The 72,089-nt window shown below is 43.2% G+C and overlaps 1 protein-coding gene across 1 annotated transcript; it reads left to right on the forward strand.

Moving 5' to 3' along the window:
- The first annotated feature begins 26,023 nt into the window (after positions 1-26,023).
- Positions 26,024-46,795, forward strand: LOC129132422 (creatine kinase S-type, mitochondrial). The gene is made up of 9 exons (XM_054651493.1): positions 26,024-26,175; positions 29,609-29,807; positions 31,195-31,290; positions 33,173-33,394; positions 35,369-35,454; positions 39,669-39,792; positions 43,302-43,436; positions 43,774-43,899; positions 46,676-46,795. The coding sequence occupies exons 1-9, from the start codon at positions 26,024-26,026 to the stop codon at positions 46,793-46,795; spliced, it is 1,260 nt and encodes a 419-aa protein (XP_054507468.1).
- The last annotated feature ends 25,294 nt before the right edge of the window (positions 46,796-72,089 follow it).

Here is a 72,089-nt window from a genome sequence, read left to right on the forward strand (position 1 = left end):
CAGCCCATGAAGGCCCATCCTTCTTGTTTTTCTCTCTTCAGTCCACCATTGTTTGCACTTTTGGGCCTGGGATTTAGATCAGTTGTCCTTGGTCCCCAGCTAGAGAAGGAATTGTTTTGTCTACCTACTCTGTGAAGAGAGCTTACCATCCCCCAGTATGAAGCCCAGAAGTACACACTAAAGCAGTACAGAATCTAAAAAAATATAAAAGGCTAAAACCTGAGGCATCAGTTCCTGGAGCACCTCCCCCCCCTCCTTCTCCACTGACCTTGGTGTCTGCAGAGTTGTTTGATAAATGATACTCACTTTCAAAAATTTAAAAGGTTTATTAAAACCTTAACAAAAATACAACAGAAGACTGAATAGAGAAAATATTACAGCGCCGGTAGCAAAGGATTTTTTCCCACCATGTGCTCATCCACAAAATGGAGGTTTTGCCTTTTAACCCTTTAGCCCCTCCCAAAATTCTGTCCATTGACTCCTTCTTCACTGTCCAGTGGTGGAGTTTACTTCCTTAAATCTTGATTGGAGGTCAGATGTTGCCATAGTAACAAGCTGACCCTCCCAAATGTCCTGAACCCAAGCAACCCCCTTATAACAATGCAAGAGGGGGTAAAACATAAGTCTATAAAACTTCTCTTAACATATGTACATAATATTTGCCTTTTAATTGTGAGAGTCAACCATCACATTACTCATCTATCACAGTTGTTCCTCACATATTCTCACTCTGCTCTTCTGTGGCTGCTGTTACAACTGCACAATAACTTTTTTTCTTTTTCTTCTTAAATATGTTATCACAGAGGTGTTACCACCATTTCTAATTGGCTCAGCCTTGGCCAGCAGCACATCAGTCTTTGGAGCCATCTCTGCTGGACATGGAAGAGGCTTCCAGTAGCTTCTCACAGAAGTCACCCCTATAGCTGCTGCCCCTGCCTCCCCCCAAAACTTGTCCATGCAAACCCAATACATTAACTCACAGGTTTTCTCACTTGTACTCTTTCAGTTCTCTCCCCTATCCCACCCTGGGGGAAGTGAGTGAGCAGCTGTGTGCTGTTTAGTTGCCAGCTGAAGTTGATCCACAACACTCCCTCATTAATCTGAAGTCATAAACACTTTAGGGGAGAGATACATATATTTTATTAAGTTTCGCAAAGCTGAGATTTGGGTTAGGAAATTGCCAAATATAATTCAAGAAGTATTAAATGCAAAAAGGAAAAAAGTGTTTTAAAGTCTTGGATTTTTTAGAAAGCTGTTCACCATTGGCCTCTGTTTCTCTGTCAACCTTCATAAATGTTCAGCTTCAGTGGGAGCAGCGTTTTATGAATGAAAAGGCTTTTTTTTTCTTTGCGCTTCCACCCATCATGTATTATTACTTCTAGTACACTACCACTGCGCAGCTACAGTAATTCTAAGTTGAAGGCTTCATATATCCTTAACAGTTGTTTTCTGTCATCACATTTTAGATTTCATGTTTCTGGACTTCTCTGCCAGAAATCTGTCAAATTTACAGTGAAATAAAAAGTAGTAAAAAGCCATATAGGCCCACTGTGATTTCATCTCATTCTCCTGACAACTGAAGTCCAGTTTCCTGCTCTGACCAGCTTCCATTTGGGGTGTTACAGGTAGATTTCTCCTGCTCTTATGTGTATCTAAGGAGTAGTTTGGGCAGGCGAGGCAAACTAGCACAGAGGCTGCTCATGACCTTTCTCCTCTCCCTGTTGCCAAATAGGCCTTTGGGGTGAAGCAGTGGAGAGGCATCTCATTGCAGTTAAGCATCTGGCTAATTATTTACTTATGTAATGTCTTTCCCCTTGAGAGGTCTTTAAAAGATGATGTTGCTATTACCCAACTGTACCAAAACTTGAGGAAACAAGCACTAATGGAATCCTTCAATCTGCTTCACAAGGTGTTCGCTACAGTGAACCACACTTGAAATGTTTCTATATCAATGATCGCAGCATGAGGAACAAACAAGAGGAGCTCAAGGCTTTGGCCCAGTGTCCTGGTTTTGCATGGGAGACATTTATGGAAGTGATGCAAAGCTTTTAGCCAATAGAATGCTGTACATGCCTCTGTGAAAAACACATATTAAAGATGAAAGAAACCTGGGACCTTCCTCTTTCTCTTCTGGCCGGCAAAGAGGTTGCATGCCCCGGCCCCCTGTCTCAGCCAGGCCAGGCCCCTTCCCCCAGGGTGCCTGCCAGCCCCCCCATTGGCTACCAGGCAGGGGAGGGAGTGCTGTGGGTCAGGCCAGAGCTGCAATTTCTAACATCTTGCTGCTATTCAACCACCTCAATCACCAGGCAGACTAGGCAGGGGGAAGGAGAAGCCACACACACACACCCCCACCCTCACCCCTCCCAGCATGCTGCTGCTGAGTTCTGGCCTGGCTGATTAGATCCTAGCCACCCCCCAGCCACGGTTCCCACTGTCTGTAGCACCCAGCCCAACCTGGGTCAGGTTGACTATATGCAGGCCCTGGGTGAGATGTTAACTCTTTCAGTGCTTCAATCCTCCCTCAAGAGAGAGAAAGGAACAAGATGCAAGCATGTAAAGGAGCAACATGAAGACACCAAGGTCAGTGAAGAAGAAGTCAAATCCCAGATGGGAGGGATGAGGAGATGCCTTGATCTTGGGGCTGAAATCCTTTTGTAGAGCTGTGGAGAAGACTCTGTTTCCCTGTAACACATGAAAGCCATGGGGAGATGAAGGGTTCAATTTGATATCGAGCAAAGGCCTCTATGCCAAAGTAAGCAGATGTTAAAGTAGCTGTGATTCTATGAGAAGTTTGAACAGAGAAGGAGACAAGAGTGGTCCTGTGCCCCCAGGAGAAGACCACCTCTGTTCCCAGAGATTAAGACTATTTTAGGGATAGATAATGAGAACTTTTGCCTTTCAACAGCTCATCTTTAAAACAGTACACCATAAGTTGACATGGCCCATAAACACAGCTGTGGGAAAAGATTGTGGAAAATGGGAGGGACTTCAGAATTGCAGATTTCCCTGGGCGGCTGTTATTCGTGACAAATTGAGAGCCACAAGAGAACTGGTTTTTTCCTCGTGGAGAAGTCTCCATAGCATTAACAATAGGGACTTCTCTCCCTAAGTGAACTGAAGAAAGACTATTCTAGAGGTGGTAAACTGACTGAAATTTTAAGTTTTGTTTCTTTACATTGTCAGCGGGAAAGAAAAGGTTGTGGAAGGAGGAGAAGTGTTCTGAAGGTTTTGTTCTGATTCTTATTACTCTTTCTTTTAGTTATTGATAATAAATTTTTCGTTATACCCTTTTAAAGTTTTGAGCCTGTTTTGCCTTTCTCCTAATCCTATCTCACAGCAGGAAGTGAGTGCATTGGTGATTGGCCAGCACTGAACCTGCCACACTCTTTGGTGCGTTGGCCACAAAATCTCAAATTGGCGAACCAAAACCACTACACCCAGTCAAAGAGATTTGACATCATTGGCATAAGTGAAACCTGGTGGGATGAGTCCTGCCACTGGAGTGCCCTGCTGGATGGTTACAGGCTCTTCAGGAGGGATTGGCAGGGCAGAAGAGGCAGAGGGGTGGCACTGTATGTAATAGAAGTGTTTGAATATATGGAGCTCACAGTTGGCAGTGGTGCAGTTGAGACCCTCTGGATAAGAATCAAGAGGCAAAGAAATAATGCAGATGTTATCATAGGAGTCTACTATAGACCTCCTAGCCAGGATGATGACGATGACGATGAATTATTCTTTGAGGTACTAAGGGATGCTTCCAAGTCAACTCCCTTTGTCCTTATGGGGGACTTCCAACTTGCTAGAAATTAACTGGGATCATCACAAAGCTGGTACAACACAGACCAAAAGATTCCTAAAAAACCTGGCTGACAACTTTATGGAACAGGTCCTAAGGGAGCCAACCCAGAAAGATGCCCTCCTTGATCTACTGCTTGTCAACAGAGCGGGTCTTGTGAGCCAAGTGGAGATTGGTGGCCATCTTGGCCACAGTGACCATGAAGCGACTGAGTTTAAAATCTCTGTTTACAGGAAGAAAAGCATCAGCAAAACCTCAACTCTGGACATGAGGCGAGCAGACCAGACTGCTCAGGGAACTAGTGAGTTAGGTCCCAATGGGAAATGTTTTTGCAGGTGCTGGGGTCCATCAGTGCTGGTCACTTTTTAAACCTCACTTCCTAAGGGCACAGGAGCAGGCAATTCCTAAATATCAGAAGTCAAGCAGGAAGCATAGAAGGCCTGCTTGGCTGAACAGGAATCTTCTCTTGGAAATAAGGCAAAAAAGGGAGGTGTGTGCCCAGTGGAAACAAGGTCAGGCGACATGGGAAGAATAGAAATATTGCTTGCCATGGTGGGGAGAAAATTCATGTGGCCATGGTTCAACTGGAGTTGAAGCTGGCTGGAACTGTGGGGGACAATAAAAAGTGTTTTCTAAAATATGTTAATGGAAATACACAGTGTAAAAATAACATGAGCCCATTACAGGATGAGGATGGTCACCTCACAAAAAGGGACAGAGACAAGGCAGAGATGTTTAATTCATTATTTGCCTCTGTCTTCAATATGGATGACAGACCAAGGGGGTCTCAGTGCCCTGAGCTGGAGGACCATGTCTGTGAGAATAATCAACTCCCAGTCGACCTGGAAATTGTGTGGGATCTGCTGCTCCAGCCGGATCCCTACAAATCTACGAGGCCTGATAAGATTAATCCAAGAATTCTGAAGGAACTGGCTGATGTCATCAGAAAACCTCTCTCAATGATTTTTGAGCAGTCTTGGGAATCCAGAGAGGTCCCAGCTGACTGGAAGTTGGTGAATGTTGTCCTGATTTTCAAGAAGAGCAAGACAGAGGACCCTGGAAACTACAGGCCTGTTAGTCTCACTTCAGTGCCTATTTAAGTTATGGAGAAGATAATTCTGGGAGGTATTGAAAAACACCTGAAGGACAACACAGGCACTGGTCACAGCCAGCACAGCTTCATGAGAGGAAAGTCCTGCTTATCAAACCTGATTTCCTTTTATGACAATGCAATCCACCTGGTCAATCAAGGGAAACAAGTTGATGTCATCTTTTTGGATTTCAGTAAAGCTTTTGATACTGTCTCTCTCAGGATCCTTCTGGACAAAATGTCCAGCCCCCAGCTGGATAAACACATCATGTGGCCCGTGAGCAACTGGGTCACGGGTAAGGCACAAACGGTTATAGTGAATGGAGTGACATCAGACTGGCGGCCTGTATCTAGTGGGGTTCCACAGGGCTCTATCCTTGTCCCTGTGCTCTTCAACATCTTCATTAACGACCTGGACACAGAACTGGAAAAGATACTAAGCAAGTTTGCAGATGATACAAAACTGTGAGGAGCTGTCAACTCCCTCAAAGGCTGGGAGGCTCTGCAGAGAGACGTCAACAATTTAGAGAGTTGGGCAATCACCAACCATATGAAGTTCAACAAGGGGAAGTGCCGGACTCTGCACCTGGGACAGGGCAATCTTGGATGTACAGACAGACTAGGGACTGAGATGCTGGAAAGCACTGCCAGGGAAAGGGACCTGGAGGTCCTGGTCAACAGAAAGTTCATTATGTCAGCAGTGTGCCCCTGCAGCTAGGAGGGTCACCTGCGTCCTGGGGTGCATTAGGCACAGCATTGCCAGCCGGTCAGGGGAGGGTGCATTGGTTTGGCATTGCCAGATTTTTGGTAGCAGAGGGGCCACAGAGGTGGCCCCCATGAGAAGCTGCTGGAAGCTTCCACCATGTCCAGCCAAGCCAATCCTTGATTGTTCTGAAGATGGACATGCTGCTGGCCAAATCTGGGCCAATGAAAGAGGCTGGTAATGTCTCTGTGATGACATATTTAACAAGAAAATCAAAACAAAGTCACACAGTTATTTTCTTCTAGCCAGAGGAGGAGGTGAAAACATGTGAGGGAAAACAACATGGCAACACCAAGGTCAGTGGTGAAGGAGGCAGAGGAGGTGCTCCAGGTGCTGGAGCTGGGATTCCTCTGCAGGCCATAGTGAAGACCGTGGTGAAACAGGTTGTCTCCCTGCAGCCCATGGGTCCACAGGGGATGCAGAGATCCACTCAGAGCCCGGGGGGAAGGTGCTTCACACCAAAGCGGGCGGATGCCTGAAGGAGGCTGTGATCCAGTGGGAGACCTGGGGGAGAGAGGGAGCCCCTGCTTCCAGGCTGGAGCAGCCTGTCCTTGGAGGACTGCACCCCATGGAAAGAGACCCATGTCAGAGCAGTTTTGGAAGGACTGTTTTCCCATGGGAGGGAATTCACATTGCAGCAGGTGTGGTAAGACTGATGCTTGTGTGAGTGGGCCCACAGTGGAGAAGTTCACGTAGGACTGTCTCCCATGGGAGGGACCCCATGGTCTCACAGGGGAAGGACTCCTTTCCTGGAGCAGCAGAAGAAAATCTCAGGTGATGAACTGACCCAAAGAAACCCCCATGCCCTGTCTCCTTTCACTGTTGGTGGGAAGGAGGGAGGAGATGGGGGAAAAAAGGTGTTTTAAGGGCTTATTTTACTTCTCATATTCCTCCTCTAATTCTGTTAGTAAGAAATTCACTTTGCAACATTGAGCCTGTTTTGCCCTTGAAATGTTTTCTCCCTCTCTCTCTGATCTCTTCTCTGTGGTGCGTAGTGACAGAACCCAAGGGAATGACCTGAAGTTGTGTCAAGGGAATTTTAGGTTGGATATTAGATAAAGGTTCTTCACCCAGAGGATGGTTGGGCACTAGAACAGGCACCTCAGGGAGGCGGTCATAGCACCAAACCTGACAGACTTCAAGAAGTATTTGGACAATACTCTCAGGCACATGGTGTGACTCTTGGGGACGATCCTGTTCACAGTCAGGCATTGGACTCGATGATCCTTGTGCATCCCTTCCAACTCAGCATATTCTGTAATTCTGTTCAATGGCCCCCTTTTGCCACATCCTATTTATGTCCTCAAGGGCACCCTTGTGTGAGCAATGTCATTGACATAACTGAGTGAAATAGGATTGGCCACTGCAACAATTACTTTCCCTTCTGTCTCCTCCTTTCCAGTTCTCATATTACCTGGAATCCCATGAGCACACCAACTTGTTATTCCTTTTACACTCTGGGCTCACTGCATGTAGCAGGACGTGTCTACCTTCAGCTTCAAGGTCAGTTTAACAAACTCCATTTCTTATCTTATTTGAGGTAACTCAAATGGTGGTATTTCAAATACAAGGTTTAGTAAAAATTAATTGAAAGCACCACAGAATGTGGTGTAAGTTTTTTATAATTTATTGATTTGAATAACTACTTAGTGCAGAAAAACGTCAGCCCACTGTGAAGCGGTTTCAAATGTCAACCCTTAAATAACAATTTAAATAAGGGGAAATATAAGTTCCTTTGCAGAGGTTCAGAGAAAGCATCTTTATTTTGGGAAGTTAGTGGAGAGCTTATAACTGTCAGCACTGTCGGGATTAGGTTTTCACATTGTAAAATAGTGGTTGACTGATTCAATAAGGCAAGCACTACCAACACTGTTCACTGGATTCAGCAAGAGAACTTGGGGTTCTAAATCTCACCGGGTCAAATTTAATAGACTAGATCTTTATCTGGTAGAAATCAAAAACAGTGTTGTGACTGAAGAGTAGTTGTGTAACCTATTAAGAGTCACAGTCTTTTCATTCTCTCCTTCTTTCATAGTAAGGAATTTTGAATATTTTAGTTTATTCTTTTAAAAAAGAGGCTTTGATTTTTATACCGGTTCACTTACCTCTGGAATTACAAGGAGAAAAGAAAACTGAATTTTAGTTTATTTTTCCTAGAGGCATTCCATGCTATGATTAAGACATACTTAGCATGATGTCTGCTCAAACATTATTTATGCACTATGGAGATTTTTATATTAAACAGAGGTCAGTCAGAAAGGGTCACGTCTTGCTCGGGCTGAGCTATGAGAAACTGAAAAAATCCCCACCAATATTGTTTTATGAGATTTAATGTTTTTATTTAGATCTTCTCCTCTGACCTTGTAGAGTGATATAGCAGACCAAGAACAATTTAAACTGGGTTTTAGGCATCTAAAAATGATATATCAGGCATTTAGTCACTTATGACACTTCTTGCAGATGTTTTTAAGATGCCCACAACTGCTGTAGAAGGGCAGAGAAAAATTTGCACTGGGTTCTGTGGACTCTAGATCAAGTTAAGGATTACTCAAAGGAATTATTTCTCAAATATAAAAGACCAGTGTCTTTTTTAACTCATTTCTCCACCACATGGAAAGTTCTGCTCAGTACAGTATCACCATTAGATGGCTAAATAGTTTAAAATTTGCAGATATGTTGTTTATGTGTCTGTGTGAACTTCAGTCATGACTCTGATATTCCTCTAAAATGTCACTCAGGATCACATGGTGTGGTACTAAATATACCCATGACATGATTCAAATATTTAAACTAGTTCTATTTCTAGAAATGTCACCAGTCAGTCTGTAACCCTTGTACCTTCTTTCCATCCTTGGCTAAAGTAACATGTGCAGTCTAATATAAAATAAAGGATAAACAACATTTATGTTCAACTACATGAATATCCACCTAAGAAAACAGAGCTGACAACTTTCTCTTTAAAATAATTCAAGAAAGTAAAGGGTTAATTGCAAAAAAAAAAGTTTGTTTATATTAAAAGTAGTAGTTCTGCAAGTTCCTTAAAGGGTAAAGTAGTTGTTTGTGCATTTATGATGATTCAGTCTCTGAAATGGATGGAATGGTTTCACCTCTGTGCAGATCACAGGATCGCTGCAATATGACACTGCTGAAATAGTTTGAACAAGGCTGTAGGCATGAATCAAATGTCCTGAAGCTCAGTTGGTTAAAGCATGGTGCTAATAACACCAAGGTCATGGGTTTGATCCCTGTATGGGCTATTCTCTTAAGACTCAAACTTGATGATCCTTGTGCGTCCCTTCTAACTCAGAATATTCTGAATAGCAAGGGGAGTTTTGGTTGAATAGAATTTTGATAAGTTATTAATCTAAAAAAGGCATCTTTTTTGTGCTGGTAAGGGACCTGATCTAAAAAAAGTATTTCTTTTGAAGTCTATATTGGCTTTAACAAAGTCTGTAGTGTAGATGCATTGTGAAGAGGGAAAAGTGGTTTAATGCTCTAAAAGAAGCATATTTTTTTTTCTCCCATCCTGTGATTCAGCAGCTCCACCTTAAATGATATTTGGAATCCTTTGGTTTGTTTATCAGCTAGTCCAACAATTTCTGCAGTGACATTTACTCAATCTTGGGGCTGGCTTTTGTCTCCACATTCTATGTATGGTAGGTTTTAGGTATATAAATAGAATTTTAAAACATAATACACTCCTGACAGAATATTAATGTTCTAAAGGCTGGTTACAGGTAGCTGAGCAAATCCTGGGGAGAGAAAAAAGGCTATGACCTCCAAGATCATGACCTTTCAGATTGCTTTTGCTAATTCACTCGAAGCCATAGATTACTGAATATTACTCTAGAAAAGGCAAATCTAATTTGGCTCTGAATTTGCTTACCCTTTATAGTGCTGATGTGGTGGGAGATCAGTAATAATTGTGTTCAGCTATGAAGAAAACTTGGTTTTTGCAGACACTTAATGCTATATGTTGTATGGCTTAGTGACTTGAAGTCAACATAGCATTTAATCCCCTCATAATTAATAATTTCACACATGAAATGAACACTCTCCATAAATTTTATCCCCAAGATAGCTTTTAAGGAATTAATCAAAATTGTTCACCATAGGAGTAAACCTGTTGCATGGAAAATACATAGCATATGTTACTCAGCCAATTGTTCTGTATTCCTTCATTCTGTAGAACAATATTTCTGCTTTCTTCAAGTTATAATGCAAGTACAAATGTCCTTTGAAATAAAACTTTAAAGGACTTATTACCAGTGACAAATTCCACTCTCAGAACTATTGAGCTGTACTTGAGCCAAAGGAATGCATAGTCCTGGAGGGATACAAAAGATATAGTAACTAGTTATCATGAGGCAAATCCAGTAGCCAAATTGTGAGCAGAATGACATAATGAAGGCAAAATGTATAAGGCTAGTTGTCAAAGCATTTTATAAAACTGTAAGTTAGATTCAAATCCCAGGAGTCATCAAAATGTCTTGCATCACACTTGGCTAACATGAGAACAATCCCTCCATCTGACCCACAGGAAAACCACCTGGTGCTGGATACCAGCTGTTACATGTATATCTTACCCTCCACATTCAGCAATTAACAGATACACAATTGTGAGTACTGCTGAAGCTTGTATCTGCCATCTGCAATGGAAAGAAAAACAGAAATATTATAGGCTCTGGGTGACAACAGAGCACAACTGTGTGGGGTATGGGACAATCACTCCAGGCAGTGGTAAGGTGTCGTGGTTTGAGAGGAAGTGAGTTTTTTGGGATGGTGTGGTCAAACCAATGGGTGCTCAGATTTGAATATTGGCACCTGGTGTGGCCACTGGGGACATGGATACACCTTTGAGAACACAGGGGTTAAAAGCAGAGAACTCCTAGGAAATGTCTCTCTTGGGTTCTGGCGGGGAAAACAGGTCAGACCTCCCCTGGCCCAGCTGCTGGCTGGGCAGGGGAGGGGAAGCCATGTGGCCTGGCCCCGAGGATGGAAGGGTGGAGAAGCACCAAGAGGTATCGGGCAGCCACACCCTCCCCCCCCCCCCCCCCCCCCCCCCCCCCCGCAAGAGACAGAGAGCGAGAGAGAGCACCTGTGCCACCTTGAAATTTGATATCATGTGCTGGCAGCACAGCCCCTCCGAGAAGGAGAAGGAGGGAGTGCAGCGAGGGCACGGTGAGAAGTTGTGGGAGTTCTGGGCAGGCAGAGCCTGAGATTTTAACCCTTTTCTTGAATAATGGAAACTTTACAAATACTGATCCTCCTGGATCTGAATGAGAAGAGAGATAGAGATGAAATGGAGGAGGAAATGGGCAAGTGTGATGAAAGTTCGTGCAAGTGAAAGATGTCGGAAGAGTTGAGAAGAATCCTAGGTGGGAGGAGGTGATGGAGTGGCCTTTGGCTGGACTTTTCTTGTATAGCCGTGGACAGAACCAGTTTTTTTTCCTGTGACACAGAGACTGCATCCAGGGGGAGGCAATGGCTCAGAGCCGAGAGAGTGCAGTGATGTTATGGGAGTGCATGAACAGAGACAACGGATGAGGAGGGTGGTGGTTGGTGCCCTTGATCTTCAGTGGAGGAGAAGATCTCTGTTCTTGAGACCCCTCGGACCCAGGGGGTGAAATTTGGGGGGAACAGGTGTCCCAAAAGTGAGAGACTGTGCTCTTTTTGGAACTGGACAAAGCACCCTTAAAAGGAAAACCCTAGAAGCAGCCCTGGTCCATGTGCAGTGGTGAGAGCACTGGGCATGGAAGGAAGATGTCATGATGGCAATGATCTCCGGGCAGTGCCACATGTGACAGGAAACACAAGAGGTCTCAACTGTGTTTCCAGGGGAAGCCTATGGCACAAGGGAGGACTCCTCACTCCTTGATGAACTGAGAATTGATTATCTGAAGGGTGGTGATGGACCGAGAGTTGGTGATCTGAGGGATGGATGTATTGGAAATTTGGTGGGGGGAGGAGGAGTGTTTTTGGAAGGTTTTCATTCTTTCTGTGTGTTTCTTTTTACATATAGTTGTAGGTTAGTTAATAAAGTATTTTCTTCTTTATTTCTAAGTGGGAGCCTGCTTTGCTTATTCCTGGTCACATCTCACAGTAGACACCAGGGAGAATGTATTTTCATGGGGGCACTGGCATTGTGCCAGCATCAAACCATGACATAAGGAAAAGCAGAATATCTAATGACTTGATTAAGACCATCACATTATGACCAGTATTCTTGCAAGCCACTTGTATTGGATAGTTGGCAAGCCAAATCCAACAGTGATGCCATGTGCAGTAAACACAGGTGTACACTCCCAGTTGCAGCACAGACTGGTATAGCAGTGCACAAAGTACATTTTTTGTATCTCTGTGACCTGCTATGGTATTTGAGAAGCTCCTGCTTCTTTCTAGCTGGCATTCTCTTTCTGCTATTCTTCTCATTAGCCTGCAATAACATCAATGATGTCTTAATCTTTGGATCTGAGTTAGCATTCCAATTTATATTTCCTCACTGTGAAACAGCAGTTCTCATTTATTTACTCTGGACTGTTGTGTTTCCTGATGTGCTAACTTTTGCATATCTGCATATAGAATATATACAGTGCTCTAGATTCAAGTCTTACACTGAAACAGTTCATTTTAGATAATTTCCCTGAATATTTCTAATAGTGTCCATGTAGGTTAGGTGCTGAAATCCCTGACATCATACAATTAATAAAGAAAAGCTGTGTGTAATGTTGTGGAAAAACACTCATTACTATGGGAGTATCATCTGAGTGATCATCATGGTTGTGGTCTCTTGCTACAAATCCTAAATGTGTCCTTCAAATATATAAAATAAAATTACTAAACTTTATACTTAGTTAAGATGCAGTTCAGTCCTATATGTTTCCAATAAAGTGCAAACATCTATGTAGCTTGTGGTGCATTGAAAGAACTAATTTCTACAGACTGATGCAGTTATAAACCAATTAGCAGAGTGGTGGGTTAACCCTGGCCAGCAGCTAAGCACCACACAGCAGCTCATTCACTCTCCCAGCCCACTGGGACAGGGGAAGCAACAGGAAGAGGAAAATGAGAAAATTAATGGGTTGAGATAAAGATAGTTTAATAAGCAAAGGAAAGAGGATGAAAAAAAAAAAAAGAAGAGTGATGCAAAGGCAATCACTCACCACTTCACCACTTTTCACAAGTAAACTGATGCCCAGCTAGTTTTCAAGCAATGGCTACCTTCCAAATCTCTCCTCCCCTCAGTTTTTATTGCTGAGCATGATGTTGTATGGCATGGAATATCCCTTTGGTCAGTCTTTGTCAGCTGTCCAGGTCCATATCTTTCCCATCCAGTTCCCTACATGTACTACAGGGACCTTATGTCCTTCTACAGCACATAAGAGTTTTGTTTGGGCAGGGCCAGGTCAGTTATTTGATTCTCTGGTATTAACCAGCCAAGTGGCTTCTGATAAATTTGCATCCCAATGCTTCTATGTTCCAGCACTTATTGCTTTCAGTACAGTCTTTACTAGTCCATTGTATCCTTCAGTGTTTTCAGAAGCTGGTTCATGATAGGGAATGTAGTACATACAATCCTGTTTGGCAAAACACTGAAACAGGTTGCCCAGAGAGGTGGTAGATGCCCTATCCCTGGAAACACTCAAGGTCAGGTCAGACAGGGCTCTTAGCAACCTGATCTAGTTGAAGATGTCCTTGCCCATTGCAGGGGGGCTGGACTAGATGACCTTTCAAGGTCCCTTCCAACCCAAACTGTTCTATGAAACTATGATCAATGCCATGTTTCTTGGCCAGGTGCTCATGAAGTTGTTTTGGAAAGGAGACCTCTTATCTGACTCGATTCCTTCTGGGATGCTGTGCTGTCACAGAACTTGCTTTACAAGGATCAGGATGGTGTTTCAAGCAATGATATTAGTTACAAGGTGTTTTGAACCCTCCGCTGATCACCTCCACCATGGTAATCATGCAGTGCTTGCCTTGGTGGATTCATGGCAGTGTGATATAATTGATCTTCCATGGCCTCCCCATATTGATATTGTAGCCACCGTTCCTTATATCAGAGAGACTGTACTTGCCTTGCTTGATTATGGTGCGTGTTTTGCTTTCATGGAAAACCTGTGTGATGTCTTCAGGGTTCATGCCCATCCCTGGATGTGTACGTTGCATTTCTTCCTAGATGTGCAGATATTGCATGGACCCACTGAGCTACAAATGACTCATCCTTATACTCCCAGTCCAGGTCCATCTGAGCCACTTCAATTTTACAACCTTGTCTACCTGTTTGTTGTGTCGATGTTCTTCAGTAGCCCAGTTCTTAGGCACATGAGCATCTATATATGATGTACCTTTACAGTAAGTTTCTCTACCTGGGCAGCAATGTCCTGCCACAATGCATCAGCCCAGATGGGTTTACCTCTGTGCTGCCAATTGGTTGTCTTCTACTGCTGTAGACAACCTCATAGTACATTTCCCACCATCCATGAGTTAGGAGAGAGAATACTCTCCACTTTTGTTCAGTAATCTCTAGGGCCAGTTGAATGGCTTTCACTTCTGCTGACTCAACTCACCTTATCCTTTGATGGCCATTACTGAAACTTGGTGGGACGAATACCATGACTGGTGTGCTATTGCCAATGGTGACAGGCTTTCCAGGAGGGACAGGCAAGGAAGGAGGGGTGGAGGCGTTGTCCTCTATGTCAAAAAATTGATAGATTGTGAAAAGCCATCTTTGAAGAATAGCCATGGGCAAGTCGAAAGCTTATGGGTAAGAATTAGAGACCAAAGCAACAAAGGGAACCCTATGGCTGGTGTTTACTACAGACCACCCCATCAAGGGGAGCCTATTAATGAAACATTCTTGCTCCAGCTACAGGAGGCATTGTGTTTGCAAGCTCTTGTCCTCCTAGGGGATTTCAACCACCCCAACATCTGTCAAAGAAGTATCACACTGAGCCAAAGGCAATCCAGGAGACTCCTGGAGTATATCAAGGATCACTTTGTAAGCCAGGTAATAGACAGCCCTACCAGAGGGGATGCAATACTGGGCCTGATGATCACCAACAAAAGTGAGCTAATTGGTGACATCAGGATTAGAGGCAGCCTGGGCTACAGTGATCATGTGCTGTTAGAGTTCGCAGTCCTGAGGTATATGGGTCAGGCAAAGAGTAAAGTCAAGACCCTGAATTTCAGGAAAGCAAACTTCCAACTGTTCAAAGAGTTAGTCAATAGGACATGCTGTGAAACTGTGCTCACACACAGGCATTCCAAGCATCACAAAATGTCAAGACATCTTTTCCAGTCTCTGACAGCTGGTCAAACTAAAGAGCAAGAAAGGAATGCACAGGCAGTGGAAGCAGGGACAGGTATCCTCAGAAGAGTACAGGAGCTTTTCCCAGTTGTATAGGGATGGGATCAGGATGGTCAAGGAGCAGCTGAAATTGTCAAGGGACACAAAGAATAATAAGGGCTATAGGTATAAGGTATATCAGCTAGAAAAGGAAGGCCAAAGAAAGTGTACCCCCTCTGACAAACATGACTTGCAAACTGGTAGCAATGGACAAGGAAAAGGCTGAGGTACTCAATAAATTTTTGCCTCAGCCTTCAATGGTAATCTCTCTTCCCATACCTCTCAAGTGAATGCATCTCAAGGCAAAGACTGGGGGAATGAAGTCCCTCCAACTGTAAGAGAAGATCAAGTTTGAGACCACCTGAGAAACTTGAACACACACAAGTCCATGGCCCTCAACAAGATGCTTCCCAGAGTTCTGAGGGAACTGGCAGATGTAGTTGCAAAGACATTTTCCATGATATTTGAAAGTCCTGGCAGTCAGGTGAAGTCCCAAGTGACTGGAAAAAGGGAAACATTTCACCCATTTTTAAAAAGGTTAAAAAAGAGGACTGGGAACTACAAACCTGTCAGCCTCACCTCTGTGCCTGGGAGGATAATGCAGCAGATCTTCCTGGAAGTTAGGCTGAAGCTATATGGAAGTCAGGAAAGTGATTAGAGACAGTCAACATGGCTTCACCAAGGGCAAATCATGACTGACTCATCTAGTACCCTCATATGATGGATTGACTGCACTAGCAGACAAAGGAAGAGCTACAGATATCAAATATCTGGACATCTGTAAGGCCTTTGACACAGTCTCCTATCACATTCTTGCCTCTGAATTGGAGAGAGATGAATTTGAGGGATAGACAGATGGATTGGGGTTTAACCCCAGTAGGCAGCTAAGCTTCCTAGTGCACCTCCTCAAGTTATGTCTCCAAGGAGAAAAGGGTAAAGGTGTAATTGCTGACTGTGAAAAACAAGGTTCACTCTACTGGTAAAATTTAAAAGTTTAATAAAGGACAATAGAAGACCAAGACAATAAAGCAAAGTTTTTAATGGTTGGGCGCTTGGCATTCTGCCAAGAGCACACCTGCTATTTTGGAAACACCCTTTATATATCATTTCTATTGCATCAGCCTGTTGCATATTCATAAACAATTATGCATATTTAAACTTTTCCCCAAACTAGTTTACATGTTCCAAGAACTGTTTAGCATGGCTCCTCCTTGGTCCGCCTTTTTAGAATGTGTATTTCTTGGCTGTGGTTTTAGTCCATTCTTATCATCACCTTCAGTTTTGGGCTTTGGTCCATACTTTCTACTGATAGTAAGTGTTGATAGTTGGCATATCAGTAGCAGGAGTCCTCATCATATGGTCATTGGATATTATCCCAACCAAGCAGGCAGTTCAATTGCCACAAGCATAACTATATCAGCTATTTCACTACTAAGTTTATTTAATACCATAAATAAAAATGATTCCTTTATATCAAAGTTACTTTAACATTATACATATAGCATCCATTTCAATATTTGTGAAAAGCCAATATTATAATATGTATCTATAATGACTGTCTTCATGAGATGGTGCTTGGAGTACTGAGACAACAGTAATGTAGGACCCAAATATCAGATGAGCATAATGTCCTAGGTAACCCAAAATGTTATTGTATTCCATATTTGTCTGTGCCCAAGAACTGTTACTGTTTAAGGCCCAGTGGCTCGGCCAGAACCGGAATTGTGGGGCAGCCGGGCAGTGCCGGTCCCTTTAAAAGGTCAGGGCACCCAAGCTGACTTTCTCCTTTGCCTGGTGGCTTTTGAAGCCAGAGGTTCTGCCTCAGAGGGGGTTGTTTCGGGCAGGTTTCTGGGCTTGCAACAGTAGCAACTCAGAAAAACTGCATTTCGCAATGAGAAACTGTTTCAGAGTGAATTTTGCAAACCCTATCGACACTGCAAAGCTTGAGCCAGTCCCTGGGGCCAGGCCACCCTGTGTCGGTCCCGACAGACCAGTTCTTCTCCCCCCAACACACCCCTAGCGAGTATGACAGCAGCACCAACACCGGTGCAGTCCAGCAGGTGGCAGGAGGAAGCAGCGAGAGGCAGAGCTTACTCCACATGTGCAGGCAATTCTTCATCTGCCACTAGAACTGCTCTGTGAGGTCCTATCTTCCCGGGAGGGTGTTGTTTCATTTGTCCGCTATCTTTTTCCCTTTATCTCCCGGACCGTGCAGTGGACTGCAGCGCACCATCTTGAGGGAGACAGCTGATGCCATTTTCCTGTTGCCGTTTTGCTTGCTAGTAAACTGTTATGTTTTCACTCATACCTACTTGCATTTTGTTTTTCCTTATTAGTGGAAAATGATTGGTTTCAACTTGAAACTAAGGGGATGTACCTCATTTTACTGCCCAACTCTTTAAATTATCTTAAACCAAGATGCATAGCTAACACTATAGCTTAACACTGCAAGGCGGAACCTGGGCAGAATGGGGGAAGACTACAGAGCCCTGGGGGTGCAAGCAAAAAGTATTGGTGCCCAAGTTATCTTTTCCTCCATTTTAGGATTACAGCCAGAAATAGATGTATAAGTCAAATCAACTTCTAGCCTTGTGGTTGGTGGTGTTGTGAAAAACAGAGTTCATTCTTTAGAATTTTTAAAAGTTTAATAAAGTATAAAAGAAGGACAAATAGATAATCCAGCACTGGGGTGCTTTTGGCAAACGGCCAAAGAGCACAGAGGTAGCTTAAAATCATGTTCTCTATATACGGTTACACTGCTGGGGTTACATATATATTCATTAGCTTATACATTATTCAAACATTCTTGAGAGCTTTTGATGTTGCAGGGACTCATTTTTGTTTTGGCTTTACATTTTGATTTATCTGCATGACATCCTGTAGATCAAGTCAATATATTTTATTCCTTCTCTGATAAGAGGAGTTAACGAGCTCTTCTCTAAGTCTTCTCTGGTGCTCTGGTTTGTGTCACCGCTATCACTTGGAGAGGTCAGTCAGTGGATTGCTTTATACTGTTCTCTTAGTTACACAAAAGCCTTTTAACATCTTATGTTTTGCTAAGGTCTACAGTATAATACATTTATCATGCTACTAGTTCTATAAGCTATATGTAGATATTATATTCATTACACTATTATTTCTATGAGCTATACAGTTCGTACTTAAACTGATAGATTATGTTATATTAACAAGCAGCTAAAAGGAGTTGTAAATTGTACCATATCTAAATACTTATGATCAATAACAACGTGCAAAATCTAATACATAAATGCAAAAGCCAATATTATATGGTCATTTTTAACACCGTTGTGAAGGTTTTGACTTTTATGATGGGACATTCTTCAATGACTATAGCCTATTAGGGAGGAATGGGATCCACCTGTCTAGCTGCCTCCCAAGATGAGAACCAGAAGACCAACCACCTCAAATGTATGTATACCAATGCCCATAGCCTGGGGAACAAACAGGAGGAACTGGAGCTCTGCATCCAGTTAGAAAGTTATAATACCATAAGAATAATTGAAACATGGTGGAACAACTCACGTGACTGGAGGTTCACAATGGATGGCTATAGGCTGTTTCATAAAACAGGCAGGGAGGAAGAGGAGGAGTTGTACTCGATATCAGGGAGAACCTTAAATGTATAAAAGTAAACTACAACATCTGTGGAAGCCTTATGGAATGACTCTGAGTCAAGATGAGAAGAGTTGTTTCTGTAGGGGGATCTTACAGTAGACATCTACTACTGACCTCCAAACCAAGACTGTAAGACCAACAAAGCAATATTTGGGTCACTTCAGCAAGCTTTGGCCCAACAGAACCTGGTTTTTATGGATGACTTCAGCTATCCTGACATTTGTTGGAAGAACAATACAGCAACTCACATGCCATCTGATGTATGGGTCTCCTCGAGCCAGGTCTTATAAGCTCTTGGAGATCTATGTCACACCTGAGATAGCGCAGCCACCTCAGATGGCATAAAATCAGCAGGATGGCTTCTGTGGTAGTGTTGGAAACAGAAAAGTTTTAATAAAAGGCAAAATAACAAAGCTCTTTACAGAGAAAAACTGAGCCAGGGGCAAGAGACTTTTGCTCCTGGTAAAACACCTCACAAAAGCAATCAGTTCCTTTGTTGTCTTCTTTTTCTAGTAAATTGCTTAGGCGGGACTTTTTGGCTTCTGTCCAATTAGCTATTCTTAAGTTTGAAGTGAAGTCCCCAAGGTCCTATGAGGTATCTTTTTACCTAAATGAGGAGAGAAACTTCTGGGCTTTTTCCCTTTTTAAGGAGACAAAGGATAATTTTGTCACTCCGTCAACAGGGGGCACATTCCTACAGTCATCCATCAAATTCCTGGAATGCATAAAGAACTGCTTCCTCATAGAAATGTTAGATGTGCCAACCAGAAATGAGGTGATAGCCTTGGCTGTAGTGATCACAGTATTATGGAGTTTGGGATCCAGCTGAGCATGCTGAAAGTTAGTACTAAGACAAAGGTTTTAGATTTTAGAAGAGCAATCTTCAGCTCACTCAGAGCTCATTTGGGAGGGATTCTGTGGGAAGCTTCCATGGAGGATAAAGGAGCCAGAGAGTGATCAGAGTTTTTCAGGAACGTTCTCCTGGAAGCACAAAGACAGTTCATCCCCTTTAAAGGTAAGAGAAGTAGGTGGAGCAAGACACTCTCTTAGCTTAACTGTAAGCTTCTGAGTCTGCTCAAAACCAAAAGTGAAGGATACCAGAGATGGAAAAGCAGTCATATACACATTGAGAATTACAAGAGCATTGCCAGGGTGAGTAGAGATGCAGTTAGAATTGAAATCAGCCAGATATGTCAAAAAACAGAAGAAAGGGTTCTTCAGGTACATAACCAACAAGCAGAAACAGATGGAAAATATTGGTCCACTGTTAAACAGGAGATGTGAATTAATCACCAAAAATTCTGAAAAGGCAGAGGTTCTCAAAACTTTATTCATCTCTGTCTTTACCAGCACTATGCGGCCCCAGGACCTGGTAACAAAATTCCAGGCTGATGCAAACACAGACCCACCATCAGTGAAGGAAGAGTTGGTGTGTGAACTATTACAAGAGCTTGGCCCCTGCAAATCAGTGAGCTCTGAAAATATCCACCCAAGGGTGTTAAAGATGTCTGATGCCATTGTGAGCTCACTCTTCATGATGTTTGAGAACTCATGGAGCTCAGGGGATGTGCCAGAAAACTGGAAGAAGGCTAATTTTTATGGCTTGGGGGTTTTCAGGGTCTGTCTGACCCCGGCTGCCACAGGTGTCCGGATAGGGAAGTCCTGCTAAGCACAACCTGTCCAGGTCCCTCAGGCAGGCTCCCAGCCGCAGGCAGTCTTAGCAAGCAGCTCAGTTCTTAAGTAAGATCAGCTCTTGGGTGAATTCAGCTCTATAGTGATTTCAGCTCTGCTTGCTAAATGCCTCGGCAGAGGCAGGGAGAGAGAGGAGAAGTCTGTATGAGGTTCCACAAAGGTGTCTTTATTGGCAGCTTCTGTGAAGGGTGACAGTGACAGCTCTTCTGCTGAACAGCACAGAAGTAGGAGTTTATATAGGGTATAGGGGTTTTGGGAAACAGTCCAATAGTAAGGCTTGAGGTGAATATGACCTATGGCCTTACAGAGAGATGACGAGGGTCCGAAGCGGAAGAGGGGCTTCTTTGGTCCAGTCATTGTGACTAGGCATTTCTTATCTTAGGCAACTGACCTCCAGGGAGACCTTGCAGGCCCTGTGGCTGCTACAGCTAATGTCACCCTCATCTACAAGAAGGGCTTAAAGGAGGATCCAGGAAATTATAGGCCCATCAGTCTTACTTCAGTCCCTGGAACAAATCCTCCTGGGGGCTATCACAAGTCAGATGAAGTATGTGATTGGGAAAACCAGCCCAGATTCACCAAGGGCAAATAGTGTTTGACAAACCTGATCATCTTCTACGACAAAGTAACCTGCTTGGTTGATATGGGATGAGCAATGGATGCCACCTACCTGGGTTTCTCCGAGGCTTTTGATACAGTTTCACACAGACTCTTTTTAGAGAAATTGATGCATTATGGTCTAGACAAGTTGTCTGTATGGTGGGTGGGGGACTGGCTGACAGACCACACCCAGAGGATTGTGGCAAATAGTTCCTTTTCAAATTGGCAACCTGTCACAAGTAGGGTCCCTCAGGAATGGATATTGGGCCCAATGCTGTTTAATATCTTCATAAGTGATTTGGATAATGATGGGATCAAGTGTTTGCCAATGATACCGAACTGAGTGGGGAAGTAGGCACCTCATAAGGGAGAGCCGCCCTGTAGGAAGACCTGGATAGGCTGAAAGAGTGGACTGACAAGAACCTTATGAAGTTCAACAAGGACAAGTTTAAGGTCTTGCACATGGGAAAACATAATCCAGGAGCGCAGCACAGGCTGAGATCTACCTGGCTGGAGAGCAGCTCTATGGAAAGGGACCTAAGGATCCTGGTGGACAAAAAGCTCAATATGAGTGAACAGTGTGCTGCTGTGGAAAAGAAAGTCAACAGAATTCTGGCTTGAATCAACCAGTAGAGATGACAAAGTCATTATCCCAGTCTTCTCATACCATGCCAGGAATACTGTGTCCAGTTTTGGTCCCTGCTACACAAAAGATGTGGACAAGACTGAGAGAGTCCACAAAAGGGACAAAAAGATGATCAAATGAGTGGGAAATCTGCCATATGAGGAAAGGCTGAGAGAACTGGGTTGGTTCAGCCCTGAGAAGGCTTAGGGGACACCTTATCACCATGTTCCAGTATTTAAAGGGTGGCTACAAAGAAGATGGAGACTCTTTTTACAAAGAGTCACATGTAAAAGACAAGGGGTAATGGATACGAGTTACTCCTGGAGAGATTCCGATTGGACACAAGAAGAAATTTGTTCACAGTAAGAACAATCAGCTCTTGGAATAATTTCCCCAGGGAAGTGGTGGATTCTCCAACATTGGACACTTTTACAATTTAGCTGGACAGGGTGCTGGGCCATCTGGTCTAGACCTTGCTTTTTCCAAGAAATGGTGGACCAGAAGATCCTTGACATACCTAGCATTATACAATTCTATGAAATCTGAAACACATCTCCTATGTTTCTCATCTGCCATATGTGACTGAAGTACAAAGTAGATATTGCTTTGCAAGTCAAATTCTGAGGAAGAAAAAAATGCATTCTCTTTTGAGGAAGAAAAAAATATGCATTCTTTTCTTCAGTCTTTTATAGAATGGGCCATTTTCTCTGTTAGACACCGAGATCTCCTGTACTGTAGACATAATCCCAAAACCATAGCCGCACCGAGAACATACTGCTGGGAATAATTAACAGACCATGCAAATTTCTGATAAGTACCTTCCTGGATTATCTTCCCAGAGCAGTATTGCCCACCATGACTTCCTCTCTCTAAACAGCTATCTCTTTTCTTCCCTAGCTCACTGAAAATACATACTACAGGAATTTTATAGGAACATGTCATAAGGCAAGCTCTACACATTTTCATCTTTAAAAGAGCCCTCCCTCCACCACCCTACTCCTCAAACTAAGAACATTATTGAATTGCAGCAAGGCTTCTAAATTTGAAATCCTTTATGTTCATTCTTATTTTAAAGTTTTGTGTAGTACGTAGTACATGCAGTATAAATGCAAAAGAGATTCTCTCTTTGTCTTGAAGAATGAAAAATCACCATTTCTTGAGAGACAAACATAATCCTAGTTTGGTACTTCAAGACTGATTGTCACATGAAAAAGGGAGATTTCCTCAACCGTTAGTGTGGGGAGATTTACTTGATCATTAATATTTAATGTCTGTCTATTGTATTTGCTGGGACCCCTGTGGCAGGGAGGAAGGAATGATGAATCTGACTCCATGTTCTCAGAAGGCTAATTTATTATTTTATGATACTAAATTATATAAAAGAATGCTATACTAAACTATACTAAAGAATACAGAAAGGATACTTCCAGAATGCTAAAAAGATAATGAAAACTCATGACTGTCTCCAGAGTCCTGACACAGCTTGGCACTGATTGTCCATTGAGTCAAAACACTCACACCAGAAACCCAATGAAACAATCACCAGTTGGATAAGCAATCTCCAAACACATTCCACATGAGCAAAACAGAGGAGAAGCAAATGAGATAAAATTGTTTCCCTTTTTCTCTGAGGCTTCTCAGCTTCCCAGGAGAAAAATCTTGGGTGAAGGGATTTTTCAGAAAATGTGAATGTGACATCTGTCAGTGCCCCAGGAAAGCCAAGACCCTTGTGCCTGACCAGTCTGTCAGCATCCCCTTATGGGGACCCTTCACTGAGCAGTCCTGCTGGATTGGAGGGCAGTTCAACTGATTTATTCAGGGAAATATGCCAACAGGATAAGGGAGACCCCTCAGTGTGTCTCCCCAATTTATGACCCTTCAGTGGGCCTTCCACTGTATTCAAGTATATTCCCTGCTGCCGGTGATTGCCAGCGCCCATGAAGGATTCACACTAACAGTTCACAGAATAACACTCTTTATTAATATAAAATTGTGACAGGTTAAGGTTCAAGGATTGCCAGTCATAGTTTCTGACTGCAAAAACATATTCAAAGCAACATACAGACAAGCTCTAATCCCCAGTAAAAGTATTCAGTGCGCATAGAATATGGTTCTTACCCAACAGGCATCCCTATGGGAGAAAAGACAGGTTCAGCCCATTGACTGATCCCAGCAGTTATGATGGAGTCTTCCCTAACTTTCTCCCCATTCTTGACTTACTTTTATGCTATTTCTTTGTGTTTAGGTGGAGCTTGATTGACTCCAGTCATGCATACCTTTGTTACTGATTGGTGTAAAATTCTCTTACTTCACTTTTAAAGATACAGTAAAAAAAATATAGAGCACATTTCCAGTGAGGAGTGGTTGTACCTTGGAGGTGGGTAACTTTGTGATGGAGGTGGGCTCTAACATTATAATTAGGCTATAATGGACCAAGTTCATCTGAGGAGAACGATTTCACCACAGTTGTTGGCTCGGCAGCAAGACATCTTCTATCTCCCTTGGTTGACAGGTGCTATGTGGTTTATCAGCTGCAAAGTACAATTGAGTTCCCCTCACTGGAAGGATTTCAATAGAGCCTGGCTGCAGTGTTTTCACTCCAGCCTCTGTTCCATCACCCTTAGCAGGTCCTATGGTTGCAGATTGTGGGTATGGGGAATTATTATGGAATGGGTCTTGAGCATGCCAACCACATTCCACCAAGGGAGCAGCAACTGTATATTACCCTATAATTTCTGTACTGTTATAACTTCTGTTAGGATGTGAATATAGCTTCTCAGTTTCCTCTAATTTTACACCCAGCCATCTTTCCACACTGATCCAGAAAATGCTACTTATGTGCCTCTGCTAAGTGACACCTTGTGGCTTGAAGATGTCTTCTTACTTTGCTTTCTTTAGTCATATTCGTTGTTCTGAAAGATGATTGTATACTTCCTGTTTTCATGTGTCTGTTTAAAGCCCACAATGCATTTCTTCCATGTACTTGTTCAGTCTCCTGTTGAACCCATGGAAATGTCTTGCATATATGGTATCCTTTGAGAAGAGGAGAGTGTCCAAAGGAGGACAACAAAGATGGTGAAGAGTCTTGAGGGGAAGCCTTAGGAGGAGTAGCTGAGGCTGCTTGGTCTGTTCACCCTGGAGAAGAAGAGACTGAGGGGAGACCTGATTGCACTCTACAACTTCCTCATGAGGGGAAGAGGAGGGGCAGACACTGATCTCTGTGGTGCTCAGTGACAGGACCCAAGGGAATGGCCTGAAGTTGCGTCAGGAGAGGTTTAGGTTGGATATTAGAAAAACGTTCTTCACCCAGAGGATGGTTGGGCACTGGAACAGGCATCCCAGGGAGGTGGTCACAGCATCAAGCCCGACAGAGTTCAAGAAGCATTTGGACAATGCTCTCAAGCACATGGTGTGTGACTCTTGGGGATGATCCTGTGCACAGCCAGGAGTTGGACTTGATGAGTCTTGTGGGTCCCTTCCAACTCAGTATATTCTGTGATTCTGTGAGATTGCATAAAGAGTCACCTACCTTTGTTTTGAATGTTTGTCCCACTAATTGCCTTTATTGGACTTTATTCTTATATTGGAAAAGGCAATGAAGAGTTGATCTCTATCCATGTTTCCCATGCCACTCAGGATTCTTAGGTCCTTACCCTATTCCTCCTCAAAACTGTCTCTTTTTCAGGTTGATGAGTTCTGGCCTACTTCAACTTTGTTCATATGGAAAAAAAGCACAAAGTGTTTAACAGGTCAGGCTAGTATGAAAAGGCACATGAGTTTCTGTACGTGACAGCACTGAAACTTAGCACCTACCTAATGCCATATCCTGCCACATCTGACCTTTTTGACTGGACAGCCACTTAAGAGTCACCTAGAAACATTTTCAATAAAAATATAGAACTCATATTTCTTACTTTGCAGGATGCCTTACCCCACTCCATGCCACAAATTCATGCAATCTACAATCAGCATTATAAAATTGATTATACAATGAAATATTCATAACCTCCATATGATTTCAACCTCCTTTGCTCTTACCCCTTTCCCCAAAATACTCCTTCTACGTTATATACTTTTCTCTGCCATTTTTTACTCCAATATTGCACCTTTTTGGTCAGTGGAAAGCCACCTCTGTGTAATGCATTTTTGCTATGAAGCAAGATAAAGTATTCGATTATGGCCCTAAATCATTAACACAATTAAAATACTCTGAGTGTTGGGTTTAGAATTGGGTGCTCAATATAGCACTAAAAATCAGTTGATTTCCAAGTCTACCAGAGGTATATATAAATACAGTAAATTCTAACCATTTTTCTTAATGCACTGTTTCAATGCAAACCAATAATTAAAATTATTGCTTCATTTATTGCACTACAGTTAAAAGTGAGGGTTTATTTTTCATTTGCATTGCATGAGGTCTTCTGTGTTGATTTCAGGTTGCCTTCTCTTTTAGAAATTGTATCCTTCCAAGACAAATGGCTAGCACATTCTGTCGTCTCCTGGCTGGCCATGCAACTGCTGCATCCTTTGCAGCAGCAGGCACAGGGATCCTAACTGCTGGGTACCTCTTCAATAAGCAAAATGTTAAAGCTACTGTTCAAGAAAAACGAAAACTCTTCCCTCCAAGGTAAGCTCTTTGGGTTTACTAGTCACCTGAGCATAGGGCCCAGCTAACTGAGCTAGGCATGGTGTTAAACTCTTTGGGGGAGGAGGATCTCCATTAAAGCTGCAGAGCACCTATTCCCTCACTCAAACACACCATCTATTTGTCTGCATATGGATTGTTAACTGTCAACCTAAAACCCAGCATCCTTTATTAATAACCCCCGTTTTAGATAGCACTGACAATGGCCTTCAAGGACAGAAAACAGGGATGTTAGATCATATCAATATACTTACAAAATCATTGCCAAACAATTACAAGCCTGAAAAATGGTTCAATTTTTAGGCAAAGCACCAAATCAGTCCTTATTTTATCTTGTCAGCTCTTGAATGCTTTCAGTGTCTATTGGACTGTCTGGTTGCATAGATTCTAATATTAGGAAGCATAAAAGTATTTTAATTATACAAGTAGTGAAGAAATATCTTCTATAACTACTGTACTTGAAATATTCCTAATTCTGTTTAAAACCTAGTTGGTTGATAATTAGAAACGAACTACAAATATGTATGCTGACTTTGCTGGCCATATTTGTGAAAAGACAAAACACCCCAAAAAAGGACCAGGCTTTGACAAACTTTTTTTTTCCCATGGCAAATAGCATCTTAGTTCAAATAAACTCTCATAAAAGTAATGGGGTTGTGCATAAAGCAAAGTGCTATCAAAACAAGGTAAATGTCATCTGACTCACAAAAATGCTTTCTGAAAGCATATAATCTTCATTTTCTCTGCTTTATTATATTGTACAGCTTTTGGTAAATAAAACCATTAAAACAACCTCAAATATTGTTATAGATTCCTAGCTGATATAGATCAGACAGTTACACTGATGTCCACAAAGCTGCAAGAATATTTCAGTTCAGAATGAGAGCTCTTATTCAGTTGAACATAATTAATTTCCTACTTGAACAAAATAATGTTAGAGCGCTTTTAATTCTCAGTAAGTATCTTAGCAGAGATTTAATAGGCTTTAATACACTTTCAAGGATTCATTTGTCTGGTTGCTCCAAGTAACAGAAAACTGCTATTGTCTGTTAGTGGGGTTGCCCAGCAGTGCAATGTGGAGTACTTTATGTGACTTCAATATACCTCCCTTCCTAAATTTCAGTGCAATGTATTGTGATGGGTCATCTTTGTCTGGCTGCCATATGCCCACACAGCCACTCTCTTACTTCCCCTCGTTAGTAAGACAGGAGGAGAAAATAAGGTTAAAAACCTTGTGGGTAGAGATAAAGACAAAGAGATTGGAGGCCAATTATCATCATAGGCAAAACAGACTTGACGTGGGGAAGAATAATTTTAAAAATTGCCAATCAGTTGTAACAGAGTATGATATTGAGAAATAAAAACAAAACTAAAATCACCTGTCCCCCACACTCCCCTTCTTCCCAGGCTTGACTTCACTCCCAACTCTTCTACCTCCTCCTCCCGAAGCAGCATAGGCAGGGATGGGGAATGGGGGTTCTGATCAGCTCATAGCACTTTGTCTCTGCCACTCCTTCCTCCTCACACTGTTCCCCTGATCCAGAGTGGGTTTCCTCCCACAGGATAGAGTCCTTCATGAATGTGTTGGTTTTGCATGGCCTGTTTTTTGGTAGCAGGGGGGCCACAGAGGCAGTTTCTGTGAGAAGCTGCTAGAAGCTTCCACCATGTCCAGCAGAGTCAATCCCTGATGGCTCTGAAGATGGACATGCCGCTGGCCAAACCTGGGCCAATCAGAGAGGTTGGTAATGCCTCTGTTATGACATATTTAAGAAGAAATTCCAAACAAAGCGGGGGCACAGTCTTTTTCCTAGCCAGAGAACATGAGGAGGTGAGAACATGTGAGGGGAAAACAACATGGTGACACCAAGGTCAGTGGAGAAGGAGAGGGAAAAGGTGCTCCAGGCACCAGAGCTGAGATTCCTCTGCAGGCCATGGTGATGACCATGGTGAAGCAGGCTCTCCCCCTGCAGCCCATGGGGATTCTGGGGATTCACAGGGGATGCAGAGATCCACTCAGAGCCCAGGGGAGAGGTGCCCAGGCCAGAGCAGGAGGATGCCTAGAGGAGGCTGTGATCCAGTGGGATACCCAGTGGAGTGAGAGGGGGGCCCCTGCTTCCAAGCTGGAGCAACCAGTCTTTGAAGGACTGCACCCCATGGAAGAGTGATCCACGCTGACACAGTTTTGGGAGGACTGTTTGTCCTTGGAGGGACTCACGTTGCAGCAGGTGCAGTAGGACTGCTGCTTGTGAGAGTGGACCCATGTTGAAGAAGTTTATGGAGAACTGTCTCCCATGGGAGGGACCCCACGGCATAGCAGGGGAAAGACTCCATTCCCCGAGGAGTGGAAGAAAACCTTGGGTGATGAACTGACCCAACCCCATACTCCTTGTCTCCTTGCACTGTCAGTAGGAAGGGGGGGTTGGGGGAAGAAAAGGTGTTCTTAAGGGCTTATTTTACTTCTCAGTATTCTCCTCTGATTTTGTTAGTAATAAATTCACTTTGCACCTCCAAGCCTAGCCTGTTTTGCCCTTGGGGTGTTTTCTCTCAGTCCTTATCTCAACTCATGAACCCTTCATTTAATTTTTTTTTTCTCTCCTCTGCCCAGCTGTGGCAGGGGAGGCTGAGTGAGCGACTTTCTTAGGTGCCTGGCATTTGGCCAGTGTCAAACCACAACAGTGAACTTCAGTGCGAATCCCTCCAAAGAACAAACTGCAGTTCTTCAAGAACTGCTCCTGCATGGGTCCTCCACAGACCACAGTTCCTGCCAGAAAACCTGCTCCTGCATGGTCTACACTCCATGGGCCACAGTTCCTGCTAGGAGCCTGCTGTATCATTGGCTCACCATGGGCTGCAGCTTCCCTCATGGCATATCATTCTCCTCTGGCATGGGATCCTTCATAGGCTGCAGGGGTTTAGCTTGCCTCACCATGGTCTTCACCACAGGCTGCAGGGGAATCTCTGCTCCGGCACCTGAAGCACCTCCTCTCCCTCCTTCTTCACTGACCTTGATGTCTGCAGGGTTGTTTCTTCTCACATTTTTTCTTACTTTTCTCTCTCACAACTACTATGCAGTGTCTTTTACCCTTTCTTAAATATATTATCACAGAAACGCCACCAGCTTTACCGATTGGCACAGCCTTGGCCAGTGGTGGGGTCTATTTTGGAGCCCACTGAAACTGTCTCTGAGCATGGAGGCAGCTCTTGATTTCTTTTCATAGAAGCCATTCCTGCAGCCCCTCCACTAGAAAAATCTTGCCACATAAACTGAATATAGGTATAAACCAAGAACTAATTATATTTTTCAGCTATGCTGTGTATTCCATATTTCCTGATCCCTTAAGTAGTTTCTTAAACTAGCAAGGATTACTGTTTAAAGATATCATATTAAGTGCTTATTATGTTTTTTTCTCTTCAGTGCAGACTATCCTGATCTCCGCAAACATAACAACTGCATGGCTGAATGCCTCACACCAGCAATTTATGCCAGGCTAAGGGACAAGATGACGCCAAATGGCTACACCCTAGACCAGTGTATCCAAACCGGGGTTGACAATCCTGGCCATCCTTTCATTAAAACTGTGGGCATGGTTGCAGGTGATGAAGAATCCTATGAGGTAAAGTATTTTCACAATGCTATTGTATTTTTTTCAGTTTGTATGGTATATTTCACAAGACCTCATTATATGAACACATAGTCGAATCTGGACTTCTAAGAAAAATTGTGACCCAGAGAATATATATGGGGTAGATCATGTTCATTTTCCCTACTCTTAATGAGGATTTGAATGCTATTCTACATTAGGAAAAGCAGTGAATACGAGGCATTGCTAAAGGAGCCCTCTATACTGCAGTCAAAGTCAATAAAATATGGTTGTTTGGGAGCAATCCTCTATTTGCCTCCAACATCTGCTCTCTTTCCTAATACTAAACATAGTTTATGGAAAAACAGCAGGAGACATCAAAATAAAGGTAATATATAAATTACACTGTAAAAAAAAACTGTGTCAGAACTGAAAAGAAAATGACTTCTGTGAAGTGCTGGGCATCTTTAAGCTGTAACTAGTGGACCCTGACAAAAGCCAAAGACAGTATTAGTATATAAAAAAAGAAGAAAATTCTTGTTTTTATTGACCTATGTGGTCTGCTTCCTTCAGTCTACCATACAATAGTATATTATTATATAATTTCTTAAGAGTATCCCAAATGCTAGGCTGCTCAACATGGAAGAAGACATCTGGTATTCTGGGACTACCAGCTTCTGTGATTTGTTTTACTTATTTAGACATAGTGACTGCCTTGAAAAGCTCTGCTAGAGTTATTGCTGCACAACAGAATCAAGGTGTGATTGTGATCAGTGTTGACATACATGTGCTAAATGGTTCTAAGTAGCACCAGTAGTCAATGGTAGTGAAGACAGGTATTCTCATATGACCTAAGAACAGGGCAGAAGCTGCCTGGATACTGAACATGTATTTTAGTTGCTAATAAATCCTGAAATTTAATCCGGTTGCCATCACATATAGTACCTATCTGGGGTAACTAGAATAAGCTTGCAACTAAAGTAAGGTGCAATTTTTGTTGTGAAGGTGAGCAACCACTACAGAACACTGTCTAGGTCAAAATGACTGAAATCCACCACCAATAATCTCCCAATTTATTGTTAGGAGACAGAGGGTGAAATTCCATGTTCTGCTTCTATAATGTACAGGAGAAACTCAGAGCAATTGCAATACTCATGGCAAACTACTGGCAGTTACCATCTGCTACATAAACAATAGATCTATTAAAAACAGATTTTGAGAGGTAATTTTTTCGGATGCATTTCCAAAGATACAACCCACATATGACCCTTCCCTTTATATTTACCCCAGTCAGCACTTGCTGACATCCGTGGCTATCAGCTAGGAGCCTGTACCAGGGATTTCCCTTGGGACTGAAGTTAGTACAATAAAGTGTTTCTATGATAGTGAAGACTTTTTGTAGATTCTCTTGACTCCATAGGTATTTGCTGAGATTTTTGACCCTGTCATTAAAGTGAGACATAATGGCTATGATCCATGCACAATGAAGCATCACACAGACCTGGATGCATCCAAGGTAGGATTTAAATAGAATAATGAGGAAATCAAAATTCAATGCTGTTGCTTATAATGATGATATTGTATGTAATAGTACATTTTCCCCCCAGTCAAACTCCAATGAAATTGAAGAAACTGGCTAAAGAAACTGGAATGACACAAATTACTGAAATGGCACATCCCAAAGGGAGTATGTCTGAATGAAGCGAGCTCCATTTCTGTCCTTTTTTATTGCAAGCCTGTTAGTTTACAGCTTAGATTTGCTGGGGTTTTCAGCATCTGACAAGCTAGCATCTACATGGCCTTTCTTTCTCTTCCTTATTCTTTTCTTCTAATTTCCTCTCTTTACTGGACCACTTTCACCTGACTGCTTCATTCCATTACACCCTGACATTATGCAGAAGTGTCAGAGGTACAAGACTGTGCAAAAGGAGCAAGCTAGGAGCCAAGAGTGATAGCAAGACAGGCAAAACAGCGGATCCACCAAAAAGGCGCATTTCCACAGTACCCAAGCAAGTAGAGAACAGGTGAACAGGACTAGTTACAATAAACAGGTTTGATGCCTAGAGAGGCTAACCTAGAACAGAGACTAGACAGAGTTAGAAGAATAAAGTAGGTATTTATTTAAAGGCCTTAAAGGATACACCTTGGGCAGTACAAGAGCCTGGCCAGGGCTACACCCAAGATGGACGACAGTCACAAGTTTTCACACTTTTCTAAGTTTTGGTCCATTTACATATTGGGGTTAATTGTCCAATTACAGTTTCAGGTTATGAAGTCCCATCCTCCAGGTTGCTTTCTTCAATTTGCCGTTGTTTATGCTTTTGCACCCGAGGCTGTCCTTAGTTCTCAAGCTGGAAAAGGATTGTTTTGTTTAACTACCCTGTGGAGAGAACTAGAGAACTTACTAACGTTTAATATGAAGTTCAGAGTAACACACTAAGGCAGTATAGAATCTGAAAAATATGAAAGCTAAAACTTAAGGCATCAGGTTCAGCCAACAGGCCAGTGATTGACAGAAAACCCCATAGTGACAAGGCAAGTCTGAGGTCAGGTCAGCGAGACAGGGTCAGGATAAACAAGGTACAAGACCAGGCACAGGCATACTTACAAAGTAGCTTAGACAAGGACTGAAAGGTGCCTTAAATTAAATGCAGCTCAAACCAAGGTGTAAAGACTGCAGATGAAACTTCTCAGAAATCTTTTTCAGACAGCTAGTTTCAAAGTTGTTGGATCCATGGTTACACAACTGTGCAATATCAGAGCTGGATAAAACCCAGTGGAGAGAGGGTGAAAGAGGTTTGAAGAGATCCTTGGTGCACTCATGGACCTAACAGAAAACTAGTTGCATTCCTTCCTTGTTCTTAACAGAGGTATTGATCCCAGCTGGTACAAAACATTTGGGGCTTTGCCTAATGGCACTGTGAGCCTGTTCATGAGCTAAAGTTAACCATGTATTTAAGGATCAGAGTGAAAACATTCCCCTTCTCCTGCACACACAGAGTCAAGTCTTAGCCATTGCTTAGTATTTCCTTCATAGTTCAATAATGGCATTGATTAGTATCATCTTAGACTTTTTTCTTTCAAAAGAACTTCCACATCTATCTGCATTTTCATGTTCATATCCATGTTTCCAAAAGCCATTCAGATCTTTTCATATTCCATGCTGGAGCTAAGAAAAATCAGCTGGTTACTTTGTCACATTCAGTCAGCAAAAGAACTTTGAAGTTTCTTAAAAAACCCTTATTATTTGAAACAGAGGGGTTCCTAATGTTCTGTGATATCTAGAAGAGGTCATGATTCCTAGGCAGAAAGGTGACCCATTTTTTATGATGGGATTTTTAAATGGTGCTGTACAAAATGAGTGACTGTATGTAAATTAAAAAACATTTTTCCTTCAGATTACCCATGGTCAATTTGATGAGCGATATGTCCTCTCATCACGGGTACGTACTGGTCGTAGCATTCGGGGTCTCAGCCTTCCTCCAGCTTGTACCAGGGCAGAGAGAAGAGAAGTGGAAAATGTTGTAGTCACTGCTCTAGCTGGGCTGAAAGGAGACCTTTCTGGAAAGTACTATAGCTTGACAAATATGTCTGAGAAGGATCAGCAACAGCTTATTGATGTAAGTATAACTCCATGTTACATGTCTGGTTTTTGGTTTTTGCATGTGTCCTCCTTTACTAAATGAGATGTCTTTCATGTTTATTTCTTCTTGTATATAGGGGTAACTGAACCAACCAGCACAGGTTTGTTCTCTGGTTCAGTGGCAGTGTCTGTCACAGGGGTTGGAGTAAGTGCAGGACCTGTCACCGGGGCTCAAGTAGCCACAATGTCTATCATTGGGGTTGTAGAAGCCTCAGTGCCTGTCGTTTTGTCATCAGATCCAGAGACCTCTTCCCCCTGAGAGTACTGAGTAGTGTAGAACAGGGTTCTGTAGGCATTAGCCAGGCCCCAACAGGTTGCAGTGATTTGTGTCTCTCTGGAATTGCCAGGGTGACAGCATACTTCTTCCTAATATTTACTAGTTTTTCAGGATTCTACACATTTTTCAGGGGTTCCAAAATGTTGAAGGTGGTCACTCTCCTGGGTACTTGCCCATATTTTCACTCACCCTGCCATTAATAACTATCCATCCTTGAGATAGATGCCTGGGTGATGTTCTTAAATAACTGTTTAACCTTAAACAAGACCTGAACCATATTCAGCAACATGCTGGCTCTTAGCACAAGGATCAGGTTGGTTTCAAGGGTGTGCAAAGGGTATTCAAAATCTTTAAAGTTCTCAAATGCTACTGTAATCAGAGGAAGGAAGGAAGGAAGGAAGGAAGGAAGGAAGGAAGGAAGGAAGGAAGGAAGGAAGGAAGGAAGGAAGGAAGGAAGGAAGGAAGGAAGGAAGGAAGGAAGGAAGGAAGGAAGGAAGGAAGGAAGGAAATATCCCCCATAGGTTGGCTCTCCGTGAGAGAAAATAAAAGATGTAATTATTGATAGTTCCCAGTAGATAGCTGTTTTGACGGTGGGCAGGGTCAGTACCAAAGACAGACACCAACTTAAGGATTAGTGTAATTTACTATAATACAAAACTGCAAAGAATTACAAAAGGATAAGCTAAGCAATCCATCTAATCATTGCTACAAAAGAATGCCTATAGTGATTAAGAAAGATACATCACCTGTTACCACAATACTTTACCACTTCATCCAGATCCTCACAAAAGCTGGGGGAAGACACTGTCACAGCAAAGGACTGGAGGACCACTCCTGGTAACTGGGAAATCCTACAGGTGCACCCACCTACAGGCAAAGAGGCTTCCAACTTCACTGTGAGAGTAGCCCAGCTTTTATGTTGTTGAATAAACAAACTACTATTATTTCTAGTATGGAAATATCTGGTTTCATTCTCCTATTGGGTTTCTCCCAAAGCCTGGCCAGGCCTCAAGGAGGAACCAAGGGAGTTGTCTTTGTTCCTACACCCACAGACAAGGCCAGATATGGTCTTGTCTAGTTTCTAAATATGGAAATGTAAATACATGTTTTGCCAATGAACAGATGCATATATCATATTGCTAATAATACTATTTTAATGAGTGGATACATATAATATTTGGTTGAAAGGTTTATCTAGAGGTCAACTTTGACCCAGACAAGTCTGTCGTGGTTTAACCCCAGCTGGCAAGTAAGTACCATGCATCCACTCCTCAGCTGCTCCAACTCCCCTCAGTTTATATAATGAGCATGATATTCTATGGTATGGAATATCCCTTTGGCTAGTTCAGGTCAGCTGTCTGGGTCATGCTCCCTCCTAGCTTTTTGTGCACCTCCTCATTGGCAGACCATGGGAAACTGAGAAGTCCTTGAATTTGAGTAAGCACTGCTGAGCAACAACCAAAACATGAGTGTGTTATCAACATTATTCTCATACTTTAAGTCAGGAAAAAATCAGGTTCACAAGCCATGCTATTTCATTTAATTGTATTGACTACCTTAATATTAAATGGATAAGACAGGGTTATACTGCTTCCCTTAATAAACTTCAATTTATTTTGTATCTTTCTCTTTCTCTGTTTTTATTTCTCTTCCTGGTCCCATTTTTGTGTCCAGGATCATTTTCTCTTTGATAAGCCAGTGTCTCCTTTGCTAACATGTGCTGGGATGGCACGTGACTGGCCAGATGCCAGAGGAATCTGGTATGTTGTGTGATATGTAGAAGCTTGTGTCATGTTTTAAAAAATGTATTACAAGTCTCCTTGCTTCTCCTAACCCCACAGTCACTCTGCACTGGTACTCACAGCATGTTCAGTTTGTTTTTAAATATTTTTGTAGTGTTTTAAATGATTAATTGAAGAAAAAAAAAAAACCTTTATATTTTTATAGGCAAAGACACAGAAATGATGCAAGGATTGTTGAAGTGTTAAAAACCATAGAAGAGCTTGATAACAGTCACAAAGGAATTAGGGCTTCTCCCACAATAAAGGTGGAAGGATCAATACCCCAGCTGAAGTGCATCTACACCAATTCCTGCAGCATGGGCAGCAAACAGGAGGAGCTGGAAGTCATTGCACAGCTGAAAAACTATGATATAATTGCAGTCATGAAAACATGGTGGGATGACTCAGAACTGGAGTGCTTCAATGGATGGCTATAAACTCTTCAGAAGGGATACGCAAGGAAGGAGAGGCCATGGGGTAGCCATGTATGTTAGGGAGTGTTTTGACTGTTTAGAGCTTGCCAATGGTGATGAAAGGGTTGCATGTTTATAAGGAAGAACCAGGGAAAAGGCTAACAAGGCAGATATCCTTGTGGTCTTCATTTAACCAGGATGAAAAAGCAGATGAAATATCCTATGAGCATCTGGGAGTAGTCTCACATTCACTAGCCCTTTTTCTCTTGGAGACTTCAACTTACCACTTGTCTGCTGGAAATACAATACAGCAGAGAGGAAACAGTGTAGAAGGTACTGGAATGGGCAGAAGAAAACTTCCTGACACAGCTGGAGAATGAGCCAACTAGGGAAGACATGCTTGCTGGACTTTTTGTCTGTGAAAAGAGAAAGAACTGTGGATGATACGATGTTTGGGGGCCATTTTGAGCACACCAATCATGAAATGATAAGGGTTTTCAATTCTTGGGGAAATAAGAAATATGGTTACCAGAACTGCTACCTTGGACTTCTGGAAGGCAGACTTTGGCCTGTTTAAGGGCCTGGTTGAGAGAGTGCTTTGTGAGGCAGTCCTGAAGGGCAAAAGAGTCCAGGAAGCACAGCTAGAAGTTAATATGGTAACTTCCATAAAAGGCAATAAAAATAGTTGTATAAATGCATTAACAACACAAGGAGGGGTAAGGAGACTCTCCATCCTTTATTGGATGGGAGGGGGAAACATGGTGACAAAGGATGAGGAAAGGCTGAGGTACTTAATTCCTTCATTACCTCAATCTTTAATAGTAAAATCAGTTGTTCTCAGTGCACCCAGCCCTCTGAGCTGGAAGACAGTCGGGGAGCAGAATGAAGCCCCATTTTCCAAGGGGAAATGGTCAGTAACCTGCAACACTACTTAGAAATACAAAACTCAATGGGGCCCAAAGGGATCCTTCCAAGAGTACTGAGGGAGTGGGCACTCACCAAACTGCTTTCGATTATTTACCAGCAGTCCTGCCTAACTGAGGAGGTCTCAGTTGACTGGAAGTTACCAAATGTGAAGTTCATCTACAAGAAGGGCCAGAAGGATGATCTGAGGAACTACAGGCCTGTCAGCATGACTTTGGTGTGCAGGAAGATTATGGAGCAGATCATCATGAGTGCCATCAAATGGCATGTACAGGACAAGCAGGGGATCAGACCCTGCCAGCATGGGCTTAGGAAAGGCAGGTCCTGCTTGACTAACCTGGTCTCCTTCTAAGACAAGGTCATCCACTTAGTAGAATGAGGGAAAGGCTGCAGGTGTTGTTTAGTTGGGCTTCGGTAAAGCCTTTGACACAGTTTCACACAGCATTCTCCTGGAGAAACTAGCTGCTCATGGCTTGAAAGGGTGTACTCTCACTCTCTACTGGGTAAAAAACTGACTGGATGGCTGGGTCCAAAGAGGTGTGGTGAATGGAGTTAAAAGTAACACGTGATGTTTCTCAGGGCTCACTATTGGGTTCAATTCTGTTTAATATCTTTATTGATGATTTGGATGAGGGCATCGAGTGAACCCTCAATATATTTGCAGATGACACCAAGTTAGGCAGGAGTGTTGATCTGCTTGAGGGCAGGAAGGCTCTGTAGAGAGATCTGGACAGACTAGATAGATGGGCTGAGGCCAATTGCATGAGGTTCAACCAGGGTAAATGCCAGGTCCTGCACTTGGGTCACAACTACCCCATGCAACGCCACAGGCTTGGGGAAGAGTGTCTAGAAAGCTGCTCAGTAGAAAAGGACTTGGGGGTGTTGGTCAATAGCCATCTGAATATGAGCCTGAAGTGTGCCCAGGTGGCCAAGAAGACCAATGGCACCCTGGCTTGTATCAGAAATAGTGTGGCCAGCAGGGCGAGGGAAGTGATTGTCCTGTACTTGGCACTGGTGGAGCCACACCTCAAATACTGTGTTCACTTTTGGGCCCCTCGCTACAAGAAAGATGTATTGGTTCTGGAGTGTGTCCAGAGAAGGGCAACAAAGCTGGTGGAAGGCCTAGACCACAAGTCAGATGAGAAGTGGCTGAGGGAACCAGACTTGTTCAATCTGGAGAAAAGGAGACTGAGGGGAGACCTTCTCACTCTCTACAACTACCTGAGGTGGGGGTCAGCCTCTTCTCCTGGGTAAGAAGCAATAGGATAAGAAGAAATGGCCTCAAGTTGCACCAGGGGAGGTTTAGATTTGATATTAGGAGAAATTTCTTCACCAAAAGGGTTGTGAAGCATTGGAACAGACTGCCCAGGGAAGTGAGAGACACCATCCCTGGAGGTATTTAAAAGACATGTAGATGTGGCACTTAAGGACATGGTTTAGTGGTGGACTTGGCAGTGTTAGGTTAATGGTTGGACTTGATGATCTTAAGTGTCTTTTCCAACCTAAATAATCCCATTATTCTATGATTCTACATAAACTATCATTAATAACAGCAACACAATGTAGCACCATTAACATGGGTCCTTCTATGGTTTTTTTAATATGTTTTTTCTATTTCAACATAAAAATTTGATTTTAGAAAGAGTCTGTGAATCACCATGAAATTATTTCCACAGGCTTTTGTCAGGTTTTACAGTGCATGCTCCCTGACATAGTAGGTTTAACTTATCAGAATAATACTGGATAGGCTTCTGAACATGATGCAGTATTGCCATAGAACATTTTTTTTTTTTTCTGTGTTGTGGTATCACTCAGCATTCCTTAATGCAATGGGAAGATTCATTTAATTAAAGAAGCTGAGTCAGGAAAACATCAGTCTCTGGAAAATCCTACCCTGAATATTTGTACATGACTGAAAATTAAATAACTGGACCTCTCTGTAATTGTAATGTGTAATTTTAATGTCAGGCCACAGGATGCTTGCACCTATTCAGTTTTGCATTGTCAAAGTGTGAAAAGCAAGCTGCAGTAAAAGGCAGGTGGCAAATTAGGCTCTAAGTGAAATTGCAAATTTCACATGTTTCAGGCTTGGTCATATTCCACTGTTTGTATGTACAAATCTTATCAATCGCTTTCTACATTCTGTAGAAAGATTGTTGCAAAAGATAGAAAAAAATGAGAAAAGCAAGGAAAATTGACCTCAGGTTTGATCTAGCACTTTATAAACCTAGTCATGACTAATCTGTCTGGAACAAGAATAGATAACTTCTCTGTAGTCATTATCTTAATTGACAAGCCAGCATCTTTAATGCAGTGTCCAGAAGCAACATGTAGCTGTTTTCCTCAGACATATAATTTGACTGATGTGGCAATTCATTGTTATAAAGTGATATGAAAGGCACTGAGATTTGATTTAGAAGGCAATACAATTAGGTATGGTCATGTGGCTGTGCCCTCAGTCCTTTTTCTAACTGTACAATTTTCTAACAGTAAAAACCATCCCCAGGGACTGAAGATGCAGAATTTGGCTTCTCCCTTTACCTGTTCCCTTAGCAGCTGTACATCCCAACTGTGTTAATGTTTGAAGACGTTCATAGCTCAGCTTCAGGGCAGCATGATGTGATCAGAGAAAACTGCTCTTCTCACTGTGACTTGAGAAACCTGCATAATTCCATTGGCATGGGGGAATCAAGATGTGAAAGTAGCTTAACTGCATCCTTAACTGTGCAGAGCAATGTTATTTTGTAGTGCTTAACCTCTTCACAGTCCTGAAAGACTGTAATGAAACTAAGGATACTGAGAGTTATTTTTCAGGGCCTATCTTGTGTTTAAAGCTGGTTTTTTTCTCTCAACCAGGCATAACAATGACAAGACATTTCTTGTCTGGATTAATGAAGAGGACCACACCAGGGTGATCTCCATGGAAAAGGGTGGCAACATGAAGCGGGTGTTTGAAAGATTTTGTCGTGGTTTAAAAGAGGTAGTAACTCAATGAATTTAGTATACCTGTTTGTTTATTGTTGGGCTGTTCTCAGCATTACTTAGCATGATTAACACTGAACTGACATCTCCAGAAGCAACAAAATAAAGTAACACCAGTTCAAGTAGCAACCCACATTAATAGCAGTTAAAGAAGGAAACAAATTGTTAGCTGAGTTGTAGAAAAAATAGGTAAAATGTCATTTTAGCTTTTATATTACAATCTTCAGCACTGAATGACTAAAGAAATGTTTTTTCTTTTTCCTTGGAACAATTGCTTTATTCGTCTCACTCTGGAAAAGCAGCTTTCACTCCAGCTTCTCTGGATTTCTAGACTCCCCTTTCTCAGGAAATCCCCAACTGCTGTATAGCTTATACAATTGTACATTCCCACATTGCTTCAAAGCCACCAGCACAGGCCTTCACCTGAAAAAAACCCCGAACAAATACCACATGGCAAAGTAGGGAAAATAGGGAACTATAATGTCTTCTACATGTATATTAACCAGAAAAGGAAAGTCAAAGAAGGTGTACCCCTCCTGATAAACAGTGCTGGTGAACTGGTAACAATGGATGAAAAGGCTGAGGTACTCAACAATTTTTTCCTCAGTCTTCAATGGCAACCTCTCTTCCCACACTTCTCCAGTGGATTTACAGCAGGATGGGGACTGGGGAGCAAAGTGCTTCCCACTGTAAGTAAAGATCAGGTTAATGACCACCTGAGGAACCTGAATGTATAAAAGTCTATGGGACCCAATGAGATGCAACCCAGTGTCCTGGAGGAATTGGCTGATGTAGTTGCCAAGCCACTCTGCACGATATTTGAAAAGTCTTGGCAGTCAGGTGAAGTCCCAGGTGACTGGAAAATGGAAAACATTGTCCCCATCTTTAAAAAGGGTAGAAAGCAGGACCCTGGGAACTACTGACCTGTCAGCCTCACCTCTGTGCTTGGGAATATCATAGAACAGATCCTCCTAGAAGCTATGTTAGGGCACATGGAGGACGGAGAGGTGGTTCAAGGGAGCCAGCACTACTGTACCAAGGGCACATCCTGCCTGACCCACCTAGTGGCCTTCTATGATGGAGTGACTACGTCAGTGGACTAAGAAAGAACTACAGATATAATTTATCTGGGCTTCTGTAAGCCTTTGACATGGTCCCCCTCAACATCCTTCTCTCTGAACTGGAGAGAGATGAATTTGATGAGTGGACTGTTAGATATATAAGAAATTATTGGACAGTCACATTCAGAGGGTAGTGGTCAGTGGCTCAGAGTCCCAATGGACATCAGTGGTGAGTGGTGTCCCTCAGGGGTCTGTATTGGGGCCAGTGTTATTCAATGTCTTCATCAAGAACATAGACAAAGGGATTGAATGCACCCTCAGCAAGTTTGCAGATGACACCAAGCTGAGTGGTGCAGTTGACATGCCTGAAGGACAGGATGCCATCCAGAGGGACCTGGACAAGCTCAAGAAGTAGGACCATGGGAATTTCATGAGGTTTAATAAAACCAAGTGCAAGGTTCTGTACCTGAGTAGGGGCAGCCCCTGGTATCAATACAGGCTGGGGGATGAACACATCAAAAGCAGCTCTGCTGAGAAGGCCATGGAGGTGCTGGTGGATGAGAGGCTGGACATGAGCTGGCAATGTGTGCTTGCAGTCCAGAAAGCCAATTGTATCCTGAGCTGCATCAAAAGACATGTGGCCAGCGGGTCAAGGGAGGTGATGCTGCCCTTCTACTACACTAATGTGAAACTCCACCTGGAGTGCTGCATCCAGCTGTGGGGTCCCCAGCACAGGAAGGACACCGACCTGTTGGAGCAAATTCAGAGGAGGCCACCAAGATTATTAGAGACATGGAACACCTCTGCTATGAGAAAAGGCTGAAAGAATTGGGTTTGTTCAGCCTGGAAAAGAGGCAGCTTTGAGGTTTACCTAATTGTGGCCTTCCGGTACCTAAAGGGAGCCTACGAGAAAAATTGAGAGAGACTGTTTACAAGAGCATGTAGTGATAGGACAAGGGGGAATGGGTTTACATTGAAAGAGAGTAGGTTTAGATTAGATATTAAGAAGAAATTCTTTACTGTGAGGGTGGTAAGGCACTGGCACAGGTTTCCCAGAGAAGTTGTGGATGCCCCATCCTTGGAAGTGTTCAAGGCCAAGTTGGATGGGGCTCTGAGCAACCTGGTCTAGTGAAAGGTGTCCCTGCCCATGGCAGGGGGTTGGAACTAGATGATCTTTAAGGTCCTTTCCAACCCAAGCCATTATATGATTCTATGATTATCTGATTGAGGAAATGGTCCCTGAAGGTAAGTTCAGAGCATCTCTAAGAAATTTTGAGTATGTGGTGAGTTTGGAAACATGGAAAAACAAAAGTGCCTAGTGCATGCGTCATTGGCATCTGGGTGGTTCACTAGGATCTGGTATGCTTTTTAGGCATATCCATGAGACTGAATTATGTGCAGGATTGGGGTCTAAGTGAAAGCTTGTGGATGTTGTTTCCATGTTTTCCTCTGCTACTGTGCTTATCTCTTGTTCAAGAGAAGTGGACCTCTGGACATTGACATATGGTCAGATAGCTTTGGAAACTGTGACCAGAGCAAGTGTATGAGGCAGGAAATCCGATCTAGTTTCTTACAAGCAATTTCTGCATCCTCACACAATATTTAAATGTCAGGAGAGTCCATTATTTTGTATTCTTCTGCAGAATGGAAATATTTGCCTATATTGCAGAGGACTTGTGAACTTGAACTGGCATAGGTATCTGATAATCTTCTGACAGTGGTTTTACTGAACTGAAATTGTATTTGGGTCACAGAATTAAGTCTCAGAAGTGTATTTGAGTGGACAGAATAGTGGCTTATTCAAAGGTCAATAGACCTTTGTGATATTTCTGAGGATAATGATTTCAGTCTCCTTTGTAACTGGGTTTTAGAATTACTAATGAAAATCATTATAGAGGACCTATGTAGTCTTTTCATAGTGGAAGCAGGGCTATGAATTTTAGGCATTGAAAAATCAAGTGTCCTTCACCTAGCATCATGTAATCACCTTGAAAATTATATAAAACTAGGCTTTAGCTCCTTTTGTTTGTTCCACAGTATTTGAGATGTTTGGACTTGTGCTTTGCAACCTTGCTCTAAAAACACCTAGGCTAGAAAATCATTTATACTATAGGTAAAAAATTATTATGTGACCATATAGTTTCATGGGCTAAGGCCATGTGATAAAGTGCTAAAGAGCTTTCAAGTCAAGGGCAGTTAGAAAATGATGAAGAAATTTTTGTAATATTCACTGGTAAACTTGATGCCTGATGAATACAAAGGCTCATACTAGAGCCAAACCAGACTTTACTTGAGTATATCTATATGCACCTCCATCGGTAAATTGGGAAGTTAATCATCAACATAGATACAAAGTGAAAATAATTTAATCTATAAATAACTGTCAAGATGAGATAGATGTATGCAGTTCTTTCTTTTTCCTTTTTTTTTTTTTTTGCATTCATAGGTTGAAAGACTAATTAAAGAACGAGGCTGGGAGTTCATGTGGAATGAACGTCTTGGATATGTTCTGACTTGTCCTTCAAACCTAGGAACTGGTTTACGTGCTGGAGTCCATGTAAAGCTGCCAAAGCTTAGCAAGGTACATAAATTGTTTAAAAGGCCAGTGATATAAATCAGGTCTTCATGTGATTTATAAAGAAACGAATAAAAAATGACAGTTTACAGCAATTGGATGTTTGCAAGATGTGCAGCAGCTAGGTCCCAGGCATAATGCATGACTGAGCATACTTGTATTATGAAAATTATTATATTTGTTATGGAAATTAATCTACTCAGCAGACAAACACCAACACAGGCCATAATCCAAAGACAGAGGAAATTGTCTCTGCCTGTCATTCTGGAGATGGTATTAGATCATGGATAATAACAATAAGCAAGGCAAAAGACAATATGCACAAACCTATTTCTTCTGTTAGGATCCAAGGTTTCCAAAAATCTTGGATAACTTGAGGCTACAGAAGCGTGGCACTGGTGGAGTGGACACAGCAGCTGTAGCAGACGTGTATGATATCTCCAACCTGGACCGCATGGGTCGATCAGAGGTAACTTTTTTGTTTTATTCCTTGCTTTTAAACTCAGATCTGCACTAAGACTGTTTCCCTCCACCTGAGTTCACTAAGAATTCAGTCATTTTTTGGAGTTATGGCAGTTTTTTTCTCCTTGTGAATTTAATCCAATGAAAAGGCTTACACAACAAAAAATTACTACAGTGCATGCAATGTTTGCCAAATATGACAAGTTCCTGAGCAAGTTCCATAAATGTGACTGGTTTACATTATGTGCTGAAGCATTTTGTTGAAAGCATGCAGGTACTAGAAACATTTGGTTGTGGTAACAGAATTCCCTTGGGACAATGTTTCTCAGCATCCCAGCATGAACTTTTATACCCGAATACCTCCTGGACTACACAGCTATGAGATAGGTGTACAGGTTGTCCTCCAGTGCTGGGCATGAGCTAGGTATCTAAGAATCATAGGATCATAGAATGGTTTGGGTTGGAAGGGACTTTAAAGATCATCTAGTTCCAATCCCTCTGCCATCAGATGGGATGTCACCAACTAGATCAGGTTGCCCAGGGCCCCATCAAGCTTGGCCTTGAACACTTCCAAGGATGGGGCATCCACAACTTCTCTGGGCAACCTGTGCCAGTGCCTAACCATCCTTGCAGTAAAGAATTTCTTCTTCCTAATATTTAATCTACACCTACTCTCTTTCAATTTGAACCCATTCCCCCTTGTCCTATCACTACACGCCCTTGTAAAAAGTCCCTCTCCATTTTTCTGAATGAGGTTCACTGAAGTTGTACACTGGGAACAGAGCTACATACTGTACATTGGACAGGTATCTGCTGTGCCCAGTGCAAAATGCTGAGGAAAGAAGCAGGATTTTAGGACTAACCCACACAGGGAATCAAGCACTGACATCAAGAGTAGATTAACATGCTGTTTTCCTTTTAGGATTCAGTCATGCACTTTCACTGTATTGAGTTTGGCTGGGATGGCATTAATTTTCCCCTGTGCAGCCCCCCTAGTACTCTGCTTTGCATTGGTAGCCAGAAAGGTGTTGACAACACACCAGTGTTTTGGCTACTGTTGAGCAGCGCTGGTGCAGCATCAGTGCTGTCTCCAACATTATGCCCCCCTTACCAGTGGGCTGAGGGTGGGCAAGATCTTGAGAGGGGGCATAACCAGGACAGCTAACCCAAATTGACCAAAAGGATATTCCATACCATATCACATCTGTTCAGATATAAAAGCTAAGAAAAAGAGGAGGAAGGAGGGGGGGGGGCATTCGTTATTTACAGTGTTTGCCTTCTGGAGCAACCACTACACATGCTGAAGCCCTGCTTCCTGGGAAGAGGTCATAGATCACTTGCTAACAGGAAGTAGAGAATAAAATCTTTGGGGTTTTTTCCCATTGCTTGCATGTGTGCCACCTTTGCTTTTTCTTTAGTAAACTGCCTTTATCTTGACCCATGAGGGTGTTTTCCTATGTTATGTTCTTGCCCTCCCCCCCCTCCCCCCCCCCTTCCCCCCCCCTCCATCTGAGGAAGGGAGTGATAGAGTGGCTTGGTGGGCAACTGATATCCAGCCAAGGTCAACTTACCACAGCAAGTTAGTCTCCAGAAGCTTTCAAGGCTCATGCTACTACTGGATTGGGGAAATGAGTGTGTCTCTTCCCCTCCTTGCACTTCCATTCCAATTAGTTTTCAGTTGACTGTTTTCTCATAGGAGAACATAATTTTTGCTTTTTCAGTCCCTCAAAGAACTATATGGCTTTAAAATTAAATAGCACAAAACTATACTAGTATCTTAATATCACAGAGTAAGTTTTCGTTTCTATGGTTGATGATGTATACATTATCCTCTGCAATTCACTAGTGTCCATTTGGATGCAGTGCATTCTTTCTTCTACAGTACTGACTGTATATTGAATAAAGCTGTTGTATCTCACAGAATATAGGTAAACAACAGTCTAAAACATCAAGAAGTAAGCACATATGTACAGATGCTTTAGGCATGCTAAACAGTAAGGGAGAGCTCTGCATGATTCTGAGTCATTTCAGTATTACTCATATATCTCATTACTATCCATCAAGAAAATACAACTATCCTACTTTCTACAGAAGAAAGAAAAAGTGCCAGTAGTCTTCACAGTCATTTACCAAATGTCAGACCAACGTTCCATAGTTTTTAAGCCCAAACACATTTGCATAAAGGTATTAATCCAAACCTCACAAGATGCTGTTGGCAAAACACCAGAACCTCTTTATTTACACTGGCATTTGTTGCTTCAGAGAGAACTGCCCAGTGACTCTAAACATCCATGGCACTGCCTTTTCACTTTCTTTGTCCTAATATGTAAATTGTGAGAACACAGCAAATGGGAATCCATGGCTTTGGCATACTGTAGTTCCCAGCATCTTGTATTCTCAGAGTGGTAATATTTGAAATAGGTGTCTAAACTCAAGCCTAAACCTTTTATATAAGCATTTCTGTTTGTCTATTTATATAGGCATATGTGTAGGAGCAGAATTTGGTGGAAATTAGGGGACTATTTGAAAATTTCTACTAGAAGGCCAAGCTCAGCATGAACAGGAGAAGGGGTAGGGAGAAGGGAATTACTATGGGCTTCCACTTGACCAATGCATGACCTATATTTCCTGTGTCACAGCATGTGTGATCTCTGTGTCCGGGTTATGATTCTCCTTGGGTCTGGCTTTACTTGCAGTCTTTGCCATACAAGTCAATTTTTTCCTTCCTCTAGTAACAGTGTTGCCTAAATCTTTTGTTCTTATTGTTTTTCTTCTTGTTGTAGGTAGAACTAGTTCAGATTGTCATTGATGGAGTCAACTACCTAGTTGACTGCGAGAAGAAACTGGAAAGAGGTCAAGACATTAAAGTACCACCACCATTACCTCAGTTTGGCAAGAAGTGATCTTGTGGCTGATGTCTGTTAATGATAAAAAATATGGCTGCCATTTTGACAGAAAGGCACCTCTGTATATCTCTATTTAAATTCCTTGTTTAATAAAACACTGCCTGATACCCAACATCTCTCTAGATGCCTGGTCACACTAACAGAAAATAGTCTTAGTGCAGCTTTAGTAGGACAACCACTTTGTATGGACTGCTTCCCTTTTCCCTTTGTCTTCTCAGCAACCTTTACCTAGGCTTTGAACCTTTCTTTCTTGGCTGATGATAAGGAAAGTATTACTTGAATCATGCAAAAGGCACAAATACATAACTCTAGCTTGTATGTACACTTATGGCTATATTTATGCAGACTTCTGAGCACCTGAGTTTTATTCAGAGAAGCACTTGTCTTGAGTGCCTATCCAGAGTACAAAAATCTCTCAGTCTGAAGGGCAGGTGCTTGCAACATGCTCATTACTTTTTCAGCAATCAACACCATGTTCAAAAGTTAACTAGAGCAAGCAGCTGCAAATGGCTTCAGTCTCTGAAGTCTGCCACTTGACCTGTCATCTGGAACTCATTGGTGTCTCTGTATGGGAGATGTCTCTTCTCTGTCCAGGACTGGTTTGCAGACTAACTTATTTACTATGTCATCCCAAACCCTCTGACTTTCGTAGCCCTGGTAGAGCATTCACCAGGTCACTTTCAGGTGTTTTCCTCAGGTACCACCTCTGGCCTTAGACTGCAGCAAGCTGAACCTAAAATCAGAAGTAACAAATATCAGTTTTTTGATATTCTGTATCCAACAGAAACCTGCCCAGCATTACCTCTTCCAGTCTTTTTCTGCAGCTTTCTGGTCACACGTAATAGGGACCAGGCTCCAGCACCAGTCACCCAAGTGCCCGGGATGTACTGGAATACAGTACCCTGAGTAAAAGCTTCTCAGTGCTCACCACTGTTCCATGTGGTGAGCAGCTTGGAAAAACAGCAGAGTCCCTTTGCTTATCTTTTGCATATGAAACATATTCACTGTTTCACAGTAACCTTTCAAAACATGCTCTGGTGAATGTGCTGTATGTATCGACATTGAGCTGGGAGTAGTATCTGTAAGGCTACGTAGAAGAGGAGAGTATCTGCTCACATACTGATTTTGCATGGCAAGGTTTTGGTAGTGGGGAGAGCTACAGGGATAGCTTCTTTAACATGTCAGAAACTTCCCCCATGTCACTGTTGAGTAAGAAATGACACAGACTCACCAGAAGGCTGGTTTGCACAGCATCTTGCTTTACTTCGAAAATCTCTCCTTTATAAATTGTTCCAATACAGATAGACCAGATTGGTCAATTAATCAATACATTTCACCTGATTGGCTAATTAACAAAAACACCTTTCTTAAAAACAGTCTTTGAGAAAGACAGGAAAACAGAGAGTAGGAAAACACCACCTGCAGGTTGTTTATAATAACAAGCTATCATTGTTTCTCTGCAACTCCCTAAAGTCTCACAAGCTGATCCTGGGAAAACTAATCTAGTTTTCTCACTCTCTGACCAGGCTGTCATATCCACACCCCCATGTCTGACAGTCAGTTGTAGCCAGCTGCAAGACAGACTTGCCACTGGCCAAAGCTGAGCCAATCAGCCCTGGTGGTAGCACCCCTGTGATAACATTTAAGAAGGGGGAAAAGGTTCTGTGCAACAGCAGCCAGAAGAGACGAGTGAGAATATGTGAGACAAACAACTCTGCAGATACCAAGGTCAGTGAAGAAAGAGGGGGAGGAGGTGCTCCAGGCTCCCCCATTCCCTGTCCCTGTATACTGCTTGGAGGGAGGAGGTAGAGAATTCAGGAAACAAACTGAGCTCAGGAAGAAAAGGGGGGGAGGGGAGAAGGTGTTTTAGGGGTTTTTTTTATTATCATTTCTTATTATCCTACTCTGACCTTTGATTGGCAAGAAATTAATTTCCCCAAATCGAGTCTGTTTTGCCTCTTATGGTAATTGCTGAGTGATCTTCCTGTCCTTCTCTTGACCCACAAGTCTTTTGTCATATTTTTTTTTCTGCCCCTGCCCATTTGAGGAAGGGAAGTGATAGAATAGCTTGGTGGGCACCTGGTATCCAGACAAGGTCAATCCACCACAGCTCCCTTAAGGGTATCCAGTCAAGGATCTTTGTAATGCAAAAGGAGATAAAAAGAAAGGAAGGAAGCAAGGAGCAACACATAGAAGATACAAACCTGACGAACAGACAATAAGTGAGGCAATAGCAAGAACCAAACCTAGTCAATTAAACTAATTGATAAGAGTATGAGGAAGGTGTGAACGCTAATTTCAGTAAGATTATCTGATCAAGAACTTTGTCAAAATGGGATAAGGAAATGGGTGAGGCAATAAGCAAAACATCTAGACCTGACAAACAAACAAACAAGTGGCCATGACTGAAGGAAAGTCCAAAGGAAAGTCTGAGGGCTGAGACTAAGCTGTACAGGGGCATTTTCGACATCAGGCACATCCGAGCAGCAGCCCTCAGCCTCATCAGGACCTGGAAGCCCTTGGCAGCCAACCAGGTGAGGAGGGGGTGGTGCCAGGAGCAATCAAGGGAGATTTCTCAGCATGTCTATGAGGGCATGGCATGGCAGTTCACACAGAAGGGTGAATAGGTAGAGCTCCTCTCTGACCATCTCTGAGCAGCCAATAGAGGCAGCAAACAGACTCAGCAGCTGATAAGGAAGAGCAAAGAGATCCTTTTAGCCCCAGTTTTGTTAGCATACTAGTTCAAGCTTCCTCAGTTATGGTGTTGCCATGCAGTAAAGCTCAATCCCATGTAGCTACAGGAGTCACTGAACCAGCCATGTCAGTCTTCCAGCCACCCGGACCTGCTAATGGTAGATGCATCTCTTCAGGTCACAGACTGTCAGGATTGCCTGATGCCTCTTTGCGAGGCTGGGGCTGACAAACTGTCTTTTTGCAGAAGGTGTGCTGTGGTTGAGGAGCTTTGTTGACAGATGTCTTGGTTTAAAGGACAGATGTTGGCCAAGGAAGGCAGGAACCTCCCTTGGAATAGAAAATATGACCTCCTTCCCGCCAAATTATTATAACTTTGAAATTATGGGGCTTTCAGGCAAAGATATGGGAAAAGGAATAACAGTTCTTAACTAGAATCTATATAATAGCAAGACAAACAAACAACAATGACGGCAGTAACAACAAACAAAAACAGATACCCAATAACAGCCTTCTTTCAGCTGTCAAGCACTTTCCCCTTTGGTGTAGTTATGGTCACAGCCAGCAGGGGAGCTGTTGGCTCCAGGCTGGGCAGGGCAGGGGCAATGATTCTCCTGCGGCTGCAGGTGGCGCTGTGGCACCAGCTCAGCCGCATCTCTACACAGTAATGACAGGTGAGCTGGTGGGAGAGACAGAAAAGGAGCTTCCTTTACAAACCTACAGGGGCAGCCAGTCTCAGTGCCCCTCTGGATGGCAAAATGGGCTGTAGCAGGAACCTCAGAGTAGCAGGCTGGAACAGCAGCGGCAGGCACACCTAGGGGTGGTGTTATAGATACATATTATAATATTGGCTTTTTGCAAATATTAAAATGGATTTTATATGTGTGATGTTAAAGTAACTTTGCTATAAAGATATAGTTTTTATTTCTGCTGTTAATTAAGCTTAGACATAGTAATGAAATAGCTGATATAAGTATGCTTGTGTTAAAATGCCTGCTTGGATGGGATAACATCCAATGAACATAGGATGAGGACACCTGCTACAGATATGCCAACTATCAGCACTCATCGTCTGAAGACAGTGTGGACCAAGGCCCAAAAACTGGAAGTGATAAAGAGAAGGAGCCAAAACCACAGCCAAGAAACACGCATGCTCTAAGAAGGCAGATCCCAAGCAGGGGCCATGTAAAATAGTTCCTGGGATATGTAAACTAGTTTATGGATATGCAACAGGCTGATGTAATGGAAAAGGTATTTAAGGGGTATTCCCGAAGATAACAGTGTGCTCTTGGCTGAGTGCCGAGATGCACCCGGCCGTAATAACCTTTGCTCTATGGTCATTGTCTCCTATTGGCCTTTAATAAACTGTTTAAATTTTCACAGGAGAGTGTGTTTTTCACAGTGGCAAACAAAATGTAGCAGAAACTCCATGGCCGTGCCAGAAGCTGCGGGGTGTCCGGGTGTTGGGTTAAAAGTGTAGCAAGAAGCCCTGAAGCAGTGGCAGAGAACATTGGGGCTAGGCAGGGAATTGCTCCCCTGGATAGCTCACCAGGGATGACTGGTCCCGGGGGTTGGGCTGCGCAGATTGAGTGGCCCTGGTGGGAGCAGGGGACAAGGGAGGGGCAGTGACCATTTCTGGACGCCAAACAAAAAAATGGATATGGGATACAAACCATTCTCAAGACACCAGGTGAAGGAGCTACAGGAAGAAGTGAACAGGCTACGTAGTATTCAAGTGAATGAGCAGGAGATTGATTATTTTAAGAGATGCTACAGTCTCAAGTCTCTTGGGAGTCTCAAACCTCCATTGTAGTGAAGAAGCAGGTGAACTCAGAACGCTGCAGGGTAATTAGGGAACTGTTAGTCAAGGGTCTGTTAAAGATGAAGGCTGGAAGCAGGCCACTGCACGTCCCAGAAAGAAGATTCTTCCTCCTTCTCAGATTATGACAAGTAGGACTGGTACCTTCTACAACAGGTATGAGGCTCTGGAACTACTGAGGTTGGCAAAGGTTCTTCTGGGATAGTGGGGCCTCCTAAAACAACACTACCTGTACCCTGCATCAAGACCTCCTCTGTTAAGAAGAAGAGTAGTTGTAATAGGAGACTCCCTTCTAAGGGGAACAGAGAGCCCAGTATGCAGATCAAACACAACTCACAGAGAAGTCTGCTGTCTCCCAGGGACACAGATAAGGGACTGTGAAAAACACGTTCACTCTCCTGTGAAAATTTTAAAAGTTTAATAAAGGACAATAGGAGACAAGGACCATAGAGCAAAGGTTATTATGGCTGGGTGCACAGAGGAGGGAAATTTTATAACCAACGGTGAAAAATGCGTATTTTATTATTAGCTTTTTGCAAATATTAAAATGAATATTATATGTGTTATGTTAGAAAGTTATGCTGTATTAATTTTCTTAAGTAGTGTGTTAAATATAGTTTTAGGTTATAACATAATGTTAAAATAGAAACTATGCTATGTAAGGTACTTTTTTTAAGAGGGGACACACACCGAGATAGCAGCCACAGGACACCTAAATCTTTCAGAGAAAAAGAATTTATTGCTCTCTTATCAGAAAAAACTAACTTCTTCCTGCCTCGCTCAGCCCTGAAGATGCCATTAGGATTCAGAGGAAGAAGTTGACACTGACCAGAGAGAATCCTTTGTTTAAATGGAATTTATGCATCATGTATGAGGTGTATGAATATGCAACAGGCTATTGCTTTTAAGGGTTAATCCTCTGTGAATGTGTGTCCTTTTTCGGGCTTATTTTGCCCAGAAAGAGGTACCCGGACGTCCATAACTCTTTGTTTTTATTGTCTCATATTGTCCTAAATCAATTTGTCCAAATTATTATTACTCTAATTGTATTACTATTTTTATAACCATTTTATTACTATTAAACTTTTAAAAATTTTAAAAATAAGTGATTGGCGTTTTTAACACATCCCTATTCCTTCATCAGACTCTACATTCAAAAATCTTTCTGCTAAGCATACATATCTGTGAGACTTTCTTGTCAAACTTTCATCCTTCCCAACACTTAATTTATTCTATCATCCTATCTCCAATACATTACCCCATCAGCTAGGTTTAAACACTGTTTTCTAATTTTGAACTGGTACCTGGGTTATTTTTTTTTTTTATATCTTTTGCTATTTCTAGAATGACTTCCCTGTAGTTATCTTTTTCAACAATGTGATATTTTTAACTTTCCACAAACACTCCCTTCTTTAGCCAATAAATAGTCTAAAGCCAACCTATTCTGATACACTACAGGTTTTGTTTGGCTTTGCTGACTTGATATTAATTCCAATGCCTGAGCAGCTTTATTTGTTATCATTTTTATAACTGCTTGGAGTCTTATAATACGATTCAGCATATACTTTGGGGTCAATACAGAGTTAGATTGCTGTGCTGGTTTTGCCTTTTCATTTACTATTTGTTTTATTACCAAATCCTGAACTGTATCTTTAAGATTAAATGTAAAACAAATCCATCTCTCTCCTTTTGGACATTCAATTCCAAATCTATTACCACTTTTTCATAAGTTTCTTGTAATCCAATAATTTTCTCCTTTTTGCCTTACAGGTTCTTAATTTGGATGGGTTATAACAGTGGCTGTTGACATGGGTGTGTGTAATAAAAGAGGAACTTTGGTTTCTTTCTATGTGATGCTTTCTGTAGCATTTGTGACACAATCTTGCTGGTATCCCAAAAGGGAAAAGACAACAAATGAGTGCCAGAAACAGGAATAGCAGAGGTCCAGTATGGCTTATACTCCCACCTCCCATGCCTGTGAGGTTGCAACCCACAGCAGGTATATTTGATCTTGGTGGCGAATACAGAGGCCAATCTGGTCTTGCCCTCTATTTCCTTGTCACTTTCTCTTAACTATTTTCCAGGCAAATTGTTTTTGACACCCTCTAACTGTGGTCTCCTACCGTTCCTCAGGTATCTCTCATTCAACAGGCACTAATAATTCCCATCCAAAAAACCCCCAAAGTTCTTACTTTAACACTTTTTGCAATATGATCATAAATTTTGTGAACCACAATACTAATTATTCTCACAATTCAAGCATTTAATTATAACCCAGCTAGCATGTCCAGTATTGGGATTAATCAAATAAAGTTTACTAATGGAAATGGTAATTCCCCTTCTCCCCTGTACAATTCACAGGTTAAGGTCAGAATACAAAAACAGTCTTGATCCTTTGGTCTGAAGTATTCCTCCCCAAGGAGATGTTTTATTCAGGCAGTGCTTGAAACCAGTGATATAAGCGTTGTCTTACTTCTTAATTCAGTGTTATTCTTTGTACATTTCTTGGACCATTTGGGTTTTTCCAAACTATTACCACTCAGTCCCCTTTGAAAGTCAGTTCGGTATCACTCAGTTTAGATGTGATAGTCTATTCTTCAGGTTTCTTCACAAGTCTTTTGATTCTGCTGGCATGAATTCACCATCTTCCCAGTGGTTCAGATTGCAGCTTCAATAGTACCTAGAAAGGACTTCTTAATAGCATAGTAATAAAAGAAAGACAATACTGCATTAGCTTCTACCATTCACTTTTCTTTCAAACTTTCTGGGTTTAGCTAATAGCTTTCTCTACAGCAGCCTCTTCTTCTTCTATCCAGCTGTGCTAATAGCTGCAGAGGCAAATTCTTCTTTCTGTGAGTTACAGTCAGTTAAATAAGAAAAGCTAGACTAATTTCAACACAAGATGTATCACATCTATAGCTTTTTACTTTTTGGGCAGCATTTAATTGTTTTAGCCTTACAAACCCATTCTTCAGGAAAAAAGAAAACTTCTTTTTAACAGCAAACAAAACACACAAAAGAAAAAAACAAAAAAACTTCTTACTTAAGAAAAACAAACCACTTTGTGAGGTTTGGAGAGTCATCAATCTCTGCTTTGATTTTATCTTTTAGTGCTAGCCTCCTCCCCCTCTCTTCACAGCCTTCCTGTCAATACCGTTCTTTCCCTTCCCCCGGTGCTGCCACTTCGCTGCAGGGCCGGAGCAGGGGAGAACAGCCACGGGCATGGGGACCCTGGGGGTATGCCTTGAGTCCCTTTTGCCCCCCCCCCCCCTCTTCTTCTCTCTCTTTCCTTCTCTCTCTCTCTCTCGGCCCACTTACCGGGGCCGACGCTGCCATCCTCGACTTGGGACCCCAACAGTCTGGGAGCCACCCCGGCAGTTCTGCCACAGAGCCAGCCCGCTCCTGCCCGGCAAACCTGTGTCATCTGCTGCCAGCACCGCCACCGGGTCATCTCCATGGATCGGTCCCTGCCGCAGCCTCCGAGACCCCGCTGCTCGTAGGGAGCGGTCAGACACCTCCCAACCTTGACAACCCCAAACTTGGCTTCCCCAGGTGCTCCTGACATTCTTTTTCTTTCTCTAGTCAACTTATCCTCTTTTCTCTTCAAGGAGGGTCTGTTCTGCTAAACCCTTTCTGGACCCCAGTTCGGCATTGAATAACCTCCTATCAACCATGTGTTAAGACACTTCCCTGCCTTTCATGCAAAAAACCTGCATTCACACTCCTGCTCTCTTCTAGCACCAAGATGTCATCACTCCACATTCTAACATCTCAGAGTTTGCTAACCACCCCCCTACTTCAACTTCTCTCTTTCTTTTCTTCTTACCTGTTTTTTTTTGTTGTTTTTTTTTTGATTTTTTTGATTCAACACACCTCAGACGGTATGAGGTGAACTTAACTAATTTACTTCCAAAAGTAAGCTTAGAACTTTCTTTTACTAGGACTGCAGTAGCTGTTATAACTTAAATACATACTGGCTAGCTGTGGCTTACTGGGTCTAACAACTTTGATATATAAGCTACTAGATATTTTTTTTACTCTTCCTCACTCCTGAATTAAAATTTTATGAGCTACTCCATTTTCTGTATTTATGTATAAATGATAAAGGATTTTTCAAACAAGGGTAAGCTTAAAGCTAGTACTTAGGCTAGTTTTAACTTAACTCTTTTAATTTAACAATATCTTCCTTGATCCGTTTTATATCATCTCTTTCTGTCAATTTTTTTTTCATACACAAATTTTGCTACCTGTGTGTACCCCTCAATCTATAATCTATAATATTTCAATAATCTAGGTAATTTTCTGATCTCCCTCTTTGAAGAGGGAGGGAGCAGGAATAAAATTCTTGCAATTTTCTCATGGTTGGGTTTCTAGCTACTTTTATTTATTAAGTGTCTAAGATATTTTACCACTGGGTAGTGAGTCTGAGTTACTTTATTAACCTCCCTTAAATCTTGTACTAGTCTATAACTCCCCTCAGACTTTACTGGGGGAATAGGGGTATTATGAGGAGACATACAAGGTTCTAATGCCCCATCCTTTATTAGTCCTTCTATTACTGGCTTCAAACCTTCCTGTCCCTCTAAAGATACAGGATACTGACGTACACGTATGGGACAATCTTCTCTCTCAATTGTAACCCTTATGGGGTTGATATTTAATCCTCCCCTATTTCCTTCTCCAGCCCAAACTTCTTTGTTGATTTTTTTTTTCCTTCATCTTCTTGGCCTAATTTTAAAACTCTAGCTGTCCTTTTCCCATTTTCTGATATAACTCCTATTCTTAATTGCACTTGTAAGACTCTTTCCAATAAATTGCTACCTGCCCCTGGGACCAATAAGACATCTCCCATCCAAATTCTAGTTTCTTCTCTTGATTACCACATCTTTAATGACCAGAAATGTAAAACTTTCTCTTTTTGCCTCTGTTACTTTCACTATATGTTTGCTCACGCTATAACTTTTTGGAACATATAACAGGCAGGTTCTCTCTGCCCCTGTGTCTATTACAAATTCTAATTCTTCTTCTTGGGGACCCACTTTTAAAGTTATCACAGGCTCCAGATGGTATTTGTCCCGCAAAAAAAAATTAGAGCTTATGACCTCCCTATTCCTCCTATGTGCCCATCTCTTTAAAGATTTTCAGATCTTCTGCTTACTTAGGACCATTTTCCTATTTCTCTTAAGTTTGTTTATCTATTTAGTTGGAGTTTCTTCTTTCTCCTCTAAAAGCCCTCAAAAACCTTTTGTTTTTGCATTTCGCCTTTGATATGCTGTCTCATTTATTCCCTTGGTTATGTAATTACGAGAATTATTCACGTGTTTCACGTGTTTACTCCCCTCCTCATTATTTTAACCCCACTCAGGAGGAACAGTTGGCATTTTGTCTTCTCTGAGGGTGCCCATGGATTATCTTTTTCCTAAGCTTTTATTTCAGTTGCTCTGATTAATTACCTTTCTTCCTGAGAAAAATATTTTCATTACAGACCGCATCTCTTCTCAAGTATAAATGTTTGGACCTAAAAATTCGTCTAATTGTTCAGCTATGCCTATGGAATCCTCCAAATATCCCTTTTATTTATTTCTTAAAATTTCAGACTTCAGACAAAGTCAAAGGAGCATTTACAAACCTTGGTCCGTCCCCTCCTATGAGAACCTCTCTTAATGGAAATAGACCAATCCCTTTATCCCATTCTTTTTGAATTTTTATCTTCTATAGCCTTTCTCCTGTATTTTTAGGAAGAATCAGGAGAGGGCTTTCTTTTAACTGAACTTTTAGTGTTTCGATAAGGTGATTCCTTTAGAGAGTTCTCCTGACCAGCCGGAGCTGTGGTTACCAAGGGAACGGAGCTCAGGGCAGGACGGGGGACTCGGCACAGCTCAGGGTCTCGGTCCTCCAAAGGCGAGGTCTGCAGGGGGAATCACTCGAGGGGGTGTTTCGGTGCAGACCGAGCTGGAGCGTGGATACCCCCCACATGGCTGATCCGGCAGAGACAAAGCTGGCGACTGACCCCGGCTGCAGCGGCGGGAGCCGACCAGAGTCTGGGCAGCCGGGGATGGGACAGACGGGACCCCCCCCCGCTCGGTGCGGTCAGCGCAGTAACCACGGTCCACACGGCAGGACAGACCCCCACCCCCTCGGCACGGCCAGCGGAGCGGCCGCGGGCCAGGCGGCCGGGACCGGGGCAGACGGACTGGGACAGACAGACTGGGACAGACGGACTGTGCCGGAGCCGGCACAGGGGCTGGGGGGTGGTGCAGCTGCGAACGAGTGGGGGAACAGACGGGAATGGATGAGGTAATATTTTGTTCCCAGCTTTATACTTTCCCTGTTTTTCTTTTATTGCTTTTCAAAAATGTTATTTTCTTACAACCTCCCCCCTCCTCAGCATGTGGTATACTCTTTTTCTTCTGGATAAAATAGTTTTTACAAATAAATCCAGAGCTTAACAAGTCCAAACTTCTGCTTGGATACTTTGAAATGGTCGACGAGCTAACTCACAACTTTCTCATGTTGTTTTTCTCATCACTTTTTTATTTATCTTTTGGCAAATTATACATCTTTCAGTTACTTGTTTTTCTACACCAAAAATCTCAATGTACTCATAGTTCTTTAAAAAAAACGATCACACAAAGCCCGAGTATTTCACTGGGCTTTTTGATACATGTCCCCTGCTATTCCCTAGTAAGCATTTTATTATCTAATTGTCTTTCATCAAGATGTTTCTATTTCCCCGATTTATCTTGTTCACCACCTGTCTTGTTTTAATTCTCCTTTTTTTTGCTTCCCTAAACTTTGGAATTTCCAATTTTTCCTCATTTGGAGTTAATATTAACTCTTTCAGCTCCATTTTTTTGCTGCATCTTTAGCTTCTTGATCTGCCAAATTATTTCCCCTTATTTCTGGGGTCTTTACCTTTTGGTGTCCCTTAATATGTACTATAGCTATCTCTCTTAGGTAATTTTAATGCCTCTAAAATCTCTAAGATAAGTTTCTCATGTACTAATCCTTTTCTTCTTGAATTAAGTAATCTCCCTTTTAAAATTTTTCTTAAGGTATGTGCTACTCTAAAGGCATACCTTGAATCAATATATAACTCTTTTCTTTTGTCTTAAATATTCTAATGCTATTTTTAAAGTATGTAATTCACAAGTTTGCATGGTTTTTTTTTTTCTCATCAACTTCTGCATACCTCGTATTTTGCAAGGAGCTGTATTTCTGTTTGCTAACATAACTCCCAAAGGGCTATCTTGGGGTATTTCTGTTGGCAATTTTTTCCCACTTTTCTTTCCCGTATCCACCTTACTGGATTTCTGCCCCATTTCTCAATATTCTATCTATTTGTCTCTGGCTTCTGTTTTTCACTTTTTACTAACAACTTAAATACCACTTTCTCTCAACTACTTACACCTAAAAAATCCTTTCTCTTACACTGCTTTTCAATACAATCCACCTCCCTCCAAGGAGATATGGTAAGGCTTAAAATGCACAATCTACGTTACTTATACTTTCATTCGTCTACATTCACTCACTTTTATTTCTCATTCACTTCCACACATTCCTTCACACTCTCAAGACACAAAGTGGATCCCTGTCGCCAGAAAATCACGGGTCTCTGTGGCCCCCCTCACGTTGGGGTTGGCCTCTAGGTCTCAGTATCTCCGGGCTTCCTGGGAGGGCCCTGACTCTGGTTGCCTCTGGTGCCAGTTCACCTGTGAGGCTGCCTGCGTGTCACTCACACTCTTCAGCTACGGCCCCCTCACACACCCGGGGAACACTAGCTTGGTTTGCAGGTCACTCATACCCTTCGGCCCAAAAGTCCCCACCTACCTGGGAACAATAGCCTGGTGTGCAGGTCACTCACTCTTCTTCGGCCCAAAAGTCCCCACCTACCCGGGGAACAATAGCCTGGTGCGCAGGTCACTCACTCTCTTCAGCCCAAAAGCCCCCACCTACCCGGGAACTACAGCCCGTGGTGCAGGTCACTCATACCCTTTGGCCCAAAAGTCCCCACCTACCTGGGAACAATAGCCTAGTGTGCGAGTCACTCAGTCCTCTTTCCACTGCCTCCCCCTTCCCACCCGCCCGGGAAGTTGAGGCTGACTTTGTGTGTGACTCACTCTCACACACCACAAAACAACAATAAGGTACCTTTTACTTTCACATCACCTATTACAAGTTTAGGTGTTACTGGCCAGTCCCAGTGCTATTGGATATCCCTCAACCCAGCTGTGTTGTCCAACCCCAGATGCTCTTGGGCAATTTTCCCTCAGTCCTGCCGTGTTGTCCAACCCCAGATGCTCTTGGGCAATTTTCCCTCAGTCCTGCCGTGTTGTCCAACCCCAGATGCTTTTAGGTATTTTTCCCTCAATCCAGCTGTGTTGTTCAACCCCAGATGCTCTTGGGCATTTTCTGTCCCTCAACCCAGTAGTGTGATACAACTACAGATGCTCTTGGGCATTTAATTTGTTTTGCTGTGTTGTCCAACCCTGGATATTCTTGGGCATTTTTTTATCCCTCAATCTGTCTGTGTTGTTCAACACTGGATCCTGTTGGGCAAAAATTTTTCCCTCAGTCTAGCTGTGTTGTCCAACCCCGGATACTGTTGGGCAAAATTTTCATCCCTCAATCTAACTGTGTTGTACCACCCTGAGTGTTCTCAGGCATATCCTCACTCCGACAGAATTCTACTCGACCCTGCTCTTGGATGCTCTTGGAATATAAATCCCTCAACCCAGCAGGTTTTTAGGGGCCCCTCCTGTCCTGTTTCCTAGTGGATTGGGCTAGGAAACCTTGCTCCCTACTTCCGAGGGGTCCAACCCCTCCCTGAGACCCAGTCCCAGTTACCCCGGGGGATTCTTTCACTCTCTTATCACTCGCTTCATCTCTTTACTGGCCGCTTTTCTCACGAAAAGACAGAAACCCAGCATGGGAGACCCCGCACTCACTTGGCAGGTCTGGGATAACCAGCCCGCCTCTCATTCACACACATTCATCCCCCCGTACCTGCCCCCCCCGAGAAATACTTACCAATCCTTTTTCCTTCCCGGGTTCTTCGTGCACACTACTAGTCTTAGGGGGCCAATTACCGCGGTTGTAGGGAGCCTTTTTCCCTTCTCTTTGTTTTATTGCCTCCTTTTGTCCACAGATCGTAACCTGCGTCTGTCGGTCACTTCAGGGGAGACAGAGCGAGGCTGCCTAAGAAGGCAGGGCACGCCTTCCTCACCCTGACTCTCCTAAAGCACCGGCAGAGAGGTGTTAACCATCCTCTGCTACCAAATTGTTAAAAACGCCAATCACTTGTTTTTAAAATTTTTAAAAGTTTAATAGTAATAAAATGGTTATAAAAATAGTAATACAATTAGAGTAATAATAATTTGGACAAATTGATTTAGGACAATATGAGACAATAAAGACAAAGAGTTACGGACGTCCAGGTACCTTTTTCTGGGCAGCACGAGCCCGAAAAAGGACACCTGTTAACAAAGGATTAACTCTTAAAAACAATAGCCTGTTGCATATTCATACACTTCATACATGATGCATAAATTCCGTTCAAATACAGGATTCTGTCTAGTCATCGTCAACTTCTTCCTCCGAATCCTAACAGCGCCTTTGAGGTGGGAAGAAGTTCGTTTCTTCTGATAAGAAGGCCATAAATTCTTCTTCTCTGAAAGATTTAGGTGTCCTATGGCTGCTATCTTGCTGCGAGTCTTTTCTTTTAAAAAAAGTATCTTACATAGCATCGTTTCTATTTTAACAATTTTTATAACCTAAAACTATATTTAACACAGTACTTAAGAGAATTAATACATCATTACTTCCTAACACAACACATATAATATTCATTTTAATATTTGCGAAAAGCCAATCATAAAATACATGCATTTTTCACAGATGGAAGCAAGTTTTGATATAAAAGAAAAGAATTGTTGAGCCAGTCTTACTGGATAGCCAAGGAGGCAAAGGGTATGTTAGTTAGAAAGGGTTTTTATGACTTAGAGCAAAGGATAAACCTACCTCAAACAAGAAGATATTTTTACCAAGCAGATAGCACAGGTAAACAAGTCAGCAAATGTTGCAAGTAGAAAAAAGGTCTCAGAATTTTCCACTGCAATAAAACTGAAAAACATCTTCTAGCTTTATCTGTAATGTACTAACTTTTAGTGATTGGAGAGTAGTAACATGAATATGGTAATTATAGTAGTTATGAAAGGCTACAGATAAAAGTTAAGGTATATGTGAAAAGTGCATATTATATGGCTCTACGCAGATATTTACCATATGTATTTTGATGTATTGATTAGTAGTGCTGTATTAACATTTTAATAATAAATGTAGTCTTGTAATTAAAAGGTAACTTTTGTAGTTACAATAAGAACTATGTTAGTGGGGTTTTTTTAAGAAAGGAATGAGGCACTTGCACCAGATAGCAGCCACAGGACACCTAAATCGTTCAGAGAAAAAGAATTTATTGCCTTCTTATCAGAAGAAACTGACTTCTTCCTGCCTCGCTCAGCCCTGAAGATGCCGCTCAGCCCTGAAGATGCCGTTAGGATTCAGAAGAAGAAGTTGACACTGACCAGAGAGAATCCTTTGTTTAAATGGAATTTATGCATCACGAATGAGGTGTATGAATATGTAACAGGCTATTGCTTTAAAGGGTTAATCCTCTCTTAACGTGTGTCCTTTTTTGGGTTTATTTTGCCCAGAAAGAGGCACCCGTGAAATAGAGATTTTTGGAGTTCACTTGAATTAGCAATATGAATTAAGCATTTAGCCTGTAGAACTATGTGTTGAATTTTACCCTTTTTACTTAAGAAACCTCTGCCATGGTTCAAAGGGCATAGGAAAATGCAAATTTCTGAAGTTACTTGCATAAAGAACAATACCAGAGAAGACCAAGAGATACAAAGAGCCCAGATAAAGGGACTCCTCTGTCTCCAAGCTAATCAAGGCCGACAGACGTACTCAGATAAGCACCAAGGGACCAAAAGCGAATGCGCAAAGGAGAAAAGTTCAAAAGTTCAGTCATGAGGAAGACCACAATCTTCAGCCTCAGAGACCCCCAGAGACCCCCATGCGACCACCACAGCAAACAACGCATGCCCAGAAGGGCGTGGATCTGATTACCATACGAGGCGAGAACAGGCGGGGCCAGGGGTTGAATATGCATGAAAAAGTTGTGCAATGTATTGCATATGGAATACCTTTGTGAATAAAGATGTGGGACAGACTGAAGCTCGGGGCACAAGTTTTCACGAGAGCTATCTCGCTTGTGCCGGGCGCTGACATACATACCCACTTCAAAACTATATCTGGTTGTGGAGTTTATTTATTCCGCGTATCACTTCATTTTGACGACCACGAAGGGACAACTGCTCACCCGCGGGTCCAGTTGGGGGCAGACGCCCTCAGGCGCCGCGGGGCTTTTTCCTGAGAAGGGTCTCTGCGCCTCGGCTGTACACTGCGGGGAGCAGACCACAGCCCGTTGCGACTGCGGACAGAAGCAGTATGTATTGATTTCATTTTTTTAAGGTTGGCATCTGTTAAGTCGCATTGAGACGTCTTTGCACGCAGTTTTGCCCAGGGGGCTTGCAAGCAAACCGCCTGCCGGGGATGAGGCCGGCAGAGGTGGGGGTCCCCAGCTGATAGTGCAGCCCGGGGAGAGAGAAATCCCGATTTCGGTTTGGTGTGCCTCTTACGTCCAGACGTGTGTGCTTGTGTGTGTGTGCAGGTGTGAGTAAAAGGGTAGAGTGCGCCGATCATGAGCGCTGCTCAGAGATCGCTGCTTTAAAGAGAAAAGCAGCGGAAGAGCGGCAGCGACGTTGCTAAGGAGCGTAGACGCGGAGCGGCGTTGCTAGGAAGTGCGGACGTGGTGCGGCGGTGCTGGAGAGCGCAGGCGCGGCAGCAGCGCTGGCGAGCAGCCCCGGGCTGCGGCGCCGGGTGGCGGCGTGAGCGCAGCAGGGGGGTTGTTTAAACCGGGGCTTAAAGGGCAGAACCAGCTGGTAGCCGGTAGCACAAGCTGTAGTTTTGCGAAGTTGCTTTGAACTCTGCTAGGTGATAGCGCAGCTAGCAGGAGCGTAGTACAAGTTAGGATTTGCAGGTCCGCATCGCTGGTTGGTAAGGGGCAGGAACTGGCTAAAGGTAGCCAGTAAGCCCGGCTGCGCTAAGGGTTAAGTGTTTGTTGTGCGATAACACTGCCCTTCAGTGTTAAAAGTTGTTACTGGGAGATCCTTTGCGTTACAGGGTTTGCTGCTTGGTTCTTGCTACAAATGAGAAGTGATTTCCCACAGTGGCTGCAGAACAGAGCAGGAGGACGGAGGGAGAGACTGTGTTTTTGGGAAGAATATACCGCAGTTCAACAAGTTGCTATCTAGCCTTTGACTGGGAGCAACCACCAGTTGAACGGACGCTTAGGAACCCCTTGAGGTGGGGTCTGGAAGGGGTGATTCCCTGTTTCGTGTGTGGATTGACAACCTTTTGCTGGGAGCCAGGCTGGCACACAGCTTGGGTTCTCCTCTGATGTTTAAAGTGTCAGCGGAGGTGGTATTGCATTTCATATAGACGGAGATCCACGTGTCGTGCATGCACTCCTGAATTACCAAGATACTATAACCCAGGAGTTGAACAAGCAAGGTGTAAAATAGTGAATTTGATCTGTGGAAAAAGCCACCTAGTCCCTGAAACCCGGGATGTTTTTGAAGAAGATTGGGAAAAGATAAAGGAGTGGCACAGCCTTAGTATTAAAAAGAAGAACTAAAGAATTTTTTTTCTTTTCTCCCCAGTGGTTTAGATTGAACCCTTAGAAGTTTGTAAATTTGTGTGGGACTGGGCAAACAACAAATGAATAAAATTTAATGGTTAGTTATGATCTATTAATTAATACAATAATTATGATCTATTAATTAATACATTAATATTTTAATATGAAAAGTGATTAATTAAAGTATTATTGATTCTTAATTTGGCTATATTTTAATTTGGTTATTTGATTGACTATTCAATCTTTTTGTTATTTGATTAACTATAAATTTTTATTAATATTTTAATTGGAATGTTTGATTAATTATTAAGTTTTTTTATCTAAAAAAAAAGGGGGTTTTCTTTTGTTTTAATCTGTGACTCATATTTGAACACTCAGGACTGAATAAGCAAAGTTTGCCCTAAAAGACATAATGGGAGCGAGACAGAGTAAGTAAGTACCCAAGGCCCGCCCATTAGGGTGTGTCTTAGCACACTGGAAAGAAATAGCAGGCAAAGGGGGCACAGAAAATAAAAAAAGTTTAATTAAATATTGCTCTCATTGGTGGCCATTATATTCCCTAGAGGAGAGGGCAAGATAGCCTCCTACAGGTACATTGGAATATAATGCCCTGTTACAGCTAATGCTATTTCTACGGAGGGAAGGGAAATGGGAGGAGGTTTCTTATTGTGATATGTTCTTCTCCCTCCGAAATAACCCTGATTGGCAAAGGGACTGTGGTATCAGGGCCCCTCTGACCCCCACATTCTGGCTCTTGAAAAAGAAAACAGAAGCAAAATGGGAGCACTTAAACAGTGCTGCTCGGCCTGTAGCATAAGACAGAGATGCACCAGGACAGATAGTTTATCGCGCAGCACTAGAGGAACAAGAACAAGATCTAGGCAACCTATTTAGCCCTCACTTGGGAGGGCAGGGGGAAAGGGGTGGAGACTTGGGAGGGGCATCAGCACCACCTACACCACCTACTCCACCTATCCCACCTACACCTCCTGTTCCATCTATTCCATCAATTCCACCTATCCCACCTACACCTCCTATTCCACCTACTCCACCTATCCCACCTGCACCTCCTGTTCCATCTATTCCATCTATTCCACCTATCCCACCTATTCCTCCTACTACTCCCACTCCTACCCCTTCTCCTCCTTTGGAGAAGACACCAGTTCCAACCCCTCCAAGCAGCCCAATTGCATCCCGAACCAGAGGACAAATACTGCAGGCCCCTTTACGGGAGACAGGCGGAGGAAAGATATTGGTTAAGGTGCCCTTCTCCATCCTTGATTTGGAAGCATGGGAAAGGGTTGTGGGAGATTACTGAAATGACCCAGTAAACACTGCTAAACGTCTACGATACATTATAAAGCAGCACAATCCAGACTGGGGTGATATTCAATTGTTATTAGACGCATTCACTGAAACAGAAAAACAGTTGGTTCTAAAAACAGCAGGGGACCTGGTAGCAGACCACTTTAGACAACAACAAGTGGACCTAAAGGAACATTTTCCACTTCAGGACCCAGGATGGATCCCAAACCAGCCAGAAGAAAGACAGAGGCTAAAGAACTATCAGGATTGGATTATATTAGGGGTAGAAAGAGCAATGCCTAAAACTATAAATTGGTCAGCTCTATATGCTATTAAACAGGGACCCTAGGAATCCCCCACAGAGTTCCTGGACCGCCTGAGAAACGCAGTGCGACGCTATGCACCACTGGACCCTGCATCTGATGTGGGGATACAACAACTAATTAATCTATTTTTGCGATAGTCCACAAGGGATATTAGGTGTAAACTCCAAAAAATCCGAGAAGAAGATGCACGGAATTTGGAAACTTTATTGAGGGAGGCTTGGAGGGTCTTTAGCAACAGGGAAGAGGGGTATAAATGAGGGATGAAAAACTTAATAGCAATAGTGCAGAAGGAGCGGAGAGAAAAACGTGAAAGTGGGCAGGGACCACCCAGGCAAGGCCTTCCTCGTTTAGGCAGAAATCAATGTGCAAACTGTAAGAAACAGGGCCATTGGAAGAGGGACTGTCCAGAATGGAAACAGAATGGTCAAGGGAATCAAAGGAGAGACGTGGTTGCCCATGTGCAGGAGGATTAGGGGGGACCGGAGGAGACTACCCCAGCAGCCCCTCTGGTTGTAAATCTGAAGCTGGGGGAAATGGAAAAAGAAGTAAAATTTCTAGTCGACACTGGGGCAACGTACTCTGTTCTAAATACAGCCTTGATGCCCATAGGGGATGATTATGCTATAGTTACGGGAGCGACTGGCCAAACTGAAAAGGCATTTTTCTTTAGGCCGCTAAAATACAAACTGGGAAAGCAGTGGAGGATCCACAAATTTCTATATATGCCCAACTCCCCTGAGCCACTTTTGGGCAGAGATTTGCTGGGACAATTACAGGCAACTATTACATTTAAAAATGGGGAGATGACTCTGGAGGTAAATGATAAAAAGTATGCAGAAATATTGAGTTTGATATTAACCACTAGTGAAGCTACGAAGGAAACTGAAATTGATGAAGAGAGAATGAATCAGGTATTTCCTGGGGTATGGGCCTCTGATGTACCAGGGAGAGCGAAAAATGCTCCCCCTATAGAGATCAGGCTAAAAGAGGGAAAGCAACCTGTCAGGGTTAAACAGTATCCCTTGAGGAGGGAGGATAAGGAAGTAATTATCCCAGTAATTGAGAACTTTTTATGTCTAGGATTATTAAAAGAATGTCAGTCAGATTTTAATACCCCTATCCTACCAGTCTGCAAACCTGATGGGTCATACCGGTTAGTACAGGATCTGCGAGCCATGAACAAGATAACTGAGGACCTGTATCCTGTGGTGGCCAATCCCTACACATTATTAACTTGCTTAACTCCTGAACTAACTTGGTTTACCATTTAAGATTTAAAAGACGCCTTCTTTTGCCTTCCTATCCACGAAGCCAGACAGAAAATTTTTGTATTTGAATGGGAAAGTCCTAAAAGGGGGCGAAGAACTCAACTTACATGGACCAGACTCCCACAAGGATTTAAAAACTCGCCCACTTTGTTTGGAGAACAACTTGCAAAGGAATTGGAGACCTGGGAAGCCCCTCCAGAGGAAGGAAAGCTGCTACAGTACGTAGATGACATCCCGATAGCCACACAGACAAGAGAAGCATGTGTGGCCTGGACAGTAAGCCTCTTGAACTTTCCGGGGCTCCAAGGGTAGCGGGTATCAAAGAAAAAAGCCCAGGTAGTAAAACAGAAAGTAACTTATCTGGTGTTGCAGTGTGATTTCCTGTTTCACCTATCCCAACCCCCTCAGGTGTGCCAACCTTCCCCCTCCCCCTTTTGCCCTCCTACTAAGAGCTTGTCAACCAATCTTAACATTCCAGCAAGGCGTCGTGTGGTTGGCAGATGCTCCTCTGGTCTGGGTTCATTGGCCTGTCCTAGCGTCTATATCCCTTGACCCTTCCCCTCCTCACACCTGGTTGGCCCTCACCTGTCCCTTCCCTCCCCCTGTCCCCGGGGCTTAAAAGGACACGAGACCATGCGGCCGGGGTTCTATTGTGAGCTGTTACCACATTCAGAAGTCTACCATGCTGAAATAAAACTCTGGATTAAGACTCTACGATAGAACCCGCTCCTTTTCTCTTCACTGTCGCCTGAACCTTTTCCACCAAAGGTAACTGAGTTCCTACTGTCCCTGGATTTGTTCTGAGTGCCCAGCTACAGCACCCAGCCGGACAAAGGTATCTCTGAGGTAAAATACCACAGCTGCAACCTTTGGTCAAGCAGCGAGGGCTAGACAAAGCCAGGCACCCCACGCCTGGAAACATCGGGACTAATATTCTATGTAGTGGCGCCCAACGTCGGGCTGCTCGAACCTGCAGCCCCCAGAAGGAACCTCAGAACCTTGGAAAAGTGTTACAACACCTTTGCTTCCGCTGGAAGAGCTGTGGTTGCACAGCTCTCCAGAGAGACTTTGGGACTGATCCCACAAGAAGCCTCGAGGAACGCATTGCACCTCTGGAAAGCCACAGCTCCTTTCTGGTGAGCGAATTTTCCAGGGGAGAATAGGGTAGCCCCTCCTGCCCAAGGGGTCCTATTCAGTGAAGAGACCAGCCTGCCTGACTTTGCCAGCAACAGCTTCGATTTTGGTGAGTATTTCTGCTCCTTGGGGGGGTAGAAGCTCAAATTCCGTCTCTGCCTTGAGACATGCTCTTTTTTGCTCTTTGCATTTAGGCTGCGCAGCCCTGCGGAGCGAACGTGATTCCCTGTAAAGCTTTAACTCTGCGGCGTGTTTTTGCCACTTTTAGAATTCGTGCCGTCTGTTGGAGGAGCGGGACGGCTCTGCCCGCCCCTCCCCCCGGCTCGGCAGCGGGGCGTGCCCAGCTCTCTCGGTGCAGGGGGGGTGCTCTCTCTTAGTGCGGGAGGGGAGCTCTCTGGGGCGGGGGAGGCTTTGTCTGTCTCTCCATGCGGCGCGGGTTCGGCCCCAGTTTCGGCTTGCCACGTGGCGCGGGGGGGGGGGCTCTCTCGGCGCGGGGGGGCTGCATTCTCGTGTGGGGGAGGCTTTGTCTGTCTCTCCACGCGGCCGGGGCGGGTTCCGATTCCCTGCTGCTGCTGCCGCGGCAATTTTAAAAGCAGTGTATACAGCTGCATTGTGAAAACTTTTGTCTGTTATCGCTTTTTAACCGTGGTCTTTTTAGCAATCGGTAGCTGATTTTGGCTTTTTATTCGGTCGGCGGGAATTTGTTCTGTGCCATTTACATCTAAGATGGGCTCAAAATTAAGCACAGCACAAAAAGGAGTGTATTATCATATTGTTGGAATTTTAGTTAGTGCAAATGTAAAGTTCTCTAAAGGAAAATTGAAACAGTTTATAAGGTGGCTTTTTCTACACTTCCCACAAACTTCTCCTGAAGATGTCCACAATATTCAATTTTGGGATAAAGTAGGGCATGAATTGATAACCTTAGGACAGTCTGGGAATACATCCTCAGCTAAATTTGTGTTCTGGAGCTTACAAATTCGGACAGCTTTGCTCAAAGGGAATTGGAGAAAAAGCCAAATATCAAGCCATGTACCTCTGCTCTCTCTGTTTCCCCCACATCCAGCCCTAAACCTCTTACCCCAAAACTTAGTATTTTAAAGAGAGCAAATTCTGCTCATGTGCTCGGAAGTCGACTCCCAGAGCAGATTAAAATGCCTGAGTTCCCTTGTCCACAAGGCCCTGGCCAGGCCACGTGGAAAACGTCCCAAAACCCTGTTTCCCCTGCTCTGAAACCCAGAGCACGTGTTAGTTTTTCGGAGAGCAGTGATCCCCAAAATGGCCCCCAGTCCCTAGGGGCTTCCCGAGATGGAGGATGCCATGTGGCGCCCTACCAAACCTGGTCGTCTTCTTCCCAAGATATTAAATATTAGACCCCGAAATGTTTCGGGTGAGTCCTGCCTGGCTTCGTCTGGCCCTCGCTGCTGGACCAAAGGCTGCAGCTGCGGTGTTTTCACCGCAGAGATACCTTTGGCCAGCTAGGTGCCGCAGCTGGGCACCCAGAACAAATCCAGGCAAAAAAGGAACTCAGTTTACCTTTGGTGGAAAAGGTTCAAACAGCAGTGAAGAGAAAAGAAGCGGATTCTGCCGTAGAGCTTAAATCCAGAGTTTTATTTCAGCATGGTAGGCCTCTGAACGTGGTAACAGCTCCCAGACAGACCCACCCGGCTGCATGGTCTCGTGTCCTTTTAAGCCCCGGGGACAGGGGGAGGGGAGGGACAGGTGAGGGCCAACCAGGCGTGAGCAAGGGAAGGGGTCAAGGGATGTGGACGCTAGGACAAACCAATGAGCCCAGGCCTGGGGGGCATCTGCCAATCACACAACACCTTGCTGGAAGGTTAAGATTGATGGGCAGCTCTTAGGCAGGAGGGCAAAAGGGGGAGGGGGAAAGGTTGGTGCACCTGAGGGGGATGGGATAGTTGAAACAGGAAATGGCGACACACTGCAACATCTCCCCCTAGTTTTGTTTAAAAAGAAGAGGACTGGGTTTGTGGTGCAGAATGCTTGCCAATCCATGGTTGGTAAATCGGTTCCTCCTCTACAGGAGGTTCAGTGCTTTCCACTGAGGGTTCCATGTCATTCATTGGAGTACTAAGGGCTTCCAAATGGTAAACTTCAGGAGGGGGAGATGAGCTTGAAATCAACTTGAGAACCATGCAGTCGACTAGTCCAAAAACAATGTGAACAAGTACAACAACAAAAACTAATATAAACAGTACTAAAATTACAGTTTTCAGAATAGATCCCAACCAGCCCGAGAGTCCCCAGCCTTTGAACAGTCCACTCAGCCAGTCGTCAGCTTCTCTCTTGATGTCCGAGGTCTTTTGCCAAAGTAGTCCATACGTGCTTTGGGCTGAGGGACTATCCAGGAGATCGCTGGTGGGATGATCAGGAGTAGGACAAGGAGCAGGCTTGGCCTCATGGCGTCTTGAGGCTACACACGAACCGTGGGATCTAAACTGGTACAAGGAAACTTAAGACAAACATATTACAAACTATTCCAGAAAGGAGGCTTAAATGGAATTTCCTCCAGAGAACGCGTGCGGTGTTTCCTTCTCCAGGCAGCATTGGCAACCTGGGGCGCTTCTGTCGACTTCCCTGAGACCTTAGGAACATAGGGCCTTACCCATTTGGAAGGAACCCACTTTAACCCAGAGGGGGTGGACACACAGGCGTATCCACGTCCCCAAGTAACCAATTTGTAAGGTCCCACCGTTTTCCAAGTCTCAGGGTCCTTTACTAAAACCGGAGGCTTTTCTTTCAACATCGTATGACTGCTCCCCCCAAAATGGCGCAGGATGGGCAGGTTCAGGCTGTCAAAGGAACAATTCAGAAAATTTATTGTGAACAACGCCTTGGACAACCGGATGTGGGGGGGTTCCACCTTCAGAACTTGTTGCTGCTGGTCCAGGACTCTTTTAATATTGCAGTGAGTCCTTTCTACAATGGCTTGACCTGTAGGGGAGTAGGGGATGCCAGTTTTGTGCTCTACTCCCCATTGCTGCAGGAAGCTCCCGAACTCCTTGGATTTATAGGCAGGCCCATTAGCAGTTTTCAACTCCTTGGGGATGCCCATGAAAGAAAAAGCCTGTAAGAGGTGCTTAATGGCATCATTAGATGACTCTCCTGTCTGGGCAGAAGCATAGACTGCTCCAGAAAAGGTATCTACACTAACATGAACGTATTTCTTCCGTCCAAATTACTGTATGTGTGTTACATCTGTTTGCCACAGTTCACAACTGTTCAGCCCCCTAGGGTTTGCTCCCGTACTCACTGTAGGGAGTGCATGTTGTTGGCAATTTGGGCATGTGGCTACAATTGCTTTGGCCTGTTCTCGAGTGATGTGAAACTGACGAACTAGGCCAGGTGCATTTTGGTGGAAAAGCTGGTGGCTGATTTTTGCCTGTTCAAAAACATTTGGAAGAGTGGCCATCACTGCAGGTGCAGCAAGAGCATCTGCCCTTCTGTTGCCTTCAGCGATAAACCCTGGCAAGTCGGTGTGTGACCTGACGTGCATCACGTTAAATGGTTGCTCTCGGTGGGTGACTAATTTTACAAGTTTTGAGAGCAATTCGAAAAGTGCGATGTTAGACACTTCTTGCAGTATTGCTTGATCTGCCCTGGATACTACTCCTGCCACATATGCAGAATCCGTTATCAGATTGAATGGTTCTGAGAACCTTTCAAAAGCCCTAACAACAGCAGCCAATTCAGCAACCTGAGGTGAACCTTCCACCTCAGCAATGTCCGTCTCCCACTGCTGGGTTTGAGGATCCTTCCAAGTCATAACAGACTTGTGGGACCTCCCGGACGCATCTGTAAAGGCGGTCAGAGCCTTTTTTAAAGGTCTCCTACTCTGAGCACTTCTCAATTTCAGAATAAATTGAACATCTTGTTCGAACATTTTGTGGGCAGGCCGGTGGACAGAAATTTGTCCTGAGTAGGAATCCAGAGCAAACTGCAACACTTCATTTTCTCGAAG

The sequence above is a fragment of the Agelaius phoeniceus genome, chromosome W, assembly GCF_051311805.1.
Source record: "Agelaius phoeniceus isolate bAgePho1 chromosome W, bAgePho1.hap1, whole genome shotgun sequence".
NCBI lineage: Eukaryota > Metazoa > Chordata > Aves > Passeriformes > Icteridae > Agelaius > Agelaius phoeniceus.

Excerpts from the sequence above, each read along its gene's own strand:
- LOC129132422 (XM_054651493.1), top strand. The coding sequence starts at position 26,024 with ATGGCTAGCACATTCTGTCGTCTCCTGGCTGGCCATGCAACTGCTGCA. Across the intron at positions 29,808-31,194 it reads GTGATGAAGAATCCTATGAG|GTATTTGCTGAGATTTTTGA; the intron begins GTAAAGTATTTT and ends TTGACTCCATAG. Across the intron at positions 39,793-43,301 it reads TTTGTCGTGGTTTAAAAGAG|GTTGAAAGACTAATTAAAGA; the intron begins GTAGTAACTCAA and ends TTGCATTCATAG.